Source organism: Lupinus angustifolius, chromosome LG07 (genome assembly GCF_001865875.1).
Source record: "Lupinus angustifolius cultivar Tanjil chromosome LG07, LupAngTanjil_v1.0, whole genome shotgun sequence".
NCBI lineage: Eukaryota > Viridiplantae > Streptophyta > Magnoliopsida > Fabales > Fabaceae > Lupinus > Lupinus angustifolius.
The window spans coordinates 8,956,745-9,028,833 of record NC_032015.1 but is presented as its reverse complement, the minus strand read 5'-3'; the positions used below and the strand labels follow the sequence as shown (position 1 = coordinate 9,028,833).

At 29.9% G+C, this 72,089-nt stretch overlaps 5 protein-coding genes and 1 non-coding gene across 7 annotated transcripts; 3 read left to right on the top strand and 3 right to left on the bottom strand.

Moving 5' to 3' along the window:
* LOC109352214 (isoflavone 2'-hydroxylase-like) lies at window positions 1,446-3,399 on the top strand. The gene is made up of 2 exons (XM_019594091.1): window positions 1,446-2,414; window positions 2,588-3,399. The coding sequence occupies exons 1-2, from the start codon at window positions 1,530-1,532 to the stop codon at window positions 3,191-3,193; spliced, it is 1,491 nt and encodes a 496-aa protein (XP_019449636.1). The 5' UTR covers window positions 1,446-1,529; the 3' UTR covers window positions 3,194-3,399.
* On the bottom strand, window positions 6,153-6,226 carry TRNAN-GUU. The gene has a single exon. It is a non-coding gene; the product is annotated as a tRNA-Asn (tRNA).
* LOC109352213 (E3 ubiquitin-protein ligase ATL6-like) lies at window positions 21,165-22,665 on the top strand. The gene has a single exon (XM_019594090.1). It carries the CDS (start codon window positions 21,308-21,310, stop codon window positions 22,313-22,315), a length of 1,008 nt encoding a protein of 335 aa, XP_019449635.1. The 5' UTR covers window positions 21,165-21,307; the 3' UTR covers window positions 22,316-22,665.
* On the bottom strand, window positions 44,586-51,579 carry LOC109352211 (F-box/LRR-repeat protein 13-like). Of its 2 annotated transcripts, XM_019594087.1 has the most exons (10): window positions 51,484-51,579; window positions 51,193-51,390; window positions 51,031-51,110; window positions 49,715-49,921; window positions 49,456-49,605; window positions 49,157-49,366; window positions 48,171-48,309; window positions 46,821-47,804; window positions 46,473-46,678; window positions 44,586-45,042 (listed from the first exon to the last, which is right to left on the bottom strand). In XM_019594087.1, the coding sequence occupies exons 8-9, from the start codon at window positions 47,757-47,759 to the stop codon at window positions 46,505-46,507; spliced, it is 1,113 nt and encodes a 370-aa protein (XP_019449632.1). In that variant the 5' UTR covers window positions 47,760-47,804; window positions 48,171-48,309; window positions 49,157-49,366; window positions 49,456-49,605; window positions 49,715-49,921; window positions 51,031-51,110; window positions 51,193-51,390; window positions 51,484-51,579; the 3' UTR covers window positions 44,586-45,042; window positions 46,473-46,504. The 2 variants fall into 2 exon arrangements, with proteins under 2 accessions (XP_019449632.1, XP_019449633.1); XM_019594088.1 differs by lacking the exons at window positions 51,031-51,110; window positions 51,193-51,390; window positions 51,484-51,579 and adding an exon at window positions 50,716-50,846.
* Window positions 55,042-60,414, bottom strand: LOC109352210 (putative FBD-associated F-box protein At5g22720). Its single transcript, XM_019594086.1, has 4 exons — window positions 60,264-60,414; window positions 58,968-59,899; window positions 58,689-58,889; window positions 55,042-55,225 (listed from the first exon to the last, which is right to left on the bottom strand). The coding sequence occupies exons 2-3, from the start codon at window positions 59,892-59,894 to the stop codon at window positions 58,710-58,712; spliced, it is 1,107 nt and encodes a 368-aa protein (XP_019449631.1). The 5' UTR covers window positions 59,895-59,899; window positions 60,264-60,414; the 3' UTR covers window positions 55,042-55,225; window positions 58,689-58,709.
* Window positions 67,656-68,072, top strand: LOC109352902 (auxin-responsive protein SAUR68-like). Its single transcript, XM_019595086.1, has one exon. It carries the CDS (start codon window positions 67,656-67,658, stop codon window positions 68,070-68,072), a length of 417 nt encoding a protein of 138 aa, XP_019450631.1.

Here is a 72,089-nt window from a genome sequence, read left to right as displayed (position 1 = left end):
ATAAACTTTTTATTCATCAATAAATAACAAAATAGAAAAACCTTTTTTATAACAAACAAAACTTGCAAAATATATATTTTTGACTAAAAAATATATTTTCTTTAATTAAAATACAATCAACCAATAAACTATTTTCTGTATAAAGAACTACATAAGTCTTGATCCTATTAACATAGGTACGTCAGACCAAAATCAATATTGTCAGGTACAATAATAAAAATAAATAATTTCTTTATAATAATTAACTAATTAATCATAAAATTAAAATAATAATAATAGTAATAATAAAGTCATATATTTTAATGAAGGGTATTGCTTAAGGCAAGCGGATAGGATGCTAATACCTTCCCTACCTTGTAATTGACTCCCGAACCTGGATATCTAAAATCCAAAAGCCCAAGGTAATTGGGTTTAAACGATTTTTCTATATTTTTAACTATAAAATATAGTTGCGACTCTAACGAAGTCGTGCAGCCGAAAATTGGGGCGCGACAACAATGTATATAACTCATAGACTATTAGTGCATACATTTTTTCTCTATTATAGAAAAATATATGCATTGACAATATATGATTTTTTATGTTATCATTGTATTATCTGTCATTCATATTTTATTATTATTAACTATTCAAATAAATAATATTGATGAATGAAAATAATAATGCATATAAATGTTGAGACGTACATCAATATTTCACTCAAATCTTTATCAAAGGGTTGTGCTCACGGCTGATAAGCTCATACTCACGTTGAAATATATTGGCATTGGGATACTCATTGTTGAAGTATATATAAATTAAGGTTGTGCTGATACACGTTGCAGTATATTAATCATGGTTTGATTCATATATCTTTTAAACTTATTAATATAAAAATTGTTAACTTTGTGCATGATGAATATAAACGCTTTCTAAAGTAAACAACAAAACATCAACAACTCACTAATAGTATAGGCGTTTATGTTATAAACCATTTACCCAAACGCAACCAAACAATAGTTACAGCACCAATTATGCAAACGTTGAGCTAAAATATTCAAAAACATGAGTTCAATCCTTTCGAAAAGTCTAATACTTTATTGTTTGATTTGTCCCAATATTCATATTATTGGACTTGGACTCTAGCATTGAAGAAGATGTAAATTCATATTGAATATACTATTTATTTCTTGATTCCCTATAGTTTGTATATACTATATACCCCTTAAAACGGATTACATTTATGAGAAAGAATTGTAAAACCGGATGATTTATGGAACCATTTTTTTACTTCTAGTCAGAACACGAGCGAGAGGATTTATCATACAATTTTGACTCTTGACTTATGAGACAACATGTTTCAAGGATTATATTTAATTTGGAGTCATGAGTGACGGCCATAATGTAGAATACAAACCCTCTCGGGCTGCCCCAACTCACTATATAAACATAGCTTCCATGCCACATAATTTGCATTCCTCAATTGCATGTATAAGCATTTCCTAAGAACTAATTAATTTCTACACAATCTCATCAAATCCACAATCACAATGTTTACCTTATTGCATTACTCTCTCCTTTTACTTATTTTTCTTATCACTTTCAAGCTTTTATTCAAAACCAAAAGATTCAAAAACATTCCCCCAGGTCCACCACCACTTCCTATAATAGGTAACCTCAACCTCCTCGAAAAACCACTACACCGTTTCTTCCAAACCATGTCAAAAAAACATGGTGATGTTTTCTCTCTCTGGTTCGGTTCTCGTCTCGCCGTAGTTATTTCATCACCAACAGCGTTCCAAGAATGCTTTACCAAAAACGACGTAGTCTTGGCAAATCGTCCACGTAATCTCTCAGGAAAACACATCTTCTACAACTACACCACCGTAGGGTCTTGCTCTTACGGTGAGCACTGGCGCAACCTCCGCCGTATAATCGCCACCGATGTTCTTTCATCTCAACGTATTCTTTCCTTCTCCGAGATTCGGAAGGATGAAACACATAGGTTGGTGCAAAAGTTGGCAAAGGAATCAAGCTCAGAGTTTGCACAAGTGGAGTTAACTTCAACGTTCCGTGACATGACTTACAACAACATGATGAGAATGATAGCAGGGAAGAGATACTATGGTGATGATTCTGAGTTGAAGGATGTGGATGAAGCAAAAGAGTTTAGAGAAACAGTGACTGAGTTGTTGAAATTAGCTGGTGTTTCTAATAAAGCAGATTATTTGCCTTTTCTCAAGTGGTTTGATTTTGAAGGTTTGAACAAGAAGCTTACAACTACTCATAAGAGATTTGATGTATTTGTAAGCGCACTCATCAAGGAACAACGTAGCAAGAAGCAACGTGAAGATAGCATGATAGACCATCTCCTAATTCTCCAAGAATCACAACCAGATTATTATACAGATCAAGTCATCAAAGGACTTACTTTGGTATTAATTTCAATTCGTATATTTTGCTTTGCTAATATAGTAAAATAAATGTTTTTTTTTCTTTAGTTTCTACTGATTTACATGGTTTATCACAAAAGGGAATGACTTAAATAGTACAATATTGTTTTAGTTGTTTATGGATCTCATTTTATTTGACTGATTTTTCATTGTAGGCTATGCTATTTGCTGGAACAGATTCATCCGGTGCAACTTTAGAGTGGGCATTCTGTAATTTATTGAATCACCCAGAGGTGTTGAAAAAGGCAAGATATGAATTGGACACTCAAATAGGACGAGATCGCTTGTTAAATGAGTCTGAACTTTCGAAACTTCCTTACCTTAAAAACATTATCCTTGAGACACTTAGGTTGTATCCTCCAGCTCCACTCCTAATACCACATGTGTCTTCAGAGGACATAACTATAGGAGGATTCAATATTCCAAGTGACACTTTAGTGATTGTTAATGGGTGGGGCATGCAAAGAGATCCTAAGTTGTGGAGTGATGCAACAAGTTTTAAACCTGAGAGATTTGAGAAAGAAGGAGAGGATAAAAAGTTAAGTGCTTTTGGGCTAGGAAGAAGGGCTTGTCCAGGAGAATTCATGGCTTTGCATGGTGTTAGCTTTACTTTGGGATTATTGATTCAATGTTTTGATTGGAAAAGAGTAAGTGCTGAAGAAATTGATATGCAAGAGCAAACTTGGTTCAACTTGACAAAGTTACATCCATTGAAAGCCATGTGTAAACCACGTCCAATCGTCAACAAGGCTTTGAATTGAAGCAACTCCATTTTATATGCAATAATGTTGTGTGAAGAAGAACCATGTTTGAAAAAATAATAAATTTAATTTTCATGGACGTGATAAAATAAGTGTACACGGTCAAGTATGTGGAAATGGGTATGCATTAGAATATATCAAAAAAATATGCATCCCTATTTTATTAATCATTTCTTACATTAGGTGTGATGGAGAGTGTTCCTCTACTCCTTCCATGTTTTTGTATCTTGAATAAATAAAATAAAGATTTCTTTCTTGAATGATTGAAGCTAGTATTTGTTAAAGAGTTAATAAATAAGAAATAAGTAAATCAAATAAAGTATTTAACGTACTTAATTATTTTTTTATATAAAAAACTGTTTCTTCGTTATAGGTTTTAAGATAGTTATTCATCAGATTCATTGGGTAAGATCAAAATAACTAAAGAGAATCATCTGTACCCAAAAAATCCTCTCCTCATAGTACCAAACCAATCAAATCACACCAAATAATATAAAAAAGTTATTTTATATTTTTTTATGATTTTTCTTTTAAATAGATGACAACTTTCAATTGGATTAGGACACTATGAGACATGAAAAAGTGGGACAGGTGATCCCTGTTCTAAAATAACATATGTTAAAACTCATGTTGCTTATCATTGATTTTGCCATAAGGATAAAAATATTATCAGATTGTATCTAAAAGATAAAACTGTTATATCAAAAATTTAAAAAGTGATAATCGTTAATGTGTACAAAGAGTCAACTGATTCTCTTGGAGGTTCACTACATGGGGATATGCTTGCTAGAATTGGATGTTTTTGTTCAGGCTGTGATCTAATAAAGTGACTTATGCTTTCAGACCAGTTAGTTATCAAGTTTCTAAGGGTTGGATATATATTTATTTTGGTCCTAGATGTGTGTGGTTATACTTATAGAACCATGTTTGTATATTTTGTATATATGTGCTGGATAGTGGCAGTGTGATGCTGCATGTGTGTTGCTAGTTACATTGGCAACTGCTGAAATGTTGGTTAGATTTGATATGCCTGAATGACCTTATTTTTTTTCTCAGGTTAGCGACTATGCTTCTTGAAAATGGTTTAATTGATTCTGGCCATGGTCCAGAATATATGTATATGTTGTAGATTGTGTTATACTCACTAGGTAATCTAAGATGTAAATAAAAATAAAAAGATTTAAATAAAAACTTATTATGAACCTTAGGTAGTAGTCATGATATAAATAACACCCTCAAGTTGCTAGTGTCATTTTAGAGAGATCTGCATGAAGGAGTTATGAGAAGCAATTCTGTGTTGTTTTGGGCTTTTGGTTGTTTTTTAGAGTGCTTCATTGGTTTTTCTTTTTGGACTTTTGTTTTTTCCAGTTGATAATCCATGTGGTGAATGTTGATATGGAAAATGGATACTCTCCATTATTGGAATATCCAATACTTAATAAGATGAGACACATAGATTTTTTTAAAAATTGATAGTGTAAATTTTAAAGCATTTTTAGCCAAAAAAAATATTCTAAATGATAAAATAAACCTGGGCTACGAATTCTGGTACTAGACCCTCCAATACTGGAGAGGATCCGAGCTGGTTAATATGATAGTCCAAGAATTGGGTCAGGCTCCTCTCCATTAATGGAGAGGGAAGTGCAGTTTTTTCCTTTAGTTTTAAAGGTAAACTTGTCTTATCATAATAAATATAAGGATATAAGTGTAATAGTACATCACATTTTCTTTGTTTTTTGCATCACTTCTGGAGAGAAGTCCCATTCCCAAGAATTAGTCACATGAACACAAGACAACGTCCACTTAAGAGTGAGGATCAGCTGTCATCCTTCATGTTTTCATCCATGTCCTCATTCAATAGAAAAATGACACTTCAAAATTATAAAAATAAGAATTATTACTTTTACACTTTTCAATAAAATTATATTGGCTTGGGAAAGGGAGACACCATTATTTTGAAATAGAAGATCTTCATTCCCCACTTAATACTAGACATGAAAACAAATATATAATAAGAATGTTTGGAGATAACCATATTTTAGTATAGTTTTCTATTTTGCATTTAACATTATTTAATTTCTATAAAATAACCATATAATTTTAGGTGTCAATTAACCATCAACAATACATTAATTACTCATCTTACCTTAAATTAAACATTATAATAAAAACAAAAAATTATAATAAAAAGTACATTGAACACAAAATATGTATTATAATTCTCCAAAATGAATATATAAAAAATAGATACTTAGTATCATACAACGTGAACTAATAATTACAAAATATTTATCGACACAGATGCTATCAAAACAACCATACTAAGTATATGATTAAAAAGATGTATAAGTTAATTGTTTATAAATAAATGGTTAGAATCAATGGTTGATATTCTTTCACTAGTTTTTCACATGGTGTTCTTAAACCATAATTACATTACTATGTAATTAGTTAACATCAACAACAATGATCATAGCTTTAAGAACTGTATAAAAACAATATTTGCCAAATGATCATAGCTTCATTGTATATAGTCTTACGAGATAAACCTCGATAAAATGTTTCTTGTTTGATATCAGCAACAAGCAGACCTCGAGAGTAACGGCTTTACAACACGCCTTGTAAGCTTTAACAAACTTCTATTAACATTCTTTTGTAAAACAAATTTCTTCTATTAACATTCTTTTTGTAAAACAAATTTCTTCTATTAACATTCTTTTTGTAAAACAAATTTCTTCTATTAACATTTTCTTGTAAAACAAACTTCTTCAATTCTATGTATCCTAATTTTCATCATGTATGGAACTTTTATTAAAAAATCATTTGACGAGTGGATTTCTTAGAACTTACTTGGCATTTATAGTTCGACATAAATACTTGTAGTTCGACATAAATATTGATTTTTAAATAGCGCTAGCATTTATGGTTAGTCATAAATCTTTTTTTTTTAAATGAAAAACGCTAGAAGGAGGGCTTGAACCTCCGACCTTGTGGTTAACAGCCACACGCTCTAACCAACTGAGCTATTCCAGCTTCTTGTTAAACTTGTTTTATTTATTCTTTTGTTTATTGTTATTTTAGAACTCGTTTTCACTTTCAACAATATTATTTGTATAGCTAATTTATACCAAAAATTAAAGATTGTGCACCATCATTTTTTAGAAAACAAATAAAAGTTTCACACATTTTCCTTCTTATTTTTTATTTACCAAAAAACTTTTGTCAAGTTTGTTCTAGAAATTGGTTGTAGATAAACATTTTCATTTCATTGTATTTCTTAGCTCCATCTCTTATTCATTATTCATTCATCACCATAGATTCATCAATAAATGTAGAAGCATAAATAATTGTTTATCCTTCTTAAATGCATGTCAATAATTGATCATTTAATATAATGTTTCATGCCGCCTTACGTGTCCATGTCTTGTTCAAATGCCCTTCCTCGCTTGTACTATAAGGTACTAGTTCTTTCCATGTGGGACACTCTTCTTCAGCAAGAGTACAAGATATTTTTTTCCTTCTATGTTGACATTGAGTATATAATGAATCACATGATTTATATAGAGAACTACTTTGATTATGAAATGTTTGTTGGAAGTGATGGACAGAAAGAATAGTCGTGAAATTTTCAGATTTCATGAAGATGCAATAAACCAAGAGAGATTGAATCGTGAAGAGGAGTGTGGCTTTGGAGTGAACATGTGGCTAAAAATTGTATACACTTGTTTAATTTGTAAGAGAGAACTAGCAGTGTACCCGTACACTTTCATGAATCGCTTCTTTGTTTATGTATAATGCACAAATAATATACATATATTTTATAATGTCAATAAATCGTGTATTGAACCAATATATTTTTTTCATTCATATAGTTGCAATATTAACATTGGTTTTTTAAGGTATATGTAGAATAATAATATGCATTTGTATAAGCATTAATTTGTTGAAAGTATGATTATAGAAACTATTTGATTCTAAAATAATTCAATAAATAAAATTCAAATTGCATTGAATAATATCTCACCTCTATATTCTCTATATAAAATTATAAATATAAGAACTTCTTTTTGCATCATATTTTTTTGTGATTACGTTTATAAGTATCATATAAAATGATAAGAATTTTTTAGCATATCTCTTGAATGATTATGTTTTATTTTAGATTAATGTTCATTGTGTATAAATATTTGAATATATTTTAAGCATTAAAATGTAGATAATTGAATGTTATTTATTTGATTATGTTTTATATAATAATCATTGTATGAAAATAACTCATAAATTAAAGATTCATTTCTATTATTTGGAAGATATATTTTTCTATACAACTGTAATATTTTACTCTACATTTTTTCCTATTAAATCTGTCATTTTTAGAATATACATTTGAATTAATATTTTTATTGTTTGAATTAAGTTTATTTATATGCATTATTAAATTCATATGTTGTGGATAACTCAATGTATTAACAATGCGGTATTGTTTACCTTAATTTGTAGTTTCAAATATACTAATAATGTTTCAAAATATTTGTGTATTAATTTTACTACTATTTTTTTATCTTATTTTTTATACCAAAATTATTTGATGAGCTATTAGGATGAGATAATTTTTGTAATCTTATTGAAAAACACATGAAGATAGGATTTGACATGATATTTTTCTGATAATTTTAATCAAAATAATAAAAAAGAGTCTAATAATTGATTTTTTATTCTTATATATTTCTAAATTAAAATACATGTATTTTTCATGAATATATCTACCATTGTTATCTTTTAATTAAATAACATAATGATAGTAATTAAATATTTTGAAAATTCTCATTCATTATATTATCGTATGTTATACTAATATATATTCAAAAACTGTTATGATTTTTAATTTCCTTAATCTAATATCTTTAATATTCTATTTATGTTATATTTATCATTATTACTATCTTAATATTGTAAAAGTAACATTGTAATATTAGAAGCAAAAAATAAATCTAGAACAAAATATATTTATAATGAGTGTTGCCTAAAATTGAAGAACAAAAATAAGTCAAACAAAATAAAAATCAAATATGCGTTATAATGCATATAACTTCGTAAATCTTATGATTGCTTTTAAGAAAATAGAGATAAAAGAATCAATTATGTAATCATAATAAAATCAAATCAAGGACATAGCTTTTCAATAATTTTAATAAAAATAAGACTATTATTATATTAATTTCAAATTGTGACTCATTATATTTCATAGTATTTGATTTATATACAATTTCTTGATTTTATAATTGATGTTATGTGTACCTGTATTAATTTATAGTTTAAAATATATTAATAATATTTCAATTCCTTGTGTACTAGTTTTACTACTATTGTTTTATCTTATTGTTTATACGGAATGATTTGATGAGCTATTATGATTTGATAATTTTTCTAATATATTTGAAAAACATATTAAGTTAGGATTTGACGGGATGTTTTTTATGGTAATTTTAATCAAAATAATAAAAAGATTCTCATAATTGATTTGTTATTTTTATATATTCCTAATAAAAGTACTAATATTTTCTCTGAATATATTTACCATTGTTATATTTTAATTAAATAATGTAATGATAGTAATTAAATATTTTGCAAATTCTCAATCGTTATACTCTCATATGTTAAACTAATATATATTAAAAATTGTTATGATTTTTAATCTTCTTAATATAGTATCTTTAATATTCTATTTATGTTATAAATCATATTATTACCATCTTATATAATATTGTAAAAGTAACATTGCAATAGTAGAAGAAAACACTAAACCCTTAACAAAATATATTTATAATGAGTGTTGCTTAAAATTAAAGAATAAAAACATAATTTAAACAAAATATAAATCAAATATGCATTATGATGCACACAACTTTGTATATCTTAATATTTCTTTTAATAAAATAGAAGTATAAGAATCAATTACATAATCACAATAAAATCAAATCAATGACATATTTTTTCAGTAATTTTAATAAAATTAAGACTATTATTATATTAATTTGATATTATGACTCATTATTTTCTTATGATTTGTTACATGAAATAGCCTTAATGAAACAAGAGTGTGCATTTCTTTCGATGATGATGTCATACTTTTGATTTCGACATGAATTGATAATAGAATTATTATGAGAATCAAAATTATTGTAATTAATGCTAATAATATATTCTTTGGTAATTTCAAAATATGAAATAGCCTTAATGAAATAGTCTTGATGAATGAAGAGTAGACATTTCTTTCAATCATGGTGTTATTAATGGCATGCTCATGCTCCTACAAGAATTGATAACAGAATTATTATGAGAATTATATTTATTGTTATTAATACTAATAATATACTCATTGGTAACATGTTTTTGGTTGCCTAGATTTTTAATTTTATGGGTCACCTTAAAATTAGGGATTAAAGTTGAAACCAAATTATTCTCTTGGCCGTTGGCCAAGGAGGAAAATGATTAACATCTCCCTATTTAATTTCATTAATATTAACATATTGTTTCTTATAAATCTTTTTCTTCTTTCTAGTAATAGTCAACCAATTTCCATAAACCTATAATTACTCTTGAACAAAATACTTGACATTTTTTACTCACATATTGAATTCACATTTACTGCCCTAGTTGTAACGGACGTAATAGTTTCTACTTTTCCACTAGATTCGTCAGTCATTATTAATCTAATATAAGAATATACTCACAATTGATTTCTTATTTTTAAATATGATTGTTTTATATAATTAAATAATACATGATATTAAGTAATATATATTCAAAAAATAAGGATCTCATCCGTTATATTATTTAAGGATAGATTCATTAGTGTCATTTAATAGTAAATAAATTATTCTAGTAACTAATATATATTCAAAAAACTGTTATAATGATTGATTATATTATTTCTTCATTAGTTATAAATAAAATCACTAAGTATTTATGATCAACAGTTGTTCGTTATAATTATGCAAACTTATCTCATAATGAGAATTGCATAAAATTGGGAAATCACAACTAATTTAAACGAATTATAAATACAAAAACTTATGACATTATTCTTGTCCATATATGAAAATGCAAAAAATCTAGAACAATTTTACATTAAAAATGAATTACAATAAATCCACAATAAAAATAAAGACATTATTTTTTTACACTCAAATAGTAATAGTAACCTCTAATCATTATATTCTAGGAGATGAGTTTTTCTTCTATAATGCTGAAACAAATAACACGACGAACCCATAATTCTTGTACACTCATAGTAATTGCAATCTCTAATATATCTATCAACAAAGATAATAATTAAAAGAATAGAAAATCATACATACATGTAAGTGAGTTTGAGAGTAGAAGATGATAGATCTGTTAAATAAAATATGTGAAATTTTTATGATGAAAAAGTTATATCTACCACAAATAAAGAAAAAATTGAAAGAATATAAAAATAAAATCATACCTATGAGTTGGTTTTAAGAGTTGAAGATGATAAATTTGTTGATCACAATTTGAGAAATAGTATAAAGTATATCTACCGACTACTAACCAAAACATAAATTAAAAGAATAGAAAAACATACGTATGAAATGAAAAATTGAAATAGTATAAAGTATATCTACCAACATAGACAATAATTAAAAGAATATAAAATCTTACTTGTGAGTAAGTTTGAGAGTCGAAGATGATAGATTTGTTGAATAAAATATATGAAATTTATATGATGAAAAAATTATATCTACCACAAATGAACAAAATTTGAAAGAGTATAAAATAAAATCATACCTCTGAGTTGGTTTGAGAGTTAAATATCATAAATTTGTTGAACATAATTTGAGAAATAGTATAAAGTATATCTACCAACAAAGACAAAAATTAAAAAAAAAATAGAAAATCATACATGTGAGAATAATAGAAAACTATAGTGGTAAGTGAGTTTTAGAGTTGAAGATGGTAGATGTGTTGAGAAAGGAAGAAACACCCTAAGAAACTGCAACCAGAACAATTTTGAAAAAATTGAACAACATTTTATCTCTCCTTTATTATTTATTTAATGAGTCATTATATTCAGATTTTTAAACAAATAGTAAATGGTAGTTTTGATTTGTGTGTAAGGTTATACAGTAAGAGACAATGAGCTTTTTAAGGGAAAATTTTGCATGAGGTATTGACATGTGTCCCTAGGAGAAAAACTTTTCATAAGGTGTTGACATGTGTCCATAGGAGTTTTTTTGTTATATAGTAAAAGACTTGTGTGGAGACGAAATTATATAGAGACAAATAATAAGATCTTGACAACACATTAATATTTAAATTCTAATTAAATATAATCTTAAATGATAGCATAAAAACCATAAAATGTACTTGTCTCCAAATGTGACGTATTACATGTGTTTGCATATAAGTTTTTCTCTTTGTAAGATAGTGGTTCAATAATGGGTCTCCATACAAGTTTTTCTCTTTGTAAGATAGTGGTTCAATGAGTGTTTTTTTATTTCATTACGTGTTGGGCTGTAGTTACATGCTTGGATTAAAGAATACTATCCCAAGGAAGAAATTAAATAAATGATATTCTAAGAATGAATGAGTATTGGTATAGAATTTATTAAGCAATATTTCAGATTTAATTATATTATATAAGTTTAATATGGAGTTTTATACATTGTCAATTTTATTATTCACTGTTCATTTTTAATTAGTATTTACTTTTCAAAAACTAATATAAATAAATGATAGATAATTAATTAACTGTATATAAATTTTTACATTAATAATACATAAATATTTCACTTTTAGAACTTCTCCTAAGGAAGCCCTTTGTGCTCTCCATCCCTGCTTAAATTAGGTTAAACGGTAAAAAATTATTGTGAATTAAAAAATTAGTAATTAATTAGTTAATGCGAAATTGTAGCTTTCTTCATGTTGTTTTAAGAATAAATTACACTCGCATTTTATGAATTTTAGTAAAATTACACAAATCATCCTCATATATATATATATATATATATATATATATATATATATTACATTGACTACCTCTGAAAAGAAATAAGTGTAATATTTTAAATAAAAATGCGATGAATATAATTAAGTTAAACAAAATATGATATATTGTGGAGACAAATCGAAATAATATATGAATCAATATCTCTTTATTATTTTTTGTTAGTTAAGATATAGTATAAGAGTGATTTAAATAATATCTCTTTAAAATTGTTGATGCACTTTGTAACAAAATATAATGAAGATATATTGGCTTGTATATTATTTGGACTTGTCTCCACAATATAATATATTTTGTTTAACTTAATTGTATTTATCACATTTTGTTGCTTAAAAGATTACACTTATTTCTTGTACATGGGTGATTAGTATAAAGTGTAATGAAAATATATAAATTAAGGGGTTTGTATAGGTGTACAAAAGTAAGGAATGATTTGTATAATTTCACTAAAACTTATAGAGTGTCGGTGTAATTTACTCTTGTTGTAATATTTTTTTTTATTAATTCTACTTTTTATTCTCTCATACGAAATGGATAGGTGTGTTTTAATCAAAATACAAATATTCTTATTAATTTCTTAATCGGTATGCATTGACTTTAAACAACAACGAAAATATGGAATGGAGAATTAGTTTTTTCTTTATATGCATTAAGGATGCTCTCAAATCCATCACAAAAAATTAATTTCTTGAGGGATAGGGATATGAAGTGAATTGTATTTTTATAACATGTATTTTTTATATAAAATTTGAAAAATGATATACCCTCTTACAAAATTAACATATAAATTCTCTTACACATATAATAATGCATGTACTACAAGGTTATAATTTATTTATTAACGACTACGTATGAATGGCACATGCTACCATCATAATGTATAGGTCAATTTTTTACGGGGGATATTTTATTATTAATTTTTTTAAGGGAACATAACAAAAATACTCACCTATAGTAGATTATAAACTCGAACCAAATTCATTTCTCATTTATCCCTTAAATTTTAATAGTATTTTCATCTTTTTCAGATTGATTTCTCATTGATTGCTTATTTTATCACTTGTGCACTATTTATTTTGTGGATGGTCTAATTCAAGTTTAGTAATTTTTATTTATTTTTGTGTTATTTTTTAAATATTGATATTGTTTTTTACAAAGTAAATTATAATAAGGGTATGTAATTCTTTGCTCATATTATGATTATTATACTTATTTTTAAAGTATTTAATATTTATCATCATATATATTTTTATTATAGATTTTTTAACTTTTAATATATCATGACAAAGGCTAAAAGTAAATAACACTAAAATGAAATACAATATATCAATGAAAATAAACAAATTATAATCATATAATTTATAATGTTTGATCATCATTATTTTTTGCAATAATAACTTTTGTGTATTAAGTAAAAATTATAGTGTTTTTTGTACTACCAATGGTATATCTTCACCCTATGGATAAGGAACTAACTTTTTTTAAGATGTGTGACTGTCTTTCACAACATGTGTCACGCTTAAGAATTGAATTTTTGACCTTTTAAAATCATCTTAAAAATCTAACGAGACTTGACACGACTAGATCAAGTTCATGTTAATAAAGTTATTGTGTGTATGTGATGGATGTTAAACTGAGCAATGAATAAAAAACATTAAATTCTCACTACACAACCATTAATTAAACTCCTCATATTAAAGAAAAAGTTTGGTGATCGAAGAGAAATATCCATTCCTTTCATAAAGCAAAATAGAAAAACACCTTACCTTTATTATTTTACCATATTTCACCCAAGTTTAGCAAAAACTTCCACTCATGTTAGGATCACCCTTCGGTAATTGATTTTCATTTATGGAAGTGATTAACACTTCTCATTAAATTACGATTTGTTGTCAAAACATTCAAGCAACATGCTCGGTCACGTAATATCACCATGGACTGATGTCAGAAAATATCCACAAGTTTTCTTAGTATCTTTGGAGTCTCTAAAATAAACAAGTAAATCTGTAAATGTATAATATCTCTATGAACAATTTTTCCACTCCGCTTAAATCATGATACAAATTTTCTCTCTCCCCCGATGATAATAAAACGAAATAATAATTAATGTTTAACAATTTAATCAACATAACTTATTTTTGTTTGTACGAGACAATATTTGTGACACCATATATTTTTGTTAGTATTTAATTATATTGGTGCTCAGAGATTTAAAAACTACAGTACATAATAAATTAAATTATACTTGCACATGAATTTTAATGAAATTATTAGATATAATATTCTTCCTTTTATGCTTAAACATTATCTCCTTCTTTTTTTACCTCCATAAACCACCCCTAATTCATGTGTACCAATCAGATCATGTACGTTGCCACTAAATAATTAAAAGGCAGGAGAGAAAAGGTGTTATTTGCAAATCATATCTCATTTGAAGAAATGTTATACAAAAATATCCTTTGAAGTTAATAGTGATGGTCCTTTTGAGTCTTAAGTCCTGGCCTATAATAATGCAGGCACGTAAAACATATCTCACAGGGTGAATCTCGATTTGACATACTAAGTGGGGTCATACTTGTGCTCTAATTCTTATCCCATTGCAACCATATTCAATGGTTCTTGAACTTTTTTGAACTTTTTTCACTCATTATGGAGTTGATCTTGCCCACCCCTTAATATCTCTTTTTATTCCCTTCCCCAAGTTTGATTTCTTATTCTCCTCCTTTCATATGAAATAGTTTGTCATTATATGATGATGTTATGTTGGCCTATATTATCAAAAATATATCATCTATACTAAAATAACTATATTCCTCTATTCTCAATCAATCAAATACTATCATGTGTAATGTTGTTAATTTAAAAATTAATTTATTATTTATTTAATATATGTTTGTCAAAATTCTATTGGTAATAATGATGTATTGACTTAATTGATTTGAAGTGTATTGAAAGCTTTCAAGAATATAAATAACAATTGTCTTAAATGAATATATATTTTGGTATTTCAACAAGTCACATAACAATTTGGTTAGCCCTATTTGATTGAGGGGGTTTGTTTAAGTGTGAGAAGAGGAGGATTAGTATCTTCAGTTTCATTAAAATTCAAATGTTGTAATGTAATCTACTCAAAAACAAATGGAGGGTGGAAGAGTCACTACCTTCCTCACTTAGTATCTGCAAATGAAAATGAAGAAAAATATAAATCAAAACGATATATCCACTTACAATATCAATTTATAAACTCTCCTCCATCTTCAGAAAAATGAAATGTGACAAAAAGTACAATTTTAAAGTAATATGTATAATTACCTCTGTCCCATAAGGATATAACAAAATTTTATCATGTTTATAGGTAGGAGTATTAAAGTAGGATCTTCTTTAATATAATTCATTGTATCCATATCTTTTTGTCCATCTTGTCTTATAGATTTTCAAAAAAAAAAAATTTAATAAATAAATATTTATAATTACTAAAATTTCATCAATTACTACTATAATTACCAAAGTCAGATACTTATTTTTTCTCTAAATGTTTTTATTTTAAAATAAACCTTTCTAATTGCCCACACTAATTCCTATATTTTATTATTAATGGATGGGTAGGTTAAACCGTACATTTTATTTCTCTTTAAATAAGATCAAGTTTGAATTTTGCTTATTGAAAATACAATATCTGAAGGAGTTATTTCACTATACTTAAAATCAAAATTTTGAGATAGTTATGCACATTTTCATTATAAATTTAATATTTTTATCTTTAATTTATATATACTTTAATAATTATATTTTTTGTTAGTTAATTATATATATCATTTATAATATATTTGTTGATGTAGTATAAATTAAAAAATGCATGTAAAGAGGGTATTTTCAAGTAAATATAAATTTACTTTACTATCCCTAATATAATTTATTTTAAAAGTACATAAAGTGAATTGAGTGGTAAAATGATCCTTTTGGGACTTTGCTTCCAAGCCTTCCAAAAAGAACGGGCGAGAACAATGTGAGGCCCATACAAGGGAAAGGAAGTTGAATATCTTTCCATCCTTAGGTTGCTAGCAAACAAGGAAAAGGGAATTCCTTATTTTATTTTTACTCTGTTGTTTTTTATATAAAGAATGTCTACATCAATGTCTAAATTATATTACCTTTCGATGTAAAAAGATCACCAAGTATAACATTTCCAAACAAAATCTTTTCATACCCACGTTATTAATTAGTATCAAACCTTAGTCAACATGCCTAGCTTATTGAATTATTTATCAACTGACTAGTTTATTTTCTTTTACTCTAAAACGCATCTCAAAGATAGCATGACATCACATATTCAACAATAAAAAATCAATCCATCTCAAAGATAGTATGATATCACATATTCAACAATAAAAAATCATAAATATGAGTATAAATATTATGTCGTTGTCGCAAACGAGTTTAGAGTAAGGGGTTGTCATATCCGACTTGCCAGATACTAGACTTTTAACTAAAAGTTATTATTTTAAGTTATGATTCAAATGGTTGTTTGTTTGACACAATAATTCAGAATTGTAATAGAATGATAAAAAGAGCTAGGATTGCAGTTCATACTTACTATTTATACACACTGATTCTTAAAGCAAATTCATTCAATAATAATCATTACATACAATGACCTCAAAATACTGAAAAGATGATATTTTAGTCAATTTAGCAACTTATACAACAAAGTCCTATGTCTAACAACTTTAATTCATAAGATTAAGAAATGTGACCAGTAAAATCATGTCTTTATGTCTAGCAATTCATGTATGTAAGTAGAGTTAAAATGCAACATATCAATTGTGTTACGTCAATGTTTTGGTCTATACTAACATTTTACCTCCCCTTTCACGTGTAGTCTATCAAAAAGTAAAGAATCATGTCCTCATTGATAAGACTATGAAAATAGTTCTTTCATTTATCATTCGTATCTTTGTTTTGTACCAAGATTTTTAATGTATTTTACTCTGTCTAAGTCTCTTATCTTATCTTTCTTTCCATACTATTTACAAGTCTGTAGACACTTTTTCCACTAGCTTAGTATGTAGAGATTTGTACAATTCATATATGTTTTATCCTTAACTTCATTTATAGCTTTCCTATTGTCTTTCTTAACTAGCTTGTGTGTTTCTTAACTTTTATTTTAACCTTAACTTTTGTCTTAAGCATTTTTGTCACACCATGATTCTTTACATTGTGATCTAGAGTCAATAGATTAATTTAATATCTCCTTTGCTATATTTCTAATTCTTTTGGTCATCATTTTCTTGTACCTTCAAAACTCTTCTTTCAAAATCATTTTATTGAAGTTTATACATTCATCCCCTTTAATTTCCATCATTTAATCCTTATGACTTTATGTTGCCCTTTCTCTCCACTTTACTCTTAACCCTTATATTTATCACTAAAACTATGTTGATTTGTGAAATTATACTTTTAGGGTTTGTTTGAGAGTTAGATTTCATATGGAAAGGAAAGAGAAGGCTTGAGAGCCATGAAATACACTGATGAGATGACTCTCAAGCATTCTCTTTCTCTTTTTTCCCATTCAAAATTCAACTCCCAAACTAACCATTATATTACAAACAAAAACATATAATTTTAAAAAAAATATGACGGCTCATATTTACCCGTTCTTGCTACTACATTACTACACTAAAAAAAGGAATTTCTTATTTTATAATATAAATTTCATAAAAAATAAACTTTTATGGTTTAGACTTTTGTCATTTTGAGCCTAATTGTATTGCATTACTAATCTAAATTTTTTACATTCTATATTGTGACATAAAAAAATCAATATTTGACTGTTAAAATAACAATCTCAGAAATCACACGAGGTAATGTGTGGTTTGTTGACATTGTTTGTTTTATTTTTTTATCTTCCTTTTAGCAAACAATGAATAATTTAAATAAGTTTTAACTTCAAAGGACTTTTCATTTCAATTCAATTGAATACGTTTACTATTACTGTACCCAAAAATCCTTTAATCATAAAATTTCATTATAAAATCCATTTTCACTGTATTTAAAATATAATAGATTGAAAATATATTTTTCTTTAATATTCCCTTCTTTTATAAGTGTTGTTTTTAGGAAAATTTTGTTTGCACTTAATTATTACTTACAAAGTTCAATATATTGCTCATTACTCTTTCATCAATTATATAACTATCATCATTATAAAGAACAAATTATTGACGTGAGGAGAATATAATAAGAAATAACAGTTTTATTAAAAACGAAAAAAATCAATTTTCTCTATATAAAACAATCTTAGATCACATCCATACAAAGAAGGAAGAGAATATCTATTTGATTGGATACTAAGATGGGAACTCGTTTCTGACGATTTATAAATTATGCAAATGACAGACATTTCTAGATTCTTCATGGGCATCAAGTCTTGGAAACAAACGTTAGCGTATTGCTTTTCAAATCGCGTTTTTATTCTTATATTCCTATTTTGTTTTCCCCTCTTCAAGCTACCGTTCATTGTCTTGAGAAAGGAAGAGAAAAATTAGAAGCCAAACAAAATAAAATAATAAATACTACTGAATTTGTTTTAAAGACCACCGTATTTTATTATGAAAATCATGGGTTACATATTTGTTTGTTGGTCAAAAACCAAACTTTAACTTAAAATAAGAAATTAATCATATGTCTCACTTCATGTGTCGTGAATTTGTGATTAGTCAGAAAACATATATTTAAGTTAAAATTTAATTATGAAGTATTTCTCTGACCAATCACAAGCGCATAACACATGGAGTAGCACAAAGTGTGGGACAACAAATATGCTCCATTTTTTGGCGTATAGTTGTCTCTCATAAAAAATTCAATCACATAATTGAATCATTAACCTTTGGATAATCTTCGAGATCCAAGAAAACCTTACATATATATTAATGAAACTTTTAGTATGTAAGGTTGTCAGATATAATTTAATCATCAGGAGAGGAAAGAGGTTGTCCGTTATAATTTAATGTAAGCCTAAGTAAAACTTTATCATGATTTACATATTTATTAATGAATATTTTAGAATGTAATAATCATTTTTTGTCATAGAATAATTTTTAGACATAGTCCATGAAGGATCTCTCTTCCACCAACGGCTAAGGTTGATTTTGATTATTATGAGGTACAATATGGTTACCACTAAACAAAGTTGAAGTTAATGAAATACAATTTTGGAACCAGGATAGCCTTTCAACGGCGGCTTGATGAATGATGACGCTTTTATTGTGGTTTTTGGCAATGATTGTATATATAGCAACACCATGAAAAAATCTACAACTTTTTGCAATGAATTTAATTAATATATTCTCTAATAGTAATTAGTATACTCTCGTAATAAAGAATTAAGAATATAAAATTTATGCACATACAAATATATTATTTATTATTCATTTCTATTATTTTTACTTAAAAATTAACGATAATTAAAAATGAATGGTATATAATACAATAATAATATAAAAATATCTTATACTGTCAATGTATACATCATTTTCTCAAAAATAATTGAGGCCATTATTGCATCTTTGAACAAAGGAACACTAATATTGGTTTAAATTTTAGTCGTTTATCTTATATGAGATTCAGGAGCATTTTGTTGATATTTTTTCTAACATTTGCAACAACGTTGGTCTAAATACAATTTTAATAAATAATAATTGTAAGTACATTTTTTTTAATTTTTTATTTGAGATTGTAGTATTACATAAATAATAAATAATCATATTATTGTTCATACATTTTGTAGTGCTTTTACAAAAACAAATATAATTGCTTCTAGATACTACCACAATATCATATTTCATATATAGAAAATATATATATACAATAATTCTTATGTATAAGATACATATATATATATATATATAATATTTCTTCTATATGACGAATTCATTTTCTTAGTTTTAAAGTCAAGTTCCAATCATTAGCCAAAATAAGCAGCATAATTATTAAAGCCTTCACTTATTATTTTATAAAAACCTACCTTTTTTTATTTCTAAACCATATGTATCCATCACCATTTAGATATTAATCACTATAAGCAATAAAAATATCCCTAACAAATATTCAATGTTGTTATCCTGAAACTTTGATTAAGTTAGATAATACCAACTAGTTAATTTAAGCAACACCAAATAACTTATAAACTACAAAACACACTATGGATTTTTTTTTCTCCACATACAAGAGTTATTGCAATTAGATTATATATATTTACATCCTTGGAGAAAAGCCAATTAAGATTGATATATTGATAAGGAATTAGCCTATAGTCCTCCAGATTATAAGTTAATTGGACTTCAAGATTTTACTTAGAATATATGAGAACAGTACACTGCACTCAGATAAACAAATTATTTTAGACATACAAGGACCAACATAGGAAAATGCTAGTGCTGGGATCCCCACAAAACCAGAGGCTTCTTTTCCAAGTCTCGGCCCTCTTCTATTTAGTTTCTCATTTTTTGACTCCACCCATTTCTCTTCAATCATCAATGACAATCAATCAACAACTGTCTCTCCTCATAATAAAGAAATGAGATTATATATCCCTAATGATATTTTATTCTCTTTAAAAATTAGTTAGAGATTATTATGTAAATAAAATAAAAAAGATTTAAAAACAAAAAAAATATTTTTATATTTTTTATTAAAATCTGATTGGTTTATAGCAGGAAACTGAGACAACCCTCCTTACAAGCGGTACACATATGCATGTTCCACATTTTATACCGTTTCATGTTTCATGGGTATGTGATTGGTCAGAAAACTATATTTAAATTAAAATTTGATTATTAAATATTTTTTTGACCAATCATAAACTCATGGTACACGGAGTGACACAAAGCGTGGGACAACAGATATACTCCGATACAAGTGATGCCTCTCCCATAATAAAACCCTCATTGGAATTCTCCATTCCACATTCTCTCCTCTTATAAGTTATAACACACTCATTCACCTTCTACCTTCTCACCCTATTTCTCTCATCTCAAATCACCAAACTTCAACTTTTTCAAGTACTTTCAAACCCAAATCACAAAATGGTTCAACCAAACCACTTCTCCACTCACACCACATGCCATCTTAGCCTTATTTTCTTCCCTCTCCTTCTCCTTTTACATGTAGCTGATGCACAAATATCAGCAGAACCAGTTCCCACATACATCTCCCACCACACTTGGCAACCTTCTTTTGCAATCACAACTGGAGCAATCATCTTTGCCCTTCTCATATTGGGATTGATCTCAATCTACATCAGAAACTGCACAAACTCACGATACAACCCCCGAACCAATAATACACTTGTTGGCACCACTAACACATCACAAAGGCCATGTTCTTGTTCACAAGGCATCACCAATGAACTCCTCAACACCTTCCCAATCCTCTTCTACTCCACCATCAAGGATCTCAAGATGGGAAAAGGATCACTAGAATGTGCTGTTTGCTTGAATGATTTCAAAGACTATGACACACTCAGGTTGCTTCCAAAATGTAACCACGTGTTCCACCCTTCTTGTATAGACTCATGGCTATGCTCACAAGTCACATGCCCCGTTTGTCGTGCCAATTTGAACCAAGATTCATGTGAAGTTTCAATGACGGTGGAGACCCAGTTGAGTAATCCTCAAAGGGTGTCAGAAAGTCCAGGTTTTATAGCAGATCATTTTGGTGGTGAAGAGCACTACAACAACAACCCAATAGAGCAAAACACAAACCAAGTTGCGATTAACTTGAAGGAAAGTGAAGGTAACAATGATTTGGGTTCATTAAAGATGAAGCATTTGAGGTCAAATTCAACTGGTCATTCAGTTCTGGAATCAGGTAAGAGTGTGGAAAGGTACACGCTTACGTTGCCTGAGGATGTTAGGAAGTACATTCTTGTGAACCATAACAACCATGGAAGAAGGGTTCAGCGTTCAGCTAGCTACAACAACGTTGTTATGATGCCAATGTTGGAGAGTCCTAGGAAATGTTGGAGTGACATTGAAGGGAATAATAAACTAAGGGTGTTGTTGACGCCGCAATTTGTTGCAAGCCGTGGTTAAAAAGGTTCAATTCTGGCACGGGAATTTCGTCGAACATATAGTGGCCTCAAAGATATTTATGTTGTCCCTTCTTTCTAAAGAAGAGGAAAAGTTTGTTTACATGGAGATCGGTGATGTTTGGGTTGGTACAATAAATGGGATTTGGTGTGAGATTGAAGGAAGGAGATAACTGAGATGGAAGAAGAACAGTAAAGTGATCAATTATTGAAATTTAATTTTCATTTTTATTTGTTAGTTTATTATTATTAGGATACTTTAAAGTGAATTTCTTTTGTATAAACTATAAAGTGTATCTCTTTCTAATTTAGTTAATAAATTAAGCAAAAACATGATATTATATTTCTATTTAATTAAATTTTAGAAATAAATACAATTTCGTTATTTTATTTATAGACAAATGTGCTTATGATTACTTCGGATTTTAGTGGAATATTTATTTATTTATAAATAGAAAAGTGACAGTAAATTGTATGATCATTATAATATAGAATGTAGTATACAGGATCTTCTATACTAGAATTTTTTCGTCTTTATATATTTAATCAATTAAATTTTATAAAATAATATTAAAATATTAATTATTATTATTTTTATTAATTGAATTAAACTTTCGAATCGGATTGTAACAGTGAAACATAAATAAGAATATGTTAACGATATCCAATTGTACCACCTATTATAAATTTAGGAGTTTTTTTTCACATGGTGGTCCTTATTTACTCTAGATTAAAAATAGTATATAGGAATGGGGAATAATATAAAATAAAAATTATATTGAAAGTAATAATTATTATAATGAATTATACCCACGCCCCTTAAAAGTCAATTATACCCACACCTCGTGAGTGAAAAATTATATTGACTTTGATTTTTATACTAATTTAATTTGTTTATATAATATAACATATTTTGTTTTACTTAATTATACTCGTCATCATTTTTGTTTAATAAAATACATTTATCTATTATATATGGATAATTAATCTAATATATATATAATTATGAGTGATTGTTTTAAAAAATGAAATAATAGTTTATGTAATTTTACTAGAACAAATTTGAATTGTCTGAGTGAAATTAATCATGGATTAGCTTTTTTGGAAGTTGCATTTTGGTCACACACTCTACCTCTGTTGCTGGGCCCTACATTGTCCTTTCTTCCTTTTTTGTATTATATGCATTTTGTGAAAAATAAGCCTATCTAACTTAGAAAAACATTTTATCCATACACTAACATGGAATCACACTATTCTGCAATAGGAATTAAAAAATTAGACCACAAAGATACATACTCTTTTTATTTTCTTCCAAACAAATACACAGTGCAGACTATTGCATACAAATCTTTAAAGGTAAATAACAGATAAAAAATCAATTTAATATTAGGAAGAAAGTGTTTATACTTTATACATGTCAAAAACACGTTAATACAGCAATATCTATATGATTTTTTTGAAGTGTTTATAAAAGCTTTACTTTTTTTTGAAGAGTGAAAGATATATGGACCAATAATGTATGACTTTTTACATTGTTATTATCTACTATTCATTTTCAATTATTATTGACTATTAAATAAAAAATATAAATGAATGATAAATGATAAATTAATTGTGTAAATTTTTACATTATCATTACATAGATAATATACTCTTCTTTTGCAATGGAATTAAAGCTTACTTGAAGTCAAGATATGATAAAATATCTAATGATATTTGTACCTCAAGCCAAAAGAATATCAAGATATTAACCCAACAAAGTGGTAATGATGGATAGAGGTTGAATCACAATCACTTTTGCCATTATTAGTGCTCCACATATGTATTAATATACAAATGTATGTAGATAATGAGGCATAGGTCTTACCTTATTTTTGTTTGCAATGTGTGAAAAAGATGATGGTGTGTCAATTTCAACTTCTCTAACATCATTTTGTTGAATGAGAATGAAATTCATGAATCTGGATTTGAAGGTACAGAACCTAACATGATAAGCTTGTCTTTCCTTCAATGTTAATTGTGGCTGTTGAATGACATGAAAATGAAGGTGAAAACGTGAGTGGAAACATAAATTATTCTGACATGAGTTTTCATAAAATTATATAAACTATCCATCCGAATTTATACAAACCACCGGTATATATATATATATATATATATATATATATATATATATATATATATATATATATATATATATATATATATATATATATATATATATATATATATATATATATATATATATATATATATATATATATATATATATATATATATATATATATATATATATATACCGGTGGTTTGTATAAATTCGGATGGATAGTTTATATAATATATATATATATATATATTAATTAACATTTTTATCTTTTAAACAAAAAATGATATATTATGAAAATAGTTCCAAATGCTATTAAGAGTAGATGTCTATTCACTATTTTTGGCATTATAAAATGCATCAATAATTGTAATGAACAAAAAATATTGTAATGAACAAAAAATAATGAAGATGTATTAACTTGTATATTATTTGTACTTATCTCCACAATATACTATATTTTGATTAACTTAACTATATTTATCATATTTTTTGTTTAAAAAATTACACTTATTTCTCTAGCAAATCAGGAGTTTTATGTAGGTATAAAAAAGAGTGTCAATTTATGTAATTGAACTAAAACTCATGCATGAATGTAATTTACTAAAAGAAAATACAAAAGGTAAAAAGAAAATGTTTATAAATAAAACTTGTTGGGAGGGACAAAAGGTCAAGAATTAGATTACTGAGATGATACATATTGGGAGAAACAACCACACACCCAAAAAAAATTTGTTCCTTATTCAAAAAGATGAGATACTACTTGCTAGCAAAAAAAAAAATAAAGCTTGTCCAAAATTGACACATTAAATGAGGTAGCAATTTAAGAAAGCTTCACGTCTCTCGTACACCAAACCATTACACCTCCATACACGTCTCAAATTTATTTTCAATATTTTGACGCAAAAACTTAAAAACTTAGTGGGTGTTGGTATAGATTAAGTTTATAGTTTTAGTTTATAAATTGTGAGATTAGAATTTTTAAAATTATAATATGTTTATGTTTGAATACCTTAGCTGAAAACTGAATATATACTAATTTATTTTATTTGTGTAAGGTAGAAAACTTATTTTTTTACATAGTAAATTACAGAAAAAAGTATGATATTATTTATTTATGTTGTGATTATTTTGTTTGTTTTTTACACATTTAAATGTACATTTTTTAATATTTACCATCACTATAATTTTTTAAATTTTTTAATATTGCATAACAAAGGCTAAAAAATATATTAAAATAAAATACAATATAAAAATCAATATCAATATTAAAAACAACCAGATACGTAAATAAATAGAAGTTGTTAAACTTTAATTATACAATTGACAAAATAAATAATACACAAATGTCAAATTTCATACAAAAGTTTAATAATGTCATCCCTAATTGAATCTCGAATAAGACACATGTGTTTAGGAGATATATTATCTATATGTTCAGCAAGATCATCATCATTAGTAGCATCATCATCTACTTTTGGTGTATCACCAAGTCTGCCTCTTGCCTGAGCGAGAGGCTGACGCTCAAACGACAATTCCAAGATTGAAGGCCAAAATTTATGTGGGTTTCTCGTCTAGGCGACACCTGTCGCCCAAGCGAGGCACATGTACTTAAAACAGTTGCCTTGCTCGCTCAAGCGAGAGTACAAATGCTAAGAAAATGAAAATGAAAACTCTTCAATGATATGCTCTAACAACCCCTACATTCTTGACTTGCATATTTAAATAAAAACAATATGTTAAATATAGAGGAAAATGAGTTGTAGGGAGTTATGAAGAGTTATAAAGGTAGGTGGTGATAAAGAAAGAGGAAAGATAGATTTATGAGGAGTAATATAGTTTGGTGGTGATAAAAAGATGGAGGAAAAGGAGAGTTATGGAGCTTGGGGTGATGTTGTGAAGATTTATGATATTTGATGGAAAAGTAAAAAGAATGAGAGAGATAAAATTATGGGGGTAAAATGAGAAGTGAAAAATTTGAAAAAAAATAAGCTAACAAAAAATAAACCAGTCTATAATTTTGGAGCTTATACTTTTTGCTTATTTAAAAATAAAGCTGAGTTTATAATTTTCATATGGTTGCAATGTCAAACACATCAGCTTATTTTTCAAAATTTAAGCATAAATTACAAAAAAAAAGGTTTCATGCACTTAAAATCACAAAACTATCTATGTTGTGTGAAATAATTATTTAGTTGTAGAGAAAATATATATATTAATATTTTATACGTTGGATCATCTATTATTCACATATAATCGTTATTGTCTCTTTAAAGTTAACTAAAATGAATTATAAATGATATAATGATTGTGCATAAATTTTTATACCAATAATATAAGATATTACTCTTGGTTTTAAAAGTTCTTATATATTTTTTTGAGAAAAAAAATGTAATGTAAATGTAACAAATTTCTACCTTATTATTATATTATTTATAATTTATATTATTATTTAATATTTAAATATATACTTAATGATATAGGATTGTAATAACATTGTGTGAATTTGATGTCACTGTATCATGCATTATTTATCTTTAATTATTGTTGATTTTTAATATAAATGACTAGTGGATAATATATTAATTGTGTATAAATTTTTATACTGATATTACATAAATATAAAAATTATGAGATAATGTACCATTATGAGATATTCTCACATAATTTATGTTATTATATGTGTCATTAGTCGGGATTTATTAGAAAAATAGTTAATTATTAATTTTTTAACTTGAAAATATTTTTTCAACTAATCACAAATTAGTGATATATATAATGACACAACTTATAAGAAAGTAGACGTGCAACCCAATCCTCGTCACTACAAATTACGAGATTTTAATATTTCAACTATCTATAGAACTATCTAGACCACAGAGCATTAAAAATGTTAGGTATTTTAAATAAAGGATTGACAATTCTACCTCTAATTATAAACTATAAGCCTAGTCTAATACCGTCAATTTTCGAATGATTTTTTTTGACATCTAGTCAGGTCAAAGTGGAAACTTCCACAAGTTTCCAGTTCTGCACGAATTTTGGGATTTATAGACGGCCTACAAATGCCACCACATTTTGCCACATTGATGAAATTCAAATTAGAATAAATTACATTTACACAAACACATAATATATTTCTACAAATCACTCGTATTTATATGTATATATTAATTAGTTAATAGTGTAGAAGAAATAAATGTAATATTTTAGAAAAATAAATGATATGTATAACTAAGTTAAACAAAAGATTGTGTATTATCAAGATAAGTCTAAATACTATAAAAAATAAAATATCTTTAATATTTTTGGTTCCTTACAAAAATCATCATAATTTTAAAGATATATTATAAAAAACAAAAAATAATGAAAATCATTAACTCATATAATATGTGAATTTATTATTACAAATTAAAGTCGTTACTATTAAGAGTGTTCAAATCCAGACCGGTACAAAAATAAAACAAAAAATTGATCCAAAATATACCGAAACCACAAAAATTGAATGTATTTGGATCGTATTGGATTTATTTTTTACAGACCAATTGATCTGGTCTGGATATTGGTTTCACCTCTTGAATCTAGACCGGACATAAATAGTATGTAAAGTTTAAGTGTGTAATACTTTTAAGTGCCTTCCAAGCTTAATCTTAAGTCCAAACTCCAAAATTATACCTATATTTTAATTGTTATATTTTAATTGTTATATTTTATAATATATATATATATATATTATGCACTCTTTTAAAACTTCAACAAATCTCACAATCAAATGAAGAAGATTCAAGTATTGATTCTCATTAGGTACTTTATTATCAATTTTATTGTTGTGAAAGTATTATTTTTATTAATCATTGGTGAAACACTCTAACTATTAAAATTACACTGGAGGTGCTCATATTGTTGTTGTCGTTAATATCTTGTTGTTTTGTTATCTTATTATTATTGATGTTTTGTTGTTGTAACCATTTTTTGCTTTTATTATTATTGTCTTACTATTTATTACTGTTTTATGATGTTGTTTACTTATACTATTGTTGCACATATTTTAGTGTTGAATATTATTTTTATTGTTGCTTTATGCTTAATATTTAGTCATTTTTATGAGTTTTGAATATAAGTGCAATTTCATTATTTTATAAATAAAAAAACCGATCCAAAACCAAACCGAAACCGCATATAATATTTGGATCGGATTGGGTTGAACATTTTAATATAAACATATCAGACCGGATCGGACTACATGTTAATTAATGTTTAGACCATATCATTTTTTGTCTAAAAACTCATCCAAATGAACTGCGAACACCCCTAGTTATTATATCATAAAAACTAATTCATTTTATGTATTTAAAAAGAATAAAATTTATCTAGAGTGTGTATAGCTGACAAGAGAGAAGGAAATATGCATGGAAGTGCATGCAAACAGTGAAGCTTAGAAGATATAGTTAAAAACTGCAATCACTTTACTCCCGAGAATTTCTTCTTTCTCCTCCAAGAGGTGTGAGTAGGGTCCTATCCTACCTTATGCTCATTTACTTGTTTGTTCATGTCTTAATTGGATGTGCATGTGATCATGTTTTTTGAGTCTAGGTATGAATTCATGTTCAAATATTAGACATAGTAATGTTCAAGACTAGGTATAGGTAAGGGTTTGTGCCTTACATGTCAATGTTATTGACATATGATTTGTTTACATTCTTCTTGGACTGTGTAAAAAGTAATATTGTCTCCTTAGTCCTTAATAAATAAAATAAATAAAATAGTTCACTGTAATACTATAGTTCTAACATGTGATATCTTAGAATCATGAATATGTTGAGTGTGCCACATATTAAACTTCAATATTATCTGCAGTTTAAAATATAAGTGCAATAGCTTAATCGTAGCGACTCAGTGGTATAATGACTATTTATCCCTGAGGTCACGAGTTCGAGTCGCGGAAGGCTCCCATTGGAGGAGAATAAAATACTGCAGGGAATATTTAACCTTAATAGACGACTCAATATATTCATGGACCTGAGAGTCGCATGTCAGCACCAGGGTGTTACATCAAGTAATTATCTACTTATATAATGTAATTTTATAACAATATTTTTAATTGTTTATCTAGTAATTTAGGGCACTCACCTATATTATTTTATATATGATTGCTTCTATAATCTTTTCATCTTATATACACATATTCAAATGCTTAAAAAGAATATTTTCATATATATCATTTCTATGTTAAACTAGATATACATAAAAGGTGTTGAGGTATTGCTAATGGGTTGTAGGTTTAAATAATAGTTAAAGTTTTAGATTGGGAATAATAACTTACCAACGCTATAGGGATGAATAAGACTGCTACTAAGATTGGTCAGTAGATATTTTAAGTGAGCATCTTACTACCAAGTAGATAAAACATATAACATGGATTATGCTTATCTCTCTTCATAGTTATGTTAAAGAATGTGATATTATTATGATTAAATAACAAGGTGATATTTCGAGATGAACTTAAAGGATTTATATGCCCCATCGATGTTACTTTATTAAATATCGGGTTACTTGAAGACAAGACTAAGAAAACCTTTTAATTAAAAATAAAAAATTCAAGTGTTGCAACTTGCAAAAGTGGTGAGATTGAGATTGACATGTACTACTAATAGACAATCATAATGTTGAAAGTTTTTCCAAGTTTGCATAGCTTGATTTAAATAAGGACAGAATCCACTATACCTTCAAATATTGCAAATACTTTTTCACATGTAGATGTGATCATATTGATTATCAAAAAATTGAAGATAAGAAGGAGGGTAATGTGTCCAAATAGATCAAAACAGTGATGATAATTACAAGATTTTTCTTGAAATGCTAATGATATGGTTGCAATATATGCTGTATAGCAGAAACCATGTGAGACCCACCCTAAGATAAGGGCAAATAAAGATTGTAACATCAGAATCTCTTTAATATGCATAAGTACATAGACAAAATTAAAAGAGCCTCAAAGAAGGGTTCAAAATATAGAGGACCATATCTTGCTCTAATAAATTGAAACTTCCTTGTGAGGAAGAGTTGCTACAAGCAAATTGTTAAATAATTTTTCACCCTTCTCCAAAAATGTTACAATACTTTCTATTATTTTACACAACTCAACTAACTTCTACTTATTGTTTGCTTATAGAAAAAACTATCTTTTACTTCAACCTAGTAACTTTGGAAAAGTTTTTTAACTGCATCTCATAACCTACTACCACACAATGTCATATTTTATTATTTTTATTTATTATTCTATACATATTTTATTTCACAATTTGTTGATTTTGGGACCCATATGGAATTAAGAACACCCCACTTTTTATGTTCCTTAATGCATCAAATGAAGCTAACACAAATGTACATCCTTGCAAAGTAGGTTTGCTTGTTCCTAGCATTTTGTGCTTTGAGATACTCTATTATCATGAATTTAATTTTCATAGATTTATATTGTTGACACTACCATGATAATGTTTTATACTAACAATGAAGCAAAAGTTAAATCCTCATATCAAAAGGATGTATTTTATTTTTTATTGGTGTATATGTTGATTCCAATCTCACACATTTATCAAAGTCATATGTAATTACTTTTTGTTATGGTAAATATGTAATTACTTACTTATTACCACGTGAGTCAACACTAAGTCAATGGAAATGGCATAATGAGTTATATATGGACAATGATCTACTATTCTAAATGATACTCAAATCATGTCTCAGACCAATGGTATTAAAAAAAACAGAAAAAATAATAAAAATTTAATTTTTTAATTGATATAACATGTTTTCATTAGTCTAGTATACGGTTTGAAACATTATTTAAGACAATAAATCCTTATCCTACCTATCAAGTGATGTACATGTTTCATTGTATTCCTTTTAGTACCTCCGGTACTATTCAATAAATTCTCTTTTTTTCCTATAAAAACAATGGCATAATGGGTTTTTTCCTAAGCTTATGCCTACCATAGTAACACTACCAACGGAGAGAAATTCTCTAGTACAATAGATATTATAAAATAATAATACTCTTTTCTTATTGCTCAATTGACCATGTACCATAGAAATTCTATGATTGACATTATCAGTACCAACTATTAGCACTACTAATAAATTAACGTGGATATTAAAGTGCAAGAAACACTATATGTACATATATTTACACACGTGACACATCACTTAGATCAGCACAATTTGTATTAATATGATATAACAATAATCATTTTTCACATGTAGATCTAGTTTTCCCACTTAAGTATATGTGATAAGAAATTGCATACATCATACTTTACTAGCATTTTTCAAGACAAAAAGAACTCACATAACTCATGTAACACAATCAACCTTATAATTAGCTTATAAAAAAATGTGAATTCACATCTTAACCATCAATTCTAAGGAAATTTAATAATTTAGATTTACTTACTAACTCAAATAATTGTAATTCTAAAATTGATGCCTAAAAACTAGAGTAAATTTAAATAATTGTAATTTAGAAAAATAACATACTGATTTATAATTGCTGATCTAAAAAACAAAATTGAAACTAACAATTTCATAATATCAACAGTTATTTTTTCTATCGTTGCTTAATTTATATTTTATTTTCAAAGTCATCGCTGCATTTTAAAGAAACCAAGTCCTTCTACTATGGAAGTCTATAAACTATGATGTATCATTGAGTGGTATATATTCAGTGAAATGATGTGACATAAAGTATAAAGTATGATAACTATTTTATAAGGCACAGGTGCCCTTAACGTGCCATAGTGTGACTCTATTGTCCTATACATTAACGCGCCAAAGAATCTCTCTATAGAGAAACTTTTTAATAGAATCATATGTTGCTTCACAGTAAGAGTCTAAATGGAAAAGAAAGGACAGATGTCTTGATAGAAATTAAATAACTTACATAGCTGTCATGAAACACGTTTAATATAATCTATAATCATTTAAATACTGGTATCCATTCTGAGGTACCCTTAATGACACTTTAGAATTCAGAGGGGAGAAAGGGCATTTGATGTTTTTTTTTGGTTTAGGAAAATAAAATGGTGAGGAGAGACGGGAAAAAGAATATGAAAAAGAAAAAAATAGGTGAGAAAATAATTTGTTTGAGAGAATATTCAACTTTGTCTTTATGATTTTTCGCATTACCAATTAATTCTTAAAAAAAATCAAACTAGTAATAAAAAATTGTGAATGTAAATCAAAATATTCTATATTAGTGGGTCGTCATAAAAAAACTAAAATGACTAATACTTTATATTTGTGGAAAATAACTTTTATTTTTTTCAAGAACTAAATTGATACAGGTAAAATATTGAAAAATATCTTCACTCATACTTTATTTTGCATTTTTTGTTATAAAAGAAAAAAAAAAGAAGATAGAGAAGCTAGTTTGATTGGATACAGAAGTAGAACGACAATCGAGACATAAGTGCACAAACCAAAAGCTTTTGAGAGATTAATCAGTCTCTCTACTCCCATTAACCGATCATAATGGAGTAAATATAAAAATTGACCAATGATGGATAAAAAATATGATTTGTTGACCAAATGTGAATAAATAATTGAAAATCTTTAAAATTTGTCTTGATTTTCATTCACTCCTCCTTTTACACGAAAAAGCTTTTAAGATGGATCCCACACTTTTATGAAATAAGAGAAATTTATTTATAATCCATTTTTTAAATCTCTTCACTTTTCTTCTGTACCAAAAAATAAATAAAGAGAAGGTACAACAAATTGTACTACAACTAAACGCGCATAAGAATATTTATTTTGTGAAGCACCAACACTGGCTTCTTCAATGGAACCTTTGACCAGGTCAATTCATGGAAACATACACATCCTGAGAATAAGGATAGCAGAGAGTGCCAATGGTGGAAACCGGGTTGGGAAATTCCCCATTCCTCTCGAGTTTCTTCCCCGCAATTGCAACAAACACGAATCTGCAATTCTCTCTCTTCTCTCATATCAGCTTTCTAGATATTGGTGCCAAACTGGGTTGCTTTTGCGCTATTTCAATGGATTACGCTACTTACATCATTGTTAATTTGTTATAAAAATAGAGACTTGTCGGTACAATCGGTTCAATCATAAACTATACATTTGATCAGTTTAAAATTCTCATCTAACCAATTTTACATTAAAATTAAGATGATTTAACTAATTTAAGTATAAAATTGGTTACTCAAATAGTTGTGTTGATCGAATAAATAAAAAAATGTTTTTAAAAAACAATCAAAATAATGATATTTTGAAATGAATATGAATGAAATGATTTCAACTTATTTGTAGTTAATTCTATCATTTCGTGGCATACGTTCTATCAAAACTTTAATGGCTTAATTAAATTTAAAGTTATTTGTGCGCTTTTATTACAAATAAAATATAAAATATATGTTGTTTAATATTTTCAACTTATTTGTAGTATTTTATAGTAGTAACTGATTAGTAATTAGGTAAAATAATGTTTTTAATTTTAAAATATAGAGTAATTAAATAATGTTAAAATAAATATTATAATATTTTTTAATGTAAATTAAATCATCTGGTCAAGCCATTAACTCATTAGTCTAACTAGTCACTCATTAACTCAATTATTAGAGGTAGCTAATTTGATTGGCTCCCATTTTGATTAGATTTTAAATTTTAGTAATGTATTTTGAGTAGGGTTCAGTGTTATATTTCAGTTTGATCTACCCATGTCAAGTAATGATACTACAATCACAATGGTCATTAGTTAGACCATCAAGTTATTTTTTTTTATAATGGACCATGAAATTAGGTTTATTTCAAGTTCAATTTCTTCAAACTCATCCCATGGAAATCAATTTGGTTTTATGTGCATGCGATTGGGTTTGGGCCTAATATAGACCAAGTGATGCACACCCCGAAGCCTGATAGCCATTGAGTCGAATCTGCTGCTGTTTTTTTTTTGGGTGAAAATTGTGCTAAGTGTTAATGTGCTAAGTTGTGTATTTTAAATAAATTATTATACCTAACTAAATTGTAGTGATGACCGAGATCAAGTTAAACAAATCTCTTAATCATATATTCTTTTCTCACATCATACATAAGTTTGATATATGATGTGATCGTTATTAAACTTTCTCCTAATACGAGATTATGTGATTGACTAATAATGTAAGCACCAAGAAAAACGTATCAGAATCTTCACCAATTTTTTTGCTTTATGCATTTCTTTGTCCTAAGCCATACCATCATGTCACAAAAGGAAGGATGTGACATAAATATTACCAACCAAAAAGGATGTGCCAGACAAGAACTAAAGTAGGAAGATTCTACACATTTCAACTTAGAGATTAAGACTCTCACACTAGTTTAAAATCAGACTATCATAAAACTGAATAGTATCTGAAAGCCTGAGAACATGTTCTACAATACACAAGAAAAGAGAAAAGGATTGCATTGGTTTCTCACCTCTTCCAAATGTTGCTTCTATCTTCACAGCAATGGTTTAATCTGTCTCCAGTTGTAGTGTAGGATCAACTAAAGACTATTGTTGTTGTTTAAGCATTGGCCTTTGTGTACCAAAGTATTGACTGCTATAATAATCTTATTAACATAAGTTATCCAAATTGACACTTGACTAGGCCATATCACTATGTTGATGTTTTTTAAGACAGTTCTTAGGATTTTGATCAAAGTCTAATGGTGTCGCTGCTGTGAGAGTTTTTATGGAACTGGATCAACCTTATTTACAAAAGGACGCTTTTAAGCACAGCGAGGCAAGTTGATCTCTTTCTTATGCCTTTTGTTCTGCCAATTTTTGGGCTTTTTTCAGTTCCATGTTTTGTCTGTGCATTCTCTTGCTGTTACTCCTTTTGTCCATTAGCTCATTTCTAGTAATTGTCCCATGGTAAAAAAGAGACGATCCTTGACTTTTTATTATTATTATTTTGGTCTATATGTTCCAATAATTTGGTTTTAGTCTCTAATGAACTAATTAATCCCATGTGTTAATTGTGGGTGTTGTTAATTCTTATTAACACATTAAAATATTTTTTTTGGAATATAAAATAGGAAATGGATTTCTCTCTAATACTAGACTTTCCAGAGATTATTTTTTTTAAAATATTTAATTTAAAAAAAAAACAAAAATATGAACCATTAAAATATTATTTTTATCATATATTATAATTTTAAGTATGCATTGTCCTCTATCATAAGGGAAATGAGGAGAGGTGCCAGACTAATAAAATAGAGCCTCCAGAAAACAGTTGATTGCCTTATCAGTTGGGAAATACCCTCTTTACTTATAAGATAAGGCGCCATACACTACCTTCATCAGACTTTACTTCTCTTATACTAAATCAGCATTCTTTACAAAGATCTCAGAACCATAAAACCAAAAGGTTTACTTTTAGGAAATTTACATATTTAACACTTAAAATTTTAAAAAGTCTGTGAATTGTGAACGTGTGATGAGGCACTCATTGCTAAGTGGTCACAAAGTGGAAAATAATATGAGAACCACTGACAAAGGGAACCGAAACATGGAAAAAACATCAACATTTAACAGCAAATACAAGTACATGTTTTTTATTCAATTCTTGGTTGATTAAAAAGAATTACAAAACAGCATATGATTTATCATAGAACAGATATACGCATGTAGTCACGTTCAACAACATAGTGCATTACAAGTTTTGATTTTAATCTTTGATTCTTTATTACCTACAATATCATGAAAGAACTTCCACTTACATTAGCTTTTCAAGTCTACGTATAAATTACATTAGACTAAGAAATTCTACATCACTATTCACAAACTCTTTTAGCATCTCCCATATAGAGGAAATCATGAATTTGATCACCCCTTATCATATGATCAATGATGAAGAGGGTTTGGCCCATAAGGAACAAGTCGGTGAGAAACTGTATGAATCTCCTTGAACTTATTCTTCTTGGATTTCAAAGAGGATATAATAGCAGAATAACTCTTCATAATCATGGAAGAAAAGTTCATTTCTGATGTCCTTTCTGAATCTACTATATGTGATGAATGGTTGAGAAAACGAGATGTTGAACCTTGCATTAGTGATAACAGAATGATAAGAGGAAGAAAGAGGATTAAGGATTTTGGAAGTCTCATAATTGTTATGGAGAATATGAGTTAGAGATGAGTGATATCAATATTGTGTCTATGAATTAATATATTGGCATTTTTGAAGTGTTATGAAGGTTGGTAAGTCTATCAAGTAAGAGGCTACAGTGAGAAAGATTCAGCTAATTTAACATATAGTTAATAAATATAAAAAACCTTGACAATTTGTGCCTGGGACATTCCATGACCAATGTGTATAGTATATATGGCAAATGCCAAATGTCTAAAGTTGACTTTGGAGGCAGTTTCTTGATTGATTATTAGAATGTACAAGACTTTTAGGTTAAGTCTTAGAATGATAGATATATACAATTTACTCTTGTGAAAGAAAAGACTGCTTCAAGGATTTCAACTTGTAACTATAAATGTATGCTAGAATATATGTAAGTTGCTGAACTTTTCAGTTTTTTTAAGCGAAATTATATTAAAGAAATACAACAAATCAATGTTAATTTAGAAAAAATGATGAAATTTTTTGACATTGCTTGCTCTTATTGCATATACCATTGAATTGATCAAACCTGGTCTACACGTTACTTGAACAAATCAAATACTACAAAAAATCTCCCACATGTTATCCAAAATAGGCATCATCAGTTGAAAAGATGCAGGTTTAATAGGACATATGAAATTTAAAAATAAAATAATTTGGACTTAAGTATATATGGTAAGGATTTGGAATCTTCAATTTGCAGCACGAGGGGGGAAGAGGATAGTGAATTAGACAAGGTAAGAGTAACACGCAATCATACTCTGAAGTACATGCCAAATTTGATGTCCTCCACTGTCTTTTATAGGGGTGGCAAACTCTTATCATTATTTTCCATAATTTTCACTTCAAGCCAAATAGTATTACATAATGGTAGTGAATAGTTATATGATAACTATTAAGTGGTCCAAATCATTTCCGGGTAATGTACACTCTAATACTGAATTATAAAGGAAAATATGATTTACGGTTTATTTTATTAAAAAATGGGTGAAAATCAGATTATTGAATTTTTATTTTTGCTATATGTCATAATCTTAACATACTAATAAACTCTCCAGTAATAAACAGGATCAAATTTGCATAAAGTAGGCCAGTGTAGCACGGCTTGCCTGTATTATATTCAATCAAATTTTACTATCATAAATTCAAAGGAATCCTTAGAACATATATGCTTGTTTTGATTTAGATATATACATCTAATTATTGGTGACTATTTTTTTAAAGACAGTCGGGTCTATGAGACTTACACTTAATAATGTATGATGAGTATAGATGTATTTATTGTTAGCTTCTTGATCATTAGATAAGAACCTTACCATTATATGGAGACTTACCCTCTCTGTCACTATTCTTAGCTTCTTTTGATTCTAGCTGACCAAAACGAGGTCAGTGATGATTAGTAGAGGAAGTTGGATCAAATAAGGAACATAAGTACTTGAGAAATGTTAGCTTGATAGAACAATTGAGTGGATATCTTGCATTCAGTAAATCCAAGAGCCGGTATTATTTGCACCATATTTTCTTCGATTTTTTCAAAGGGATTTTGAAAGGTTGAGATTTCATGCATTTAAAAAATTGACTGAGAGAATCTAAACTCGAAGATGAGGTGGGTGGCAAAAAAGTTGATTGACACAACACAATAGAAGCTGAAGTCATGTCTAACATTCCTTTATTGATCTTGGAACAATCATAACTACACGATTTCCTTATTTGGCCTATATATCTTGTACCGGGTTTTTCATAAAAAAAGGTGTTATAATAATAATGTAAAAAGTAAAAAACAATATAAATATTATGCAACCGGAATCAATGTACATGTAACTATGTGAACGACCCTCTTTGATACTTCAATTTGTCTCTTTTTTGCAGGATTTCAATTATAAGGGAATAAGAAAGAATGCAGAAATGCAAATCTAATTCAACTTATTCAACTTCACTATGAATTTGGAGAAGTACATTATAATTCCTCTACTATACATTGATAGATAAACCCCATAAGTGCAAGCAATTTTCTCAACTAGATACAATTATACTTTGATACATATACCAAAGGAAATGACATACCTTGTAGTGCAAACTAAGGTAACTTTTGGTTCCATAGGTATTTATCATTCCACTACTATGAAACTTCCTATGAATTCTTTATAGTACTAGATCTTCATGATATATATTTCAATTATGAAGAGGGTTTGGTCCACCTGGAGTACTTGCACGTGAAACAGGATGAAATTCACTGACCTTATTCTTATTGTCTTTGATTTCTGCAGCATGTGGGAATGAAAAAGGGAACATGGTTCTTGTTCTTTCTTCACTCTTTTCCTTGCCACCCCTTGAAATGTGTCTGTAACTTGAAAGATGAAGTAGTGCTAGTATAAAGAGAAAGAGCATAATGATTAGGATTGAAGATTTATGAACTCTCATGATTCTAAATGATATGGGAAAAAAGGGTGAGGGTGAGAGTGAGGGTGAGGATGAATATCGTGTTTAATATTATATTTAGAAAAAGACATTAGTTCACTGTTTGATAATAAATATTAGGTGGGGAGCAGGTATGATATTTAGTGTTATGCATATGTAGAATGTAATCAATCATGTAAAGGGTACATATGCAACAGTGAAATTTGATTCCAATCATACATAGGACATAGGTTAATCATTCGTGATCATTGGTTACAGCTGCTATAAAGATTAGGATTAATTTACTATTTCAAATTCCCAATGTGATGGAAAAGTCTCAGGTTAAAAAAGATGGATAAGTTAACAATCATGAAGTAAATGGGTCCATAGACTTGAACACTTGAAATTCTAGAACAAAACATATATTATTTGATTATTTGCTTAGCTCAATTAATGTTAATATCCCCAATTTTTGGCTCCTCATACATGACATGCACTAACAATTCCTCTTTGCACAAACCACATTATTGTGTAATTTTTTCAGTTAAGGGAAGCCATACCCCCATTCAAAGCTAGAGAAGATTATCATTCTTCAAATGGAATTAACATATCTATCTATTAACAACAAAAAATGATAATTGAAACCAGGTCCATTGAAACACACTTCATTCAACGTGATTTGGTGTGAAGGATTTGACAATATGTGTCAACCCATGTTGACAATTCTCGTGCAAGTTTGTGGATAGAAGCTGAACTCACTTCAACCTTTTTGACTGACTCAATTGTGCACAGATCCTTACACACGCGTGCAACCATCATTACTCAGCTTATAGATATCTACCTAACTGTTTTCCATAAACTGTTATGTAGTTAACTAATGGTCCCCACTAATATTACTTTGTCTACCAAAATTAATGAAAGAACAACTATGTTGGAAAATTGAATCATAATGATATGGTTATTGCATGGTCTAATCTGATAGCATAGTATCAATAATATTTATGTCTCAATGTTCTATGTGCATAACTTTTGTTTTCTCAAGGTACACGAACTTTATAGCTAGCTGATGATACTGTAGATGTTCTGAGTCAACCAATCAGTGTGATAGTATGAATATGGAATTATATAATGCAGTTGTAGGGGGCAGAACTGAATGTTGATGAAACAACACAAGGGTAACTCTTTTACTTTTCTAAAGACTTGTTCATGGTGAAAGTAGCAATCTCTTTCTCTAGGACCAGAGTTTGGTACACTTATTATGGCATCTTCTCAATGTTTCCTACTTTGAATGATTGAATGGAACATATCCTTTGTCCCTAACAGTGTGTCATTAGGTTAATTATATATTATCATATGAATAAATAAAAAAAATTGAAAACAAAAATTAATATTTTAATTAGTTCGGGATATAGAATGAGACACGATTTGTAATAGGTGATTAATTTCCACATTAAAGTTGTTGGTTGATTAATAACCTCTCCTTGTCAACATGTACATCAATTCGGTGGCTAGGACTAGCTAATTAATTTGATCTTTTAGCAATAGCATAGAGTTTAGATTAGGTATCCAAAGAGGGGCATATGTACAAGGAGTCCTAATTTTACATGTCACCTATTCTCTACATAAAAAAGTTCATCCTTTTTTAACTGTAAAAAAGTCATCACTTGTGATATAAGTGTGATATCAAAAGTTTCTCACCCTCTCATTGTCATTAGCATGTGTTTAAAAGGAAAATGGTAATATCAATCTTCTTTCTCCCCACAACTCTTTTATTTACTCACATTTTTAGGAAATATGGATAAGACATGAACAAGGAGATACAAAATATTTTGATAATATGTGCACACAATGGACTATAATACAAGATATTAGATTAACATGATTCCTTCTAAAGGTAATAAATGTTTAAAGTTTATAAAATTGTTATGACATTTTTACTTTAATGTCACAAGTCCAAAAAGTTAAATATATAAGTTTTAGAACATAATTAGGAGGGTTTAAAATGATACTAGCGTGTATCCAACATAGACAACACATATAAATGAATGAGGACAATTATAAGTTAAGGGCTAGAGTTTATATATTAAGTATTGTGGATATTAGGGGTGAACATGGACCCGGTTGGTCGGATAAAGCTTGTCCTTTATCCAACCCTAAATGTTGGTTGTATTATATTTTTTGAATTTGAACCCGACCATAGATATGAAGCTAACCCGACTTCAAATGTCAATCAAGTCAGCCATTTGAACTTTAACACATACCCGATTAAATATAATGCATATTCCCTTTAGATAATGTATTCTCAATATTATTATTATTATGGATACGTAATTTGACATATAAATTGATATATGTATATATGTATTGTTAATTATATATATATATATATATATGATAAAAAAAATTAGAGAATCAATAACAATTTAAACGGAAGAGATGTCATTATTTTGTATACACTTAAGTAGACACACATACAACTTGATGAATGGATGACCATGTGACAGGTCGGGCTAGATCATACATGTCACTCACTCGATCCTCAATATTGATCAAGTCTCATTTTTTGAACTCACCCCTAGACCTGATAAAACCTGCCCATATTCAGACCCGATCATGATCAGACCAAATCTGATAAGCAGGTAGGATCAGATCCTAGTCATCCCTAGTGGATATCATGATCAAGTATGCATATTTACCAACCTTAACCCAATCATAAGTTGTTAAGGGGTAGACTTTATAAATTAAACATGGTTCGGCCTCTTTACAGGGTTGGCCCTCACAATGGCTCGGTAAAGGATACATTTTCATAGGACTTGATGTCTACTTAACATTGTTCAAAACATTTTCTGATTGTTTTAATGAATAATGATTCTGATTTTAATACCTTATTACATAAAATATGTATTTGGTAGAGTAATTTATTGACTCTGTGTGTGTGATGAAGACAAGGGAAACATTCCAATCCTTGTTCAAGATCTTCTTGAAATTACAAACAAGAAATGATGATGGATATGACAAGGTCACACCCTTTCCATTTGTTAATAATATGATGTCCATTTCACAGTTTCTGTCTGCTTTCAGAACAACACACACAAAACCAAGATCTCCAGCAAGTTTTGTACTGACACCTCACACCTTTGCAATAGAATCCTTAGAATTCATGTTCATATTATCATATATGCCTTTGAAATTTCACTTTGATTTTTATTGACTGTAGAAAAAATCATATACAATTTTTTTCATGACACATTAAGTAATTGCTGCATAATTTGTTGATTTATTTCTTATTTATTATTTAGTCTTTTATCATTTCCACCTGTTTTTTGATTTGAGGTCTTGAAAAGTTTGTGGTTCAAAGGTTGGCAATGTGAACAAACAAGTGAACATTCTTCAGAAAATAAGAAACCAACATAACATTGTTCACTATCAGCAACTATCAAATCATATTCACTGCTTGCTAGAATTCATGACTGATGAGGCATCAACAAATTATTCCCATTTCCATGCATGTTGGTCAAGGATTATGCATAAGACCACTACATGGTTCTATATATATATATATGATCTCAAATGGAATACAAAAGGAAGTTTAAAACCTCAGGGTAACTGATTAAATACCAAATATTCATCACTTCTCAAACACAGTATTTAAGCAAAGTTTCATGCAAAAGGGTAGCCTATGCAGAAAGAAAACTTGTTGAATACTTTTGCAAAGGATTCCTCTTTCTTGCAAGTATTTAGTACCTAGACCTAAACATTTTCATCCAAGTTAACCACTGATAAAAAAACAACATCGATTTAAAATAGAAGGATCAAATACTTCAAAAAATAATACATGTATTAAAATCAGCCAGACCCAAAATCGTATTTAAGACTTAAATAAAATAATAATTCTAAAATTTCAAAAAGTCAAGTATTTCAAAAAAAAGTCCCCCCTCTTAGAATACTTTGTGATGGTTGGGACTTTGGAGAAAGTAAGCTTATACACTAATAAAACACAGATCCTATCATACTCAAGCAAATGTATCCAATTAATGGATGATACATGTAGTTCAACAAAAGCAAAACATAAGATCATGCACACCCTATCCATTAGTAAACAGATAATATTTTAGCTATTTAATAATTTATTTATATGATAAAATACTAAATTCTTTACCTCCTTAGTTACCTTATATAATGTTTAAAAAGTTCAATCATGTGCCAACTATATTACTCATTCTTTATAGTTCTGTTAATGAGTCTTCTTAGACTTAAAAATATTATTTACTGGAAGATAAAGCTTTATCTAGCAATCACAGCTTTTAAATGTTTAATTGTGCCAAACCACTACTTGTATACCTTCTTATCATAGAAATCACAATTATTTTAAAATACTCCCTCCAAATCTAAGCAAAATAAGTCACAAAAAGATTGCTTTTAGATCTGTCACAACCAAATCTAAGAAAATTTGGAATCATGCATGATAATGCCTAAGTATCACTCTTAGTCATACAAAACACAACTTTTATCCACCTTCATAATATGTTTCAAATCAGTAAATACTTGTTGCAGGATAAACACTTGTCACATCTTCCCAGTTGTATCCAAGATTTAATACAAAAAAAATTCTAAAATGAGGGGCAACAAGGTGCTCATAATATAGCAAACAATTATTTGCTGCAACAAGAGCCTCAGGGAGAGAGAAAAGGGATAATGTCTAAAGACCAAAACAAAATCATTATTTCTCATGAAAAAGAACTATGATTTAAATCTACCTTGTATGATACTCCCAGATAAATGATCAAAATAAGATTTGGATGCCAGAGAAACATAAATATATGAAGGGTAGATGTATGAGACTCCTACTTAGTGAGGTCTGGGAAGGGTAAATGTATACAATGTTCAGAAGCGGAAAAACTGTTTATAGGATTTGAACCCATGACCTCATGGTCACTAAACAATGACCTTACTATTACGTCATGCTCACCCTCTAGAAACAGTGAAGTATAAAGGGCAGCTCCTACTTAGTGGGGGTTAGGGAGGGTAAATGTATGCAACGTTACCCTCGAGCAGAAAAACCGTATCTAGGATTTGAAACCATGACCTCATGGTAACTAAACAACAACCTTACTATTGCATCAAGATCACCCTCTAGAAACAGTGATATATAAAGGGCAACCCAATGCACGAGTCTCCTATTTATTGGTGTCTGGGGAGGGTAGATGTACACAGTGTTACCCTCGTAAGCAGAAACATTTGTGACCTCATGATCACTAAGCAACAGCCTTACCATTGACCACCCTCTAGAAACATAGATACATAACAAACCTAAACAAAAATGCAGAGGAAGAACAATTGATGTAACAGCAACTGATTGAAAAATGGAGTTAAAGAGTTAAATAGGAACGGAACATAATCAACATACAATACTATTAAAAAAAATTATTTTTCTTACTTTGAAAATAAAGTTATTTTTCTTCTGATTTTCCCAAGCTGACAAAGGTGTGATGAAGTCTACAAGACTTATCACCTCTGTAAGCTAGGCTTCATAATAATTTAATCTTTCATTTTTATTTACATCAAAGATTACCTAACATGTATAAAACAATCTACAAAACATGATAATAGTGGATAGTAACACAACACACATATCAACATAGTTTTCAAGAAACAAAAGCACTATCCACAAAATACCATAAGGTCATACATGACAAATCTAGCCAACAGTTTGCTAGTTGCCAATATAACTAGTGCAACATCATGGCTCAGCCACTATCCAGCACACAAAATAAGAAACACATGAACCATGGGTCAATCGGTATAACATCCAGCCTTCGGTACCAAAATAAATACATATGCAATATATAACAATGATCAAGTCTTAATCCCACTATGTGGGGTCGCTTAATCCCAGCAAAATAATTAGTAGTTTTCATATGCGGCATATGAGAACTAGTAATTATTAACTATTGGTCTGAAAAGTTTATAGCCACTTAGATAAAAGACTGAACAAAACCATTTAGCTTGGACAAGTATACCAGCAAGTGATGAACCTCCAAGGTTAGAATCATGATTGGCATCTTGGCATTCTACCTGGAAACATCATGTTAAGGATAAGAATAACAAATTATTAGCAGACATCAAAAAAATACATACATATTTGAAAATGATGATGTTTTCAAAGGAACTCTAATTCCAATAGAAAACAGTATGACACAATTCACAATTAAAGCATTTAGGAGATGAATTATTTCATACATATGACTGTTCCCAAAACATTTTACAGCACTACATGCTTAAAAATCCTACACAATCACACATAACCATGATAAATTCTAATTATTAATATTCTGCAAATAAAATAAGGCATTTTGTTCTTATGGTTATTCTTTCATCTTTGTCTGTTGTTCTCTTCTGTATAAGCAGGGCTTTTACTGTTTTTTATTGATCTATCCACCAATGACCTGTGTATTGGTGGTGAGCTCATCCTCTAGTCCACAGTGTCCTTTTGATAATTGATTTAGGCAACATATCATCTTTATATGCACATGAATTGCAAGTAAACTTTATTTTGATAAAATCCTTATTAATTTCCAAGAAATAGAAAAAAGGTTACTTACATTTTATTTCATTATACCAACAAAAATTGAAAATGTCGACTAAACACATCTTAAAATTTGGAACAAGAGCTATAAATAGGGCAGCCAAAATATAGTTACGTATAACTTGTAAAAAGATAGCATCAAGGAGAGAGGGAAACAGAAAATAGAGCAATAACTTAATAATTTGTAAATATTTCTACCTGACTTAAAGAATTGTGTGTTCACTTAAGTTTCGAGAATATATGATATCAACTATGGCCAGTGGATAATATATGTACTCAAAACTCAAATATCATCTCAAAAAATTCATTCTAGTCATAACATATGCGAGCAGTGCTATATAATACCTAGAATTATCATTTCACAACAAATAAATGTAAACACCTGGTGTGGTAATATACACCAGTCACTCAGTCTCAAACTCGAGTAGAATAAATAATTACATTCTTTTAAATTTAAATAAAATTACAAAACAAAATTATGGAAGAAATTTCAACAGACTTAAGTGAAAAGATTGTTACATAAAACATCAATCATTTAAGTTAAGACACAACTACTATTGCATCAAGCAAGAAAGATGTTTGAGACAAGTAAAAGAATGAAAAAGTTAAAATGCTTTGCAAACAATATCAATTGCAGTAATAGATTCTTAAACTATTTTTTTTTGTGATATATGAAAGCCAACTTAAAAAAACAATGACAAGAAAGCATCAGGGAGAGAGGGAAATAGAAAAATGGAGCGACTGGCCGACAACTGAATCATTTGAAAATATTTCAACCTTACGTAAATAATTAGATGTACATATAACTAGTATGATTTGCAAACATTGTTAACTGCAGTAAGAGTTTCTTAACTGAATAATTTGGCGAGAGAGAAACAGAAAAAAGAGCAATAACTGAATAATTTGTCAATATTTCTACCTCACTTGAAGAATTAAGTGTCCACATAGCTTTCAGACATTTATGACACCATCTATGGCCAATGGAGAATTCTGAAGGAGGCACTCCACTGTCTTGCGTACCTCGTCAGTAGATAAATGTGCATATGGATACATTTCCACCGTCAGTGACTTCATTTTGACAAAGCAAGGAGGTTGAATTGTCATTGAACCCTGGTTTGATAGATCCTACACAATTAGAGTGAAATAGATACACATTTTAATGAATATACATGTAAAAACTGAGTATTGGCAAAAATGTTGACAAAACATGCTGTATTAGTGAGAAACAGGAAGAATATAAAGGACAAAACATACTAAAGTAACTTACATTTATAATCTTTAGGGCCCTTGAAGAGAGTTTCATTCTCTTTACATTAGCGAACACTTTCAGCCAACCCATTAGGAGTGAACTGCTCCTTGGAAAATCGTCAAAATAATTGAAAAGGATATTTCCTTCTTCAAGAAAAGGAAGCTTGCATGTGGATGAGATTTCATGAACAGGATACCCATTGGTAGTGAGAGAACTAAGTTTTGGAGTACAAAGTGAAACTTTGTAAGATTCTTCTTTAGCATAAGAAGTGCCAAAGGTCAAACTGGAAAGGTTGGAATTAGTTATGCAGAGCAGTTTTGCATCATTCTGTACAGAACAAAGCTCGATGCCCAAAGTATTCAGCACTTTACATTTAGAAAAGGGCTCAGCACAACCATTGTCACTTGTAGTAAAAGTGACAAATGTAAGATACAAACATTTTAGTGCTGGCAATTCGAGAGATTTTGGAAGTTTTACATCCCTAACCGAGTTATTCTCAATAGAAAGGTCAAGGTATGTCAAAGACCTACAAGAAAGGATGGAATGGGGCAACTCAAAATCCTGTTTGAGATTTAATTCGGTGTTGATGGTTAGTTCCTTGATGTTATGCGATGCAGCATATTTGCTGACCCTATTTAAGAGTCTGATTGAAGTGCAACCATCATGTACAAAATCAAGATCATGCACGGAAATGGATCCATCACGAGAAGACAAAATGCAGGACACAAATTTGTTGAAAATTCTAAGATTTCTAAAGTCATCGGAATGCAATATGAGATTTGTGAGATGTTTCCAAAGGTCCTTCCATCGTTTAGACAAGACGCAAGTCTGAACAGCATGTCTTGTGTCCATAAATGTCATCAAATATAACAGAACACAGTCAGGCAGGTCACTGATCCTATCTCTGCCACCTTTTCCATCTCTTACACTTTCCCTCTGTCTTCTCTTCATCTTCATCTCCCCCTCTGTTACTTTTTCCTTTCAATAACGCTGTGTTGCTGACTACAGGAAGTTAGAAAAATAAAATAATAATTCACTATGTACTGCACATATACAAATTATTAGTGAGTTCTCAATGCTTGGCTCATTTAAACAACCGAGTCTAACTTCAAGCTTGAGCTTGTTTGTTTAGCTAAATAAATGGATTGATCGAGTACTTATCGATCTGAACTCGAACAATTCATGAATAATTCAGCTCATTTAAAACCAACAAAATCAAGGTGGAAGAATAAAAAAGATTCCTATTCAATAAAATATAAATGCCATTTTATAGAATGACGAAGATCAATTTCCTATTATCAATCACAAGAAAATATTCCCAAAAAAAACAAATATGAAAATCAATTCAAAAAAGAGGAAGAAGAGCACCTGTATTTTGAAAAGCCTTGTTATTGAAGGCGATCACGATCCAAAGTTATTGATCACACTACTGATCCGTATTCGAGCAGAAGGAGTGGAGTTGGATCAACGAGCTCATCTTTAGGGCTTTGTGTTGTCTCTTTAAATACTGAAAAATGGAGTTGGTAAATTCATAACACGCGTCCTCACTGTTGATATATTATAAGTAAAACACGCGGCGCATCGTTGTGGAAGGGGGATAAAAAAATGTGTACTCCTTTGTAAAGGTAAACAGTAAATGTGGATGCCTAATTTATCCGCAATAGTAAATGGGGGTGGGTTTTTAAATTGTAACAGTAAATGTGGACCCCTTTTATTTATCAAGTACATGTGGACCCCTTTGTAAAGCAAGTCAATTAACTTCTTAATCTACACAACATCCATTTCTGCAGTGAGGACTTAAAAGTCCTTACTCCTTAAGCACCTTTACATCAGTAAGAATCAACTAGAACTAAAACATTGAAAAAGTCAAGCAAAGAACACCCAATGTTCTTCATTGTCATCAACAACGAATATGATAGTAAATTAGTAATTTCTAACAAAATATCAACCAAAAAACAATCATATTCTCATCAAGACTTTACAATTAAATGTTACCTAGTGTATACCAAGTCATATTTTCCTTTGAAGAAAACAAGGAATTATGGAATAAATATCAAGCTGTTTACGGCACCTGAAATTTCTACCAAACTGGCAAGAATCTGATATAAGTGATAAACTTATTTATGATGCATGGTTTATGTCTTTCAATGGATGTCATGATATTATTACATCATACAAATAAAATAGAGCAAAAGGGGAGAAAGAACCAACAAAATCACAATAAAGATGAAGGATAAGAATCTTAAGTTTCAAAACCCTCAAGGCAAATTGAGCAACTGGGCTCAGATTGCTAAACCCCAATCAAACTCGCACGTGTCATTGATAATTATTAAAAACAAAACAGTCTTACTCACCCGTTGCAATGTTCCTCTGATACACCAACGGCCACTTCCACACAAATTCTTCATCTTGTTCCTCCCAAATACAAAATGCTGCTCAACTCCTTAAGCATTGCTCCAATAATCCAATCCCAACATCCCACAAGGAAATTTTTGAAGTAGCATGCATTAGACAAGAATTTGAACAGCAAATGTCAAAATGAAAATTAAGATGTTGGGATATTCCTATATCTGTAACACAAAATAATAACATTAGCAAATCAACAAGGAACAGAATAATTAAAAAGTTAGCAAAAGTAAAAGACATATCCTACCATATTTCATTTCTTGATAATTTGCCATGTCTAGTGGTAAATTATTGTAGCTATCAGGCTAGCAAGGTAATCCAAATTACCATGTACGTCATAAAATCCATGACTGCACATTCTTGATAACACTTCAAACTGATTGTCACTTACTCTGCACTATAATGATAATGTGCGGACAAAAAAAATCATTATTTAGTGGAATCCGATTTCTGACCATGGGAAATAAATGAGTTCTAATCTCAAATCTAGTTTAAACTAAACATACCTTGTTTTGTGCCTATTCAACCAGATGCACTATTTCTTTCCTTTAATCATTCATAGTTCACCTCTAAGCTTATACAACAACCAAGCCTTAGTCCCACTCAGTGGTAGATTGTGTTAGACAGTCAACAACCACCGTAAAACTTTGTCAAGACTCTGTGATATGGACCTCTAAGCATATAGCAGCCATTTTTTATTACCTTCTAAGTGCCTAGAAAAAAATACAAGCATTGTATTTAAATCTAGTTATAGATACATGCGCCACACTGCAGAAGCATTTTGTTAATATACAGCCAAGGAAGCTTGTGTCATATATTCATTTTAAAGTGGGGAGCTTTCAGATTTAGTTAATATATCAAGGAGGTTGTTTACTAAGAGCTTAGTATAAGATGTTTTAATGACTTTCGATTATCCCCGATGATTAATAATTAGATCAGTATCAAATAAATGGTAGTAATACTTCTATCTCTCTTTTAATGGACAAGTTAAAATGAGATGCCATGACAAAAAGAAAAAGAAAAGGTTTTCTGTCATATATACCACCAATACTTAACAAGAGTAGGTATCAGTATGTCAAAATATAGCTTCTAAATCTTTATATAAGTACATGTAGTGCTCTTCAATCACGCAAATATGCAATATGCTTTCCGAGTATTTTAAAAACATATGTATAAGCAAGAGTCTTTAAAAGCATAAGACAACATCAAGCTCCTTTAGATGTACTCCCAGAATCACCAACTACTGCATTTTGCCCCAAAATGATTATAAACAAAATAATAAGGTAATCTACCCTGGAATCTAAATATAATTACCCCAACTGAATAAGTATTCGAAGCATTTCGTTATTCAAGGACATGACAGCATTAATAATTCATCAGGTTTATAATAAAACAATCATTAAATCCTTCTACGCAACCCTCAAGGGTGAAACACTGGCCTGCTTACAAATCTCTGGAGCAAAGTTCAATAATAAGCAACCAGACATATCACAAAAAATTGATATACCACATTGAATAAGATTATGCAATAAGCTCTGTTTACAAATGTCAAGAACCCTAAGAAAAAATTGAGAAGTTGATAGATACTGAGAAAGAAACAAAATGACGTTTGAGAAGTTCACTAATATGATAGTATATTTCATGACATTGAGGAGAGTGATTTTAGTCTTACATTTTTGGGTAAGAAACTATTCCTTTCGGGGTTCGTGGCCACCTCTCCCAACAAGTGTCGTTCCAAGAATCGAACTCTCGACCCTGAGTATTGAAGCCTTACACCACTAGACCAACGTTTTTTTTTTGGTAAGAGTGATTTTAGTCTGACCACAAGAGTGTTGTACGGCTCAGTGCACGAGACTAGCAGCAAGTGAGTACGATGAGGGTAGATGTAAGCAGCCTTAATATCTGAAAGCAGAGTTTGTTTTCAAGATTTGAACTTAATCTCGAGGTAATATGCAAACAACCTTACAATTATGCCAATGTTCACCTTCTGTTGGCAAAATAAAAGACTACGGATGGGAATGGATGTATCAGGAGAAGACAGGATTTGAGGCACAAATTTGTTGAAAAGGCTATCCTTTCTGAAGTAAGAGTTATGCGATGTGAGATTATTGAGAAATTTTCTCAGTCTCTTCATCTTCAATTTCCCCATATGTTTCTTTCTCTTACGAAACACTTGAGTTACCTAACAAAGCAAAACAAAAATAGTTATTAAATTTGCAATACAGAAAAAGTGGGAGGCAACAAATATGAACATCATTTACAAAAGTAAGTTCACCCGTGTAGAGGAATCCTCATCAACAATCGAGTGAGTCTAATATTGAAGAGGAGTACAGTTTGTTTTTTCAACATCCTTTCTCTCCTCAGTCCTCACTTACTAGTACTAACCAAAATTAGAGAGAGAGAAATAAGGAAAAGGTAAACAACTACCTTATACTCTTATTTTTTTTGGTACAAAGCTTTATAGTATTAGGTATTTATGTGTGTACTAATTTTTTGGATTTTATTTTTTAGAGCAATGTTTGTAAAAGTCCGAATTGTTGTTAAAAGTATTTATCTTTTGAGCTAATTTGAAAATTTCAATTCTTTAATAGCCATTTACTGGTATATTTGAATATTTTAACGATAACTAATTGTTATTTTTTGGTATTATTAAGGATAACCTTTCATCTTTTTTGGCAAGAAACTAATCTCTTTCGGGGTTATGGTTGCCCCTCCCAACAAGTGTGCTCTAAGGAATCGAACTCTCGACCTTAGTCTCACCAATAGGATCTTACACCACTAGATCAACGTCTTGTTGGCACTAATTGTTATTTAAGTCCTATTTTTAAATTTTATTTATTTTTTAGAGTAAACATATTTGGGTTTTAGAGGCTTTTATTTGTGCCAAATTTATTCTCAAAGAATTCAAAAATGTTTCTAACAAATCTTAAGTTATATTAAATTAGTCATTTTGAGAATATATTTTTGCAATAATTTAGTTCTAAAAAAGACTAGTTTGACCATATCAATATACTTGAGGGCAATGTAGAATTCTAACTCTAACATTACTTGCTGTATGAGTGAATAGTTCTCTCATTCTTGCCAAAGCTACTTGAATGAGGGTGGTGTGTGTGCATGTAAGATTAGTACTTTCATTAACCTCTAACAAACCAATCCTCACACCAAGATCAACAACTACTAAAGTGGATCAAAATTGTAGGCAATAGCTTTTCACCTAGTCTTAGTATAGTGTAATGTAGTTCCTTGTTCTCTTAGATGTGAGCCTCTGAAAAAGATATGCTCCTGTAAACTTCATTACAAGTTCTTACATCATAATATATAGTCTACAAGGCCAATCCATAACTACTAGCTAGGCTTCATAATAATTTTTTATTCATTTTAAACATTCATTTTTATTTACATCTTAGATTATTTACCAGGTATAAAACAACCTACAATGCATGCTAAATTGTAGATCATGTTACAACTCATCAACATTTTTCAAGAAACATAATTACTAATCAGAAAATACCATAAGGTCATACATAACATATCTAGCCAACATAACTAGCACCATATAAACAAAAGAGCTAGAGGTATATCAGTATATCTAAAATTTACCTTGCTTCTTGTAAATTTTGCTGCTTCATCAATAAAAGACCATAAGAATAAAGAACATCTGTTTTCAAATCTGTCATATTCATGCTTCTTAACTCACCAAGTTGCATCTCCATCATAATATGCTACATGCTGGCTAGAACTCATACCACTTAAAAATCCATTCCAAACTTTCCTTGTATATGAAGAAATACATTCCTCAAATTGAGAACTACAAAGGTTTCATCTATTCTTCATAAACATTTTGAATAGGGAAACACCCATTCTCCATTCTTGTTTTAAACAAACAACTTGCTTTTTAAGATAACAAGCTTCTTTCAATAGTCATTATGTGATTAAAACTTATTCTGAGGCCAAACTCGTTTCTGAAATGGGTCAAGTGATCTATCAAGTCCTCTTTTCAATAGTCATTCCAAGAACCTCTCTTACCAAAGGCTACATGGGTCGGGGTTAATGTCAATGTTTATAACTTTTAGCATAATCAATATTTACAATACATTTTATTATATAACTGTTACTGCTGTAACAATGAGGAATTTAATATTTACATTAAATTGTAGATTCACGTTTTTAATACATCAGGTGTTTCCAAGTGTGAATTTTGCATTATGTCTTTCCTTTGTATCAAAATGTGTTAGTTTACTTCAAATGCATGTATTTTATGAATTTCACTTAGTCATTCTTTGTAGTTCGCCTACATGTTCTGAATCTCATTTATCTAATCCATTTTCTCTGTTAAGCAAGGTTTTTTTTTTACCCATTCTCTCTTTTTATAAATAAAATTCGCTTATTTGATTTTGTATTTTTCTCTTTTGATTGACTCTTCATTCTTTAAAGTCTCTTTTTCTCCATACCCATTAATACAAAATTTAAAAAATTAGGTGAATTTTACTTTATAGTGAAAAATGATTTCAGATTAGAAAGTTCATATAAAGATGTGTCAAAACACTCAATCATATAAAAGATTGTTAGCTTATTTTTTCAGGAAGGATAATTCTTTTGTAAGAATTTCTAACATATAAATTATACACTTTGTTCCAAACAATACATATGCAGGTTAACAAATATACTAAAGTTTTAATGGCTTATAATCTCCAAAAAAGCACATGTTTAACTGTTAATTGTTAACCACTTTCAAATGGTGTATCTATCAAACTCAACAAGAGTAATCCTAATGTGGGTGAATTTGGTCACTAAATGCAAAAATAGTAGGAAGCTTAACAATGGATCGAGCCCTCAACTCCTCCTGTATAGTTGTGTAGTCTCATTTTCAGCTATTTTACTGAGAATGCATACCTGTTACAGATCCCTCTTGATATAATTTTAAAGTAATTTCCATAATCTTTTTCGAGTTGAATTTTAAAAGAGAAGTAAACGAAAATAAAAACTTCAAAACCATATGATGATTGTAAATTATAGTTCTCAAGTCTTTTCTTTCATTTTATTCCTCTAAAAAACATAACTCAAACAAACCATTAAAAAAATAGTTTTTTATCCAATTGAAAAAGGTTTTTCTTACGCATATGAGAAATTAACTCTCAATCATATATAAATGATTAAAATTAAAAGTTATTTAACGTTCACACAACTATTGAAAAATATCACATGTGACCATTTAAAAGAAAATCACATGACTTTATGTTTTGACTCAAAAGTGTTGTTCATATACAGAATAAATACTATTGGAACAATACTTTTAGAGAATTTAGAGAAAAATGCCTGGCATGGTCTTAGGAAGGAAACTAGTTAACTGAGATTTGCTTCGTATACAACAGTAAATATTTTACTCAGAAATGTGATTGAGTTTGGCCTCTCAGCACATGTACTTGTGGCATACAAAAAAGGCCATGTAGATATGAAGTTTCCACTAGAAGGTAGATGTATGTATTTTAATCTTTTCATACATAAACATTATTTCCGAGATTTGAATTCATGACATACAGGTCACAAGATTCAACCTAACCTTACCTTTATGTGCATGCATATCAAAGAATTCAATAAATGTGCGACAAGCAATTGATAATAATATACAGCCAAAGTGGCTTGAAAACACAAAAAACATGCTTGTTTGAGCACATCTATTGTAAACTGAATGGGGGAAATAAATGTTACAAAAAAGGTCACTATTAGCATGAAATTTACATTGTCTTTGGGACAATCTGCATCATTTCTGCATGGATTGCACTGAACTCATCCAATGCTATTAACCATGTAGGTTAATCACACAAACAAATTCACAATTCTCATAATCATGACAAACTACTATAGCAAAATACAAGTTCAATTCGAAGTAAATATCTATGTATGGAATTTAAAATACCACCTATCTAAATTGATAGTTGATATTGAAATGTTTACATATAAATGGATTGCAGCGCAGAAAGTTGTCCCTCAAATCCACAAGGAAGAAGTGCACCAAACTTCAAGCAGTTGAAAAAACAAGGAGTTAATACAAAGGAATACAAAACTGAATGTTCCAAAATAAATACAGGAATATATATTGTAATTATGTCAGTATTCAGCACAAAGATGCAACCAAGCATCAAGATACACCATCAATAAAATGAGAAGGCATGATAAGAAAAGAAAAAGGGGAATTTTTTCTCATATATACCAGACTACCAGTACAAGTGTACAACAATATATAACAAGCAAGAGGATGTGCCTCTAAGGTGAAATTGGGTATTTTTGTTATGAAAATGATTGTCTAGTTTTTGGCTTAAAGTGACAGTAAAGGTAGTGCCTCTAATAAGGAATTGTGACAACCTAGCAAGGTTTTAGAGATAGCAAGAGGCACATTACTCAAATCAAACTTAATTACAAAGCTACATTAGATAGCTTAACTACAATGTCTAATATAATTAGTGTCCAAGACTTAGTCTCACAAAGTGGGATCGGCTACCAGGATTAAATGATGACATAGTTCTCTATCATAAATCATGTCAATTTATAAACATCGATCTCTAAACTTCCCTAATCGTTTTGTCTATGGTTTTTTTACCACCCTCCAATTCTATAAATTGGACTATCCTTCATTTGATCTACTCTTTTTAGTGGAGCTTCTATCGGTCTCCTCCAAACCACCTAAGACGTGACTCTAACATATTTTCTACAATAGGAGCTACCCCAACTTTTTCTCCTTAATGTATTAATTCTCAATCATTTTTTCTCTAGCGTATCTACTCATCCAATGCACCATTTTCATTCCTACAACATTGAATTTATTCTCTGATTGACATTTTACTGTCCAACTTTCAGTCTCATAGCATTGTGGGTCATATAGTTACGTGGTAAGTTTTTCCCTTAATCTTGAGTGTCACTTTTCTATCACATATGACACATGAAACACTTCATCATTTCACCCACGACCTTTGAATCCTTATGGTATACTTCTCCCTCAAATTCTCCTCATATTGTATGATTAACCCAAGATACTTAAATCGAGTGACTTGTGGTATGGTATGATTTCCAATTTTTAGCTTTATAGGAAGGTTTGTCTGCCTCTTGCTAAACTAACACTACAGATACCATGTCTTACTTCGAATTATATGGAAGCAATGTTCTTCTAAAATTTGTCTCCATATTTCTAGCTTCCTATTTAATTCCTCTCTCGAGTTTCCGACTAGTACAATATCATCAGCAAAAAGCATGCATTGTGGCACCAGTTCTTGGATATGCTCAGTAAATACATCCAAGACCAATGTAAACATGTAGGGGATTAAGGTTGACCCTTAGTATAGTCCTATAGCAATAGGGAAATCTTTTTAGGCTCCATCTTATGTTCTCACAACAGTCTTGACCCCATCATACATATCCTTTCAACAATACCTCTCTAGGCACATTATCACACATCCCCTTGAAGTCAATGAAAATCATGTGCAAGTCTCTTTAGTTCTATTGGTGTCTCTCCATCAATTACCATAGCAAGTGTATAGCCTTCATGGTCAACCTCCCCGACATGAAACCAAATTGATTTTCAATGATGTGTCTTTTGTCTTCATAGTAGGGCTCATGTACTTAATCCCCTATATTTTGCACAATTTTATATATCTCTTGTTCTTATAAATAAGGATTATAATGTTTCTCCTCTACTCATCTGACATCTTCTTAGACCTCATAATCTCATTAAACAACTTTGCTAGCCAACTAATGTCCTAATCTCCTAGAATCTTCCACGCCTCAATGGGTATATGATCTAATCCAACCACTTTACCATTATCCATCATTTTCAAAGCTTCTTCCACCCCAACTCCCAAATTGTACGATAAAATATATAATTTTGATCATCCTTTTTAGTGTTTAGCCTATCAGAATGCAAAGAATCACGTCCGTCATTGAAAACATGTTAAAATAGTTCTTCCATCCTTCCTTAATATTTTTTCCTTCACCAAAAAGTTTTCACCTTCGTCTTTAATGTATTTCAGAGGAATCAGTGTCTCTTGTCTTTCTTTCCTTACCCTTTGCAAGCCTATAAATGCTTCTTATCATTCCCTTGGTACTTTAAGATTTATCTAACCCATCATACGCTCTATCTCGCTTTGCTTACTACTTTCTTGGTGCCTTTTTTAGTTGACGTGTATTTTTTCCAACTTTCAGTATTTTTACACAAGTACCATGCTTTATAACATTCCCTTTTCACCTTAACTTTATCATGGAACTTTGTCCAACCACCAAGATTCTCTACCATTTGATCCAAAGCTTATAGATTCACCTAGTTCTCATTTGCTATCTTCCTAATTCCTTTGGTCATCTCATCCCACATATCGTTAGGAATTTCTTGTGCCTCACAAAACCCTTCATCCAAAACCCTTTGTTGGAAGCTCCTTCATTCCCCATCCTTCAATTTCCACCACTTAATTCTTGGGGCTCTATCTTGGCCATTTCTCTCCACTCTACTTTTAACCCTTACATCCATAACCAAAATCCTATCTTGGGTCATCAAACTCTCTTGAGGGATGGCTTTATTGTCCAAGCAAAATTTTCTATACGAACTCCTTATAAAAAATCATAAGTACATTAATTCCTTCAATTTGTGCACTATATACTCTCAGTTGTTTGCATATTAAAGAACTATGTGAGAATTCTTGCCTTTCATCCCTATATCTATTAGTTTCTTCTCTGACACGTTATAACTTTCCACCATCCTTTCTTATTCTTTCTCTTTCTTAATTGTTTCTGTTCTTCCTTGTTTCAAGTCTTACTTGAGAAATTAGTTATGTGATGTTGATGGAAGTCTAGCGTCTAACCTACGGTTGCTGTGATTAAGCATTTGTGGCACTGGCAAGTGTCTCTCCCCTCTATGCTGCCCACACTAATTAAGCATTCTTTGACAAGCGTCTCCCCTCTCTGCATTGTCCTTTTTATTATTGATAGCCATAATCCTAAAACTCTCTCTTGAAGAGTAATTTCCCGACATTCTTTATTCATAGAGATCCATTATTATGCACATTATACAGTACATTTTGTTCCTCATATGTATTATTGCTTTCTCTTACAATTATTTGATTAAATTCATACCCTAACTCATGTATACTCCTCCCAAGTTAGCAATAGTTACTGAAGTGAACACCACAAAGTTAATCATATACAACTAGGAAAAAATACTCAAGTAGGGTCTTGAAGTGAACATGTTGACATCCTCATAAAGAATCAATCTAGCGAATATTACAGCTTGAACACATATCATTATCATATAAACAATGTAAGAATCATGGCTCATTTTAAAAGAACAAATCAGACCGTCTATTAGAAAAGAATTTAAAAGAGGCTAAAGAGTTCCTCAATGACCATTGAAATTTAAAATTAAGCTCAGTCACTAATCCGTCGTTATATGTTATCCCACTAGAATGGAGCAAAAAATTGATAACTTATATAAATATCTACCTGGTGAGTGATGCATGCATATCACTTTCTATGATTTATGATAACAACTCTGGGCTGTGGAGAGTTTTGAAGCAAGTATGCCACTGTACTGCTTATTCCGTCATCAGATAATTTTGTATATGGATATGCATACACTTTCAATGACTTCAATCTACCAAAGCAAGGAGGTTGAACTTTGGTTGAATCATGAGTTGACAAATTCTACACAATAACAGTGAGTTAGATAAATGTCTTGTGGAATATAAAAACAAAAGTGAATTTTTTAGCAGACTAACTTACATGTATTATCTCAAGGGTTCTTGAACATAGAGTCATTATCTTTACATTATCAGCTAGCAATTGGAGCCAGGTAAATATGAATGGATCGTTTGGCATATTTGTATAGCGACAAGTAATGTTTACTTCTTCAAGAAAAGGAAGATTGCATGCAGTGAGTTGGCGAATGGGATCACTCCTGATAGTAAGAGAACTAAGGTTTGGAGTAGCAAGCTCAATTTTGTGAGCTGGTTCCAAGGTATCGAGTATGGTCAAACTTGAAAGGTTAGAATTGGATATGCGGAGGACTGTGGTACCACGTCGTAAAGCACAATGATCAATGACCAAAGTATTTAACATGTTACAGGTTGAAAATGGATCAGCACAATCATCATAAGTTGCAGTAAAAGTGACATTCATAAGATGCAAAGTTTTTAATACCGGTAGCCCCAGAGATTTTGGACATTTTACCATCGTCCTAGTGATGCTCTGAGCAGAAAGCTTAAGAAATGTCAAGGACTCACATTTAAAGAGATTAATAGGCAACTCAAAATCATCCATGACATCTAAATTGACATGAATGGTTAATTTCTGTACATTATGTACCGCAACACATTGGATGATACGATGTAGAAAGTTGTGACCAATGCAACCATGACGACTGAAATCAAGGCTATGCAGGGTAAAGGGGTGAACTCGATCAATCAAAATCCAATTCACGAATTCTTTAAAACGGGAAAGGCTAATAAAATCTTGTGAATGTAATGTGTAATCAGTAAGCCCCTTCCAAAGATCTTTCCATCTTTTAGATAAGACAGAAGTCCTAACAGCATGTTTTGTCTTCATAAATTTCATTATATACAGAAGAACACCATCAGGCAAATCACTAAGCCTATCTTTCCCATCATTTCTATCTCTTTCACTCTTCCTCTGCCTCTTCTTCATTTTCATCTCCTCTGTTTATCATAGAAATACTTCATAAATTTACTTGCTTATATCATAGAGATTTAATAACTTCTTCTATAGGCAAAAGTAAGTAAATAAAATGAAATTTTTTTCATCTAATAGAAAACCCTTTTGAGAGTGGTGATTAAAAAAATCATCTTTTATAAATTCAGTGCAATATACAATGTGTGTTTGAATTTGGAACCCCGTATGGTTAAAGAAAATCAAGAAGTACTTACTTTTATATAAAAGAAAACCTAGAAGTACTTAACAAAGAAACAGAAGAAAAATTCTTGTTGAGTCGTGGCAAATTCATAACTCATTGGTCAAGTTTTGGTAATAATAAAGAGGAATGAAAGACGTGCAAAAACATACCTTGGGGAATTCAATTGAATAGAAAACCCCAGAACAGAACTAAGTTGCAAAAAACGGCACTTCAAGTTTTCGGTCAATAGTTTGTCTAAGGGAATTTCAATCAGCAGAAAAAGATACACAACTCAAACAAGTGTTCTTTTAAAGTGGGCTTTTTTATGTTTTTTTTAAGCTTGTCTTTTCCTTTGGAAAAAATAAGAAATTAAAATAGTGAGAAAACTACTACAATCTTGAATTTTTTTGTACAACTAAATTAATTCTCTCGTTGGGTAAGTAGTTAATCAACTTTGAAGTGTATGATTGTTCTCCCTACCAATGTTGCTCTTAGAAATCGAACTCATGACCTTTTAGTCATTCTGAAAATTTAGCTGAGTCTTACATTACCAGATCAACACTTTTACAATTTCCTGAATTTGCTAGCAATTTCTTAATTTTGAAAAGATATAAAATAAAAGGAAAATATTTAAAACTATAAATATGTATAATATGTACATAATTAAGTTGATAGGATGTAAAGAACCACTATTTGTGAGAGTGGAACGTGAAGAGGGTAGTAGATTTTGTCAATGTATATTGAAGATGGTGTGCTTAAACTTCTTAGTGTATCATATAAGGATGTACTAGTAGTGATTAAAAAGAGGGGTACAAGATCATGATAGAGGGGCTAAGGCTATGGTGCATAATAGAGTAATGGAATACTTTGAGTTTATGTTTATTAATAATGATTATTCAGGGCTGAGTTTGGCAATGAGAATGATAAGGAGAAGATTATCAATTAAGGTCCTTAGATTTTGTTCCATTGATAACGAATGTAATATTTAGTGTAAAGATTTATACACAATCAGTATATTATTTATCATTTATTTGGATTACTTTTTTTTTAAATAGTCAATCATAATTAAATATAAATAATGGATCATACAGTAACATTATAAAAAACTTATAAACTTTTGGTGGATACATTTTTTCTCTATCATAATTGCACACCAAAAAGATTTGCTTCATTCCAATTCTAGAATTATTGATGGAAAATAGTATGGATGTGTTTCCCATCATTAAATCTTATTTTTATGATGAGAGTGTGATTTTGGTAATTGTTAAGTGAAGAATTAATCTTATCAATTGTTGAGTATTTTTTTTCTCTAATAAAAGTGCAAATAAGTATCATTTATATTATATATCGAGTTAAATAGTTAAACAATTCTCATGATACTATTTATATGTCATTTTGAGAAACAAAAGAGAGAAAAGAGTAGCAATGTAAAAGCTCGAGATTATATTCAACATACTGCTTTTGCTAAGCACATTGATTTGTGGCTTCACTTAGTGTGAAACTTTCGCTTAGCGAGAAATAGGAAATTCACTTGGCCCAACAATCAAGCTCAACGAGAGTGCAGTTGAGCAGAAAATCCATGCTAATTTTTTATACCTAAAATCAATTATTTCAAAACAAATTCATTGCAGATATGAACAACTTTGAAGTAGAATAAAATGAAAACGCATGAAGATATTAGGGAACGAACAAGAATTCATAAAAATAATACACTTCTTGACATGACATAGGGGAATGAGTCTATCATTATTAAGTGCCAAATTGTTAAGGAAATTCATATGCTTTTGGGGCACTTAGTGCACATTTATGCTGTAACTGTGTAAGATTCCTGATAACTTAGTAATCTTGTTCTGTGTAGGAAATTTTATGTGTTTATGTTGTTTCAGGATAAGATTTAAGAAGAGAAAATGAGAAGATTGACACTTCTGAGCACCGTAAGCCTCGCCTAAGCGAGAAGAGGATGTTTTGGTGAAGGTAGATGGGTTGGTCTTTCCTGTGGATTTTGTCATCATGGATATTGAAGAGGATAAGGAGGGTCCTCTTATTTTGGGCAGACCTTCCATGAAGACTGCCCGAGTTATTAATGATGTTGATGATGGAAAGTTGAAGGTAAGAGTTGAAGAGCAAGAGGTGAATTTTAATGTTTTTGAGGCTATGCAGCATCCGAGGGACAAGTAACACTGTTTTCGGGTGGATGTCACTAAGGGCTTATTCATGCTCGATGACATTCATTTGAGTAGAAGTAGTCCTTTGGAGAAGGTTTTGAGGAGAGACCTAGAGGGAAACAATATGGAGGAGGATAAGATGATCAAGACATGTTTTGCAGAGTTAGATGCACCCCACATGGTTGTATCTAATCAGAATCGATTTGAAGAGTTGGGGAAAGAGAAGACAGAAGGAGGAGGGCAGAAACCGGTAATCATCTTCAATGCCTTTACATGTGATGAAGAACAATTGTTAATTGGGGTGCTGAGGAAGAATGCAGGGGAAATAGGGTGGACACTGGTTGATGTGCATGGAATCAGTCCATCTTATTGCATGCATAAGATCCATATGTAAGAGGATTACAAACGGTGGCGCAACCTCATAGGCATCTTAATCCCACTATGAAGGAACTGGTGAAGAAGAAAATGATGAAACTATTAGATGTTGGGATGATTTATCCCATATATAATAGTAAGTGGATTAGTCATGTTCAGGTGGTCCCAAAGAAGGGAGGTATGAATATGGTCAAGAATGACAAGGATGAACTCATCCCGACCAGAACAGTCACTGGTTGACGAATGTGTATTGATTACCAGAAACTGAACCAGGCCACTCGCAAAGATCACTTTCCTCTGCCATTTATGGACCAAATGATAGAAAGATTGGCTGGACAGGAATTCTATTGTTTCCTGGATGGCTATTCTGGTTATAATCAGATCACTGTGGATCCCCAAGACTAGGAAAAATAACTTTCACTTATCCTTTTGGTGTCTTCGCATATAGGAAGATGCCATTTGGACTATGCAATGCACTGACAACATTTCAGAGGTGTATGTTAGCTATTTTTCTGATCTTGTGGAGCAGTGCATTGAGGTATTTATGGATGACTTCTCGGTCTTCATGTCGTCATTTGAGAGCTGCTTGGCAAATGTGGACATCATTCTGCAATGATGTGTTGAGACAAACCTGGTACTGAACTGGGAAAAGTGTCACTTCATGGTAACTAAGGGAGTGATCTTGGGACACAAGATCTCTTCCAAGGGCATCAAAGTTGACAAGGCAAAGATTGAGGTCATTAAGGACCTTCCACCACCACTTAATGTCAAGGGAATTCGGAGTTTCTTTGGGCATGCAGGTTTATCAAAGACTTTTCTAAAATAGCAAAGCCACTCAACAATATTTTAAACAAAGATACTATTTTTTAATTTGATGCTGAGTGTGCCAAATCTTTTGAAACCTTAAAACAAAAACTGATTTATGCTCCTGTTATAGTAGCGCCCGACTGGAATCTTGATTTTGAACTTATGTGTGATGCTAGTGATTATGATGTCGGCGCGGTACTAGGACAGTGAAAGGCTAAAGTTTTACATGCCATACATTATGCTAGTAAAGTACTCAATGAGGTACAAGTTAATTATGCCACCATAGAAAAAGAACTGATAGATATAGTGTATGCTTTGGAGAAATTTAGATTCTATTTGATTGGCTCCAAAGTCATAATTTTTATTGATCATGTTGCTATAAAATACTTGCTAACTAAATCAGACTCCAAGCCAATATTGTTGCGTTGGGTTTTGTTGCTGCAGGAATTCGACTTGGTGATCAAGGATACAAAAGACAGCGAGAAATGTGTAGCAGATCATCTGTCAAGATTGGTCAATCAAGAGGTCACAATAAGAGAGTCAGGGGTGGTGGAGGAGTTTCCTGATGAGAAGCTTCTCATGGTTCAGAAAAGACCATGGTTTGCTGACATGACTAACTTTAAAGCTGTAGGGGTCATTCCTAAAGAATTGTCGTGGCATCAAAATAGAAGATTCATGCAAGAGTCTTGTCAGTATGTGTGGGATGACCCTAATCTTTTTAAGACTGGGTCGGATGCACTATTGAAAAGGTGCGTATCCATAGAAGAGGCTAAGAGCATCCTATGGTGAAGATGAGATTATGGCGAAAGGATTTATGAGAGAGGAACATGAAGAGGGTAGTAGATTTTGTCAATGTATATTGAAGATGGTGTGCTTAAACTTCTTAGTGTATCATATCAGGATGTACTAGTAGCGATTAAAAAGAGGGGTACAAGATCATGAAAGAGAGGTACAAGATCATGATAGAGGGGCTAAGGCTATGATGCATAATAGAGTAATGGACTACTACATTGAGTTTATGTTTATTAATAATGATTATTCAGGGCTGAGTTTGACAATGAGAATGATAAGGAGAAAATTATCAATTAAGGTCCTTAGATTTTGTTCCATTGATAATGAATGTAATATTTAGTGTAAAGATTTATACACAATCAGTATATTATTTATCATTCATTTGGATTACTTTTTTTGAATAGTCAATCATAATTAAATATGAATCGTGGATGCAGTAACATTATAAAGAACTTACAGACTTTTGGTGGATACATTTTTTTCTCTATCATAATTGCATACCAAAATGATTTGCTTCATTCCAATTCTAGAATTACTGATGGAAAATAGTATGGATGTGTTCCCCATTATTAAATCTTATTTTTATGATGAGAGTGTGATTTTGGCAATTGTTAAGTGCAGAATTAATCTTATCAATTGTTGAGTATTTTTTTACTCTAATAAATGTGCAAATAAGTATCATTTATATTATATATCGAGTTAAATAGTTGAACAATTCTCATGATACTACTTATATGTCATTTTGAGAAACAAAAGAAAGAAAAGAGCAACAATGTAATAGCTTGAGATTGTATTCAACATACTGCTTCGCCTAAGCACATTGATTTGAGACTTCACTTAGTGTGAAACCTTCGCTTAGCGAGAAATAGGAGATTCACTTGGCCCAACAATCAAGCTCAACGAGAGTTCAGTTGAGCAGAAAATCCATGCTAAAAAAATTACCTGAAATCAGTTATTTCAAAACAAATTCATTGCATATATGAACAACTTTGAAGGAGAATAAAACGAAAATTCATGAAGATATTAGGGAACGAACAAGAATTCATAAAAATAATACACTTCTTGACATGACATAGGGGAATGAGTCTATCATTGTTAAGTGCCAAATTGTTAAGGAAATTCATATGCTTTTGGGGCACTTAGTGCGCATTTATGTTGTAATTGTGTAAGATTCCTGATAACTTAGTAATCTTGTTATGTGTAGGAAATTTTATGTGTTTATGTTGATTCAAGATAAGATTTAAGAAAAAAAGGAGAAAAAGTAGAAGATTGGTACTTCTGAGCACCACAAGCCTCGCCCAAGTCACAAATAGGAGAAAAATCACTATTGTCCTTCGCCCAAGCGAGGGACTGTCGCCCAGCGACAATTGGAGCTAAAAAGGTCCTGATGTCCTGCCTGATCCTCGCCCAAGTGATGGATGTCTTGCCCAAGCGAGGTGCTCAGGTCTGAAAGTCTCTTATTTACTCGCCCAAGCGAGAATCTCTAGCTTAGGCAAGGGCTTGGAAGTTGGAACTGATATTGTCGGTTTCGGAAGTCAGAAGAGATTCCATTTACTTTTCAAAAGCTTTGAGGCACGAAAATAGAGAGAAACACAGGGAGATTAAGATAGAAATCGTGGAAACGATTCTACTTCATATTATTCTTTGTATAATTTCATGATTCAAGCATTGTAATAGCGAGGAGTGATTAGATATTGCTGTGGGATTCGTAATGTAATCTTCTAACCTTTTACTCCTCGATTTGATTTCATTGTAATTGTTATTTGATTTTGGGAAGTTCATCTCGTTCTTAATGCATGAATTTACTTTGCTATTAATTTCTTGTTCTTGGGTTCAAGTTTAATTGGGAAGTTAAACTTGACACCGAACCTGGATCATCTTTCTTCATACATCATTGCTCTAGGAACGGAGAATGATGTATGAATTGCTTTTACATGGAACTTAATGCTAGTTAATCAGTCAAATATCCAAGAATTGATGTTTGAGTGATTATCTAAGGATTTTACACTCAAGAGATTGATGTGAATGATTTGAATGATATGTGCATCTGAATCAATAACTTCACAAGTCACTTGGAATTGAATCCATGGATGTCAATGAGAAAGAACGATGTATTTCGATCCCAATTTATTTTACTTGTTTCTCGTTCAACTTATGATTTTTCACAACTAAACACAAAATTTTATAAAAACATCATTGTAATATATACTCAATTCATTCTTGTAGAAATTAGTGTAAATCTAGTTTGCTCCTTGGGGACGATATCCTGATATTTTACCAGATTTTATTACTTGGACGATACGGTGCACTTGTCGTTCCATAAATATCAAACAATCATATTCATGTTGAATGCATTAGTTTGTATGGAAATGGGGAACTCAATTCTTATATAATACTAGCAAGATACCCGTGCATTTGCACGAGACGGTATTTTTTTGCCGCATGATTAAGAACACATATTACATGTGCATTTATGATTAAGAATATGTATGTTGTTCGTGCATTCACATGGTTAAAACCATATATGTTACCAGTGCATTCATATGGTTAAAAATTATTAATTATATATAAAATAATACGGTCAGACTATACGTTTTAACTGTTTAAATCAGATAAACTTAATATGAGACCTCTTCTCGTTTAACATCTTGTTCGACTTTCCCAACATTGTTTTTTAGACATACATAACATGATATAGTTAGTAGTATCATATTAATAAACTTAGTAATCTTGTTATGTGTAGGAAATTTTATGTGTTTATGTTGATTCAAGATAAGATTTAAGAAAAAAAGGAGAAAAAGTAGAAGATTGGTACTTCTGAGCACCACAAGCCTCGCCCAAGTCACAAATAGGAGAAAAATCACTATTGTCCTTCGCCCAAGCGAGGGACTGTCGCCCAGCGACAATTGGAGCTAAAAAGGTCCTGATGTCCTGCCTGATCCTCGCCCAAGTGATGGATGTCTTGCCCAAGCGAGGTGCTCAGGTCTGAAAGTCTCTTATTTACTCGCCCAAGCGAGAATCTCTAGCTTAGGCAAGGGCTTGGAAGTTGGAACTGATATTGTCGGTTTCGGAAGTCAGAAGAGATTCCATTTACTTTTCAAAAGCTTTGAGGCACGAAAATAGAGAGAAACACAGGGAGATTAAGATAGAAATCGTGGAAACGATTCTACTTCATATTATTCTTTGTATAATTTCATGATTCAAGCATTGTAATAGCGAGGAGTGATTAGATATTGCTGTGGGATTCGTAATGTAATCTTCTAACCTTTTACTCCTCGATTTGATTTATAGCAAATCCAAAACTAGCCCACGTCCTAAACCATGTATCTCACCATTCAGCACATGGTTTTTCCCTCCAAACTACTATTCTCTTATTAAAAAATCACACATATATATTCATCAAACTTACTCTCACTCTCAAACATGATTAGCTTGAAAAGATTGATTGCCATTGCAAGAAAATGGCAAAGGGTGGCTGGAATCAAAAGAAGGGTCGTGATATCTCAGCCTAGGAAGAACCATAAGGTTGTTATTGCAAATAAAGGTCACTTTGTTGTGTATACTATAGACAAGGGAAGGTTCGTGGTACCATTGTGTTATTTGAGGAGCAAGATATTCAGAGAACTGTTTAGAATTTCTGAGGAGCAGTTTGGTCTCCCAACCGATGGTCCAATAACGTTGCCATGTGACACTGCGTTCATGGAATATGTTGTGTCTTTGGTTCGGAAACGCGTGTATTTGGAGCTTGAGAATGTGGTGCAATTGGTAGCATCTTTTAGTTTTGGAACTAATTGTCAGTGTCTTACATATGAATTAGCGCACAGTAGGGTGTATTTGTAAGTTGAACTTTAGAACAAGATGAAGGAAAATGAAAATTTTCAGAGCCAACTACCAAGTTTTGGTTTGTAGACCCTTGAGGATCGGATTCTTGTCCAATTACCAGGTTTTGGTTTGTAATTGTTATTTGTAATATAGTACTATTTTTGTCCACATTTGATTTAATACTGATTTGATTTAATCCAATTGTTTGTTAAATAGTGATACAAGCAATAACGATCACAAATGGATGAATTGTGTGATTTGGATTAGGATAGGATGAATGAAAAGTGATAAGATTTATTAAATCTTACTCAAAACTAACAAGTTACCCGTGCATTTGCATGGGACGGTAGTTTTTTGTCACATAATTAAGAACACATATTATATGTGCATTTATGATTAAGAATATGTATATTGCTCGTACATTCACATGGTTAAAACCATATATGTTACCAGTGCATTCATATGGTTAAAAATTATTAATTATATATAAAATAATACGGTCAGACTATACGTTTTAACTGTTTAAATCAGATAAACTTAATATGAGACCTCTTCTCGTTTAACATCTTGTTCGACTTTCCCAACATTGTTTTTTAGACATACATAACATGATATAGTTAGTAGTATCATATTAATAAATAAAAAATCATCAATAAATTTATAATTTCATTATTATTTGATTCTAAAATAAGATTAGTATAAAAATAAATATTATTATTTTACTCTAAAATAACTACAAACAATATGTTATAATTCATATTATTATTATTTTAATATTGCTATCGTAACATTATATTTTAATATTGCATAGGAAATTATATTCCTTTTATTTTTAAATAAATCACATACATTATAGAGTTAATTTGTTGTATCATCATCTTATTATATTTGATCATTTAACTTAGTTGATTAGTTGATTAATTGTGTATAATATCATTTTTATAATTGATCCATAAAATATGAGTTTTTATATTTATTTATAACATTACCTGCATAGTATAGATACTTCGCCATCACCTATCTGTTTCGCCTAACAATTTGTTGTCCCAAATTATGTTCATAATGCATGAATTTACTTTGCTACTCATTTCTTGTTCTTGGGTTCAAGTTTAATTGGGAAGTTAAACTTGACACCGAACCTGGATCATCTTTCTTCATACATCATTGCTCTAGGAACGGAGAATGATGTATGAATTGCTTTTACATGGAACTTAATGCTAGTTAATCAGTCAAATATCCAAGAATTGATGATTCATAAATTCAAACAACAAATTGAATATAAATTGAATTAAATATGAATATTTCGAAAATTTATTATTTACAGAAAATTTATATCAATAATAAACATTGCTTAAAATTAGGAAAATATAAACAATTTAATCAAAATATAAATCAAACAAATTAATTATCACAATTCACTTGGAATTGAATCCATGGATGTCAATGAGAAAGAACGATGTATTTCGATCCCAATTTATTTTACTTGTTTCTCGTTCAACTCAAATTACTTTAATATTTTGATTGTCACATCCTATTAAAGATTAATTAGAAATTAATTCAAATCACATAACTAATTTTGAGAACAGTTATTTAATTTTTAGATAATGGAATAAAATATATTCAAAGACAATCATGCCTAATAATTTTGGCTTCTAAAATGTAACTAACAATTGATTAATTGTGAATAATATCAATTTTGTAACTAACGATTTCTTTATGATATTATTATTTAATTATTTCTTTATCAGTATAATTATAAATATGCATTAGATTTTCAATGTTAAACTAATCATGTAATATGCTCAATTAATCACGCTTGTCATGGAGTTGAATGAATCATGACAAATTACATATAAATCTAAATTGATCCATAAATTCAAATTTTGTAGTTGATCCATAAATTCAAACAAAATAGAATATGAATGAAATTGAATATAAATATATTTCGCAAATTTATTATTTACAATTATGAAAATTTATATCTATAATGAGCATTGCTTAAAATTAGTGAATAATAAATTATTCAATCAAAATATAAATCAAATTAATTAATTATCATAATCAAATGAAATTTCTTTAATATTTTCATTATTACATCATATTAAAGAGAAATTCAATCAAAAAACACAATAAAAAATCAAATAACAAAAATAATTGTGGAGAACGATTATTTAGTTCTTAGATAATAGAGCAAAATACATTCAAAGATAATCATGCCTAATAATTTCAGTTTCTAAAGTGAAACTACCAATTAATAATACTCAATTAATACATTCAAAGACATTAATGAGTAATTATTACTCGATTAGCATTCCACAAATTTATTAGCTATAATTATGGAAATTTATATTATATTTTTGTAACGCATCCATAAATCAAACAAAACAGAATATAAATGGAATTAAATATTAATATTTCATAAATTTATTACTTATATAGTAGAATATAAATGAAATTAAATTGTCTTTGGTGATTATGACTGATATGATGATCACATTTACTATGATTAATTAGATAAAATATACATATTCAACTTTTAAACATGCCAAATTATTTATGATGAGAATAAAAAAATTTAAAGATTATTCTTACTAATATAAGGTTGACACATTCAGATAGTGAATATAACCTCTAATCATTGTATTATAGGATGTGAGGTTTCTTTTCTACAAATGTCGAAACAAAGAATATGGCCAATTCGTATTTCCTGCTTTAGAAAAATAACCACACAGGAAAAAAAATATTTTAACAAATATCATGTGAGAAAAAATAATCAAATTCATTTATTGTGCAAAGGAGAATAAAATTGAAGATTTTAGTAAAATATGGACACATAGACATAACACTAACTCGAAGATATGCTTTAAGGGAGAGTCAAACTGCAAATGAAGAGATAAAATAAGAAGATAAATAAATTCATAACAACAAATAAAAAAATACAATATTGTAACTTGTAACTAAATGTGTGTATATATATAAATGGAGATCGGGTACATAACATAGTTATTGAGGATTTGGTCATTGTTAAGGATGAAATCCTTGTAAATCATACACTAAGGAAGATGATTATTGGAAAAACAAATCTACAAAATAATGAAATCAATCGTACCATATATACAATATAAACAAATCAAAGAAAAAATAAGAATACACATACATTGTAACACCGCAAATTTTACGATTTTGGATTATAAGATTTTATTAATATTGTTATTAATTATATTTTCGAAAATGAATTTCTGGTAATTTTCGGTAAAGAAGTAGACGAAACTCTAGTTGAGTTTTATTCTTGAAATTTTATTTCCTATTTTGTGGAAAATGTTGGTAATTTTCGGAGACAGTCGGTTCTGAACCACTGTCGGGGCCGAAATCCACCCGGCACAGCTCAAAAAGTGTTTTTTTGAGTTCCGTAACTCGGAATCAAATTCTGATTGCGTCGTTGGCTTCGTAATTTTATTTCGAGTCAATATAGACTCTGATTACACCCATACCTATTTTCTAAATATTTTTTGATCGGATTGCCGAAATCCGAAATTCTAATCGGATATTAAGATCGAACGATTTATAATATCCGATCGAGTATTAGCCGATAATACTCGATCATGTTTATCGCACGTGTCCGCGAGGTGATCATTTCGCATTGGGATGCGAGATTTGACTTCCATAAAGCAAATCTCCCATCACTTTCTCAAATATCTCATGAGCTCATCATGAGCCACCCTAGGAGATTTTGTCATCATTGTCTAGAGGAAATCTGATTTCCCTCTCTCCTTAAACCCTCACACTTCACACTTCACTCTCACACTCTCTCATTTGCAAAAAATTTCAAGAGAAGGTAAAACCCTCTCTTCATTTTTCTCTCATTTCTCATTGTTTCTTCCATCTTCAATCATTGATCTCTCAACATTCAACCAATGGATGTTGATGAGATTTAAGTATGTTGTTCATGAGTATGTCAAGAACATATTCAACCGTTGAAATTTTCTAAAACGCTTTCTAACTCGTTTTTTTTCTTCAAAACCGAAAATGGCGTTG

What these genes read in the sequence shown, in the direction of transcription:
- LOC109352214 (XM_019594091.1), top strand. Translation starts at nt 1,530, where the DNA reads ATGTTTACCTTATTGCATTACTCTCTCCTTTTACTTATTTTTCTTATC. An exon ending in TCATCAAAGGACTTACTTTG is followed by an intron (nt 2,415 to 2,587) that starts GTATTAATTTCA and finishes TTTTCATTGTAG; the next exon opens with GCTATGCTATTTGCTGGAAC.
- LOC109352213 (XM_019594090.1), top strand. Translation starts at nt 21,308, where the DNA reads ATGGTTCAACCAAACCACTTCTCCACTCACACCACATGCCATCTTAGC.
- LOC109352211 (XM_019594087.1), bottom strand. Translation starts at nt 47,759, where the DNA reads ATGAAGATGAAGAGAAGACAGAGGGAAAGTGTAAGAGATGGAAAAGGT. An exon ending in GGGCCCTAAAGATTATAAAT is followed by an intron (nt 46,679 to 46,820) that starts GTAAGTTACTTT and finishes CTAATTGTGTAG; the next exon opens with GATCTATCAAACCAGGGTTC.
- LOC109352210 (XM_019594086.1), bottom strand. Translation starts at nt 59,894, where the DNA reads ATGAAAATGAAGAAGAGGCAGAGGAAGAGTGAAAGAGATAGAAATGAT. An exon ending in GAACCCTTGAGATAATACAT is followed by an intron (nt 58,890 to 58,967) that starts GTAAGTTAGTCT and finishes GTTATTGTGTAG; the next exon opens with AATTTGTCAACTCATGATTC.
- LOC109352902 (XM_019595086.1), top strand. Translation starts at nt 67,656, where the DNA reads ATGATTAGCTTGAAAAGATTGATTGCCATTGCAAGAAAATGGCAAAGG.